This window comes from Dryas octopetala, chromosome 6, assembly GCF_963921425.1.
Source record: "Dryas octopetala chromosome 6, drDryOcto1.1, whole genome shotgun sequence".
NCBI lineage: Eukaryota > Viridiplantae > Streptophyta > Magnoliopsida > Rosales > Rosaceae > Dryas > Dryas octopetala.
In genome coordinates, this window is record NC_141371.1 from 21332145 (window position 1) to 21403619 (window position 71475).

The 71475-nt window shown below is 37.1% G+C and overlaps 5 protein-coding genes across 17 annotated transcripts; 4 read left to right on the plus strand and 1 right to left on the minus strand.

Annotated features, from left to right (window-relative positions):
* The first annotated feature begins 9191 nt into the window (after positions 1-9191).
* On the plus strand, positions 9192-17827 carry LOC147283227 (senescence-associated family protein). 3 transcript variants are annotated; one of them, XM_086247382.1, is made up of 14 exons: positions 9192-9302; positions 9460-9554; positions 10393-10792; positions 12274-12429; positions 12811-12884; positions 14466-14542; positions 14624-14695; positions 15981-16049; positions 16212-16258; positions 16372-16501; positions 16589-16657; positions 16758-16861; positions 17250-17325; positions 17414-17827. In XM_086247382.1, the coding sequence occupies exons 3-14, from the start codon at positions 10455-10457 to the stop codon at positions 17588-17590; spliced, it is 1389 nt and encodes a 462-aa protein (XP_086103508.1). In that variant the 5' UTR covers positions 9192-9302; positions 9460-9554; positions 10393-10454; the 3' UTR covers positions 17591-17827. The 3 variants fall into 3 exon arrangements, with proteins under 3 accessions (XP_086103508.1, XP_086103510.1, XP_086103509.1); XM_086247384.1 differs by having other exon boundaries at positions 9193-9302; positions 12277-12429; XM_086247383.1 differs by lacking the exon at positions 9460-9554 and having other exon boundaries at positions 9209-9302.
* A 755-nt stretch (positions 17828-18582) lies between these two features.
* LOC147283228 (caldesmon-like protein (Protein of unknown function, DUF593)) lies at positions 18583-22783 on the plus strand. Its single transcript, XM_086247716.1, has 4 exons — positions 18583-20124; positions 20240-20440; positions 20555-21982; positions 22317-22783. The coding sequence occupies exons 1-3, from the start codon at positions 18843-18845 to the stop codon at positions 21961-21963; spliced, it is 2892 nt and encodes a 963-aa protein (XP_086103842.1). The 5' UTR covers positions 18583-18842; the 3' UTR covers positions 21964-21982; positions 22317-22783.
* Positions 22784-24462: 1679 nt separating this feature from the next.
* On the plus strand, positions 24463-26177 carry LOC147283229 (HMG-Y-related protein B-like). Its single transcript, XM_086248118.1, is given in 3 exon segments — positions 24463-24619; positions 25299-25602; positions 25605-26177. Coding segments are annotated over 3 exon segments (537 nt in total). The 5' UTR covers positions 24463-24568; the 3' UTR covers positions 25787-26177.
* Positions 26178-40615: 14438 nt separating this feature from the next.
* Positions 40616-44046, plus strand: LOC147283230 (uncharacterized protein C216.01c-like). Of its 11 annotated transcripts, none has more exons than XM_086248811.1 (7): positions 40616-40956; positions 41361-41429; positions 41506-41583; positions 41665-41760; positions 42184-42254; positions 42427-42504; positions 43783-44046. In XM_086248811.1, exons 1-4 carry the CDS (start codon positions 40798-40800, stop codon positions 41743-41745), a joined length of 387 nt encoding a protein of 128 aa, XP_086104937.1. In that variant the 5' UTR covers positions 40616-40797; the 3' UTR covers positions 41746-41760; positions 42184-42254; positions 42427-42504; positions 43783-44046. The 11 variants fall into 11 exon arrangements, 9 of the variants coding, with proteins under 9 accessions (XP_086104937.1, XP_086104935.1, XP_086104942.1 ...); XM_086248809.1 differs by having other exon boundaries at positions 41665-41723; XM_086248816.1 differs by having other exon boundaries at positions 41665-41713.
* Positions 44047-57593: 13547 nt separating this feature from the next.
* On the minus strand, positions 57594-71327 carry RAD4 (DNA repair protein Rad4 family). Its single transcript, XM_086249148.1, has 14 exons — positions 71212-71327; positions 70325-70396; positions 70108-70220; positions 69709-70005; positions 69515-69607; positions 68817-68909; positions 68609-68707; positions 68383-68432; positions 66111-66866; positions 60207-60582; positions 59922-60116; positions 59653-59805; positions 59133-59342; positions 57594-58728 (listed from the first exon to the last, which is right to left on the minus strand). The coding sequence occupies exons 2-14, from the start codon at positions 70380-70382 to the stop codon at positions 58333-58335; spliced, it is 2889 nt and encodes a 962-aa protein (XP_086105274.1). The 5' UTR covers positions 70383-70396; positions 71212-71327; the 3' UTR covers positions 57594-58332.
* Positions 71328-71475: the final 148 nt, after the last annotated feature.

Sequence of the window (71475 nt, forward strand, 5' to 3'; positions counted from 1 at the left end):
TATCCCTAACTGGTTCAAGGGATGGTTCGCAGTATGGGGCCCTGGTTCTGACATTTTGCCTCCTGCCGTTTTCGAGAGCCTTAGACTTTTCGGTTTGGCTAACACAAATGACGTCTCACCATGGGACATTGGAATGTGGTTCTATGCCCTCCACAACCTTTGCTGGATTCTCAAATGGGACTACTGTTTCTCTCCCGAAGATGAAGACAAAGGTATTTACATCCCAAATCTCAGGAGGTCTATCTGCACTAAATGGTGGGACAATTACAATTATAACCATATTCTTCCTCTAATTTTTAAAGTGAAGTTAGTCAGAGAAGTTGTCCCTGGATTCTCTTCTAGGGTTTCTCCACCTGGTTCACCTCCTTCTTGCCTAAAAGGCCAGATTGCCAAGCTCATGGAGGAAAATAAATCTGTTCCAAAAGAAGTCCTCAAGAAGGCCTTAGAAGAGGTTTTTGATTCAGATCCTCATTCAACTGAGCCTAATGATGATGATGTGGAACGCTTCAATATCTTTTCCCCACTCAGCTAAAGATGCTGTCCAGCTTTCCCCTTTCGTCCGTTTGCTAAAAGCAAGATTGCATTATTAAAGGTTCCACGTGAAGAATCTCCTTTTGTCAGCCACTTGTTAGAAAGCTAAAAGAAAGCTTGTCATGTTGCTAAAAGCAATAATGCACTCTAATAATGATCCGCTACGTCCAAGGGAATCTACTTTATTTCTGTCGGCCACTTGTTTAGGCCTTTCTGTTTGTTCACATGGCTACAGTATAGCCTTATGTTCTATTTAAGATGTCTTTCCCCCTTCATTGGGAGGCAGGCTCGGATAGGTGCAAGTTCAGTTTTCAGTTTTCAGTTTTCAGTTTCCTCGTTTGAAGTGTGTTTAAGTATTTGTACCGAAGCAAGTGAGTGAGTGGTTGTTGTATTCACCACTACTAAGTTTATTCTGTAAGTACTATGCTTAATGAAATATTAGCATATGTTTGTATCTTTCAATTTCTGTTGATTTGTTTGTTCATTCTTTATGTTTTAACCTTGCCAGTTTTAAAGTTCAAAAAAGATTAATCCTTTGTTAAAGTTTTGGATTTACAAAAGGTTTTGCTGCTTTGAATTCGACTCTTTGCCTTGGTCTTTTGCAAGTTCGACTTCCACTGGTTTTGTTCTATTTGTTCTATTTGTCCTGGGTTACAATTGGTATCAGAGCCAAGTTTTTCTTAAGGGTGAGTGAATAGCCTACGGGAAGGTAGTTGGTCTTAGGCTGAGTGTGCCGTTTGGGAACCACAGAAACCTTGGGGTAGGATTTACAAGTTCTTAAATAATGGCCAGGCTTTTGAGATCATTGTCACACAGATCTGATAGTTCAAGATCTATGAGGTTGAATAATACAGAAGAAGTGGTCATCGGAGACTATGAAAAGCAGTTACAGAACTGGAGTATCCCAGCATTCCCAACGAAGGAGATCTACCATAAAGGGACGTTCGAATGGAGAAGTGATTACGTCATCAAGACCTGTGAACGCACAGTATCCATCTCCAACCAGGATGATAACATCTAGTTGTTCACTCCAAGCATGCTAAACCAGCATGTCAGTAAAAAATACAACTACCTACATATAGGGGTTGTTCAGGTAGCTGTTAAGCCCTTGGTAAGGATGGGCTTAAACACTTCTGTTTTAGTTTGTGTACGAGATTGTAGGCACAATAGATTCTCAGATTCTTTACTAGAAGTTGTGGAATCTTCATTAAGTGAAGGACCAATATTTTTTTAACTGTTTTCCCAATTTCTCAATGGCTCTCGCAGATAAAGGAGTGTTAAAAGCACTTACATTGAACATCAGGTCGCAGGGATTTGACATGATCCCAGGCTCCCAGAATATGGCGGTAGTATACAGGATATACTACAAAGCAATGACAACTTTGTGTCCAGGGGCTAGAGATCTGCATGAGGAAGGTAAGACCATTATGTTCCAAGCTGACGCGAGAAGAGCAAACAGGAATGAACAAACAAATCAACAGAAATTGAAAGATACAAACATATGCTAATATTTCATTAAGCATAGTACTTACAGAATAAACTTAGTAGTGGTGAATACAGCAACCACTCACTCACTTGCTTCGGTACAAATACTTAAACACACTTCAAACTAGGAAACTTAAAACTGAAAACTGAACAGAAGATGGTTCCATTTTTTGATTGGTTTTATAAAAATATCCAGGGAACCATATTTGAGGATGCAATCAATGCCATAACTAGTCCATTTAAAACCTATTTCCCTAAATCAGGGGATCCCATTAAAGCAAAAAGGTTTTGCTGCTTTGAATTCGACTCTTTGCCTTGGTCTTTTGCAAGTTCGACTATACGTTTTTCATTCGGTGGCTATCTGCCGAACGGTGGTATAAACTTCGGTGACAAACCACCGAATATATTGCCATTTTTCGACGGGCATTGACCGAACAAATGTGTAAAAAATTGACATTACATTTATAAACGGTGGATACCTACCTAAATATGCACATTTATTCGGTGACCATCCACCGAAATATAATGTATATTTCGGTACTGGTGTACCGAATAAAAACGCGAACTCACAGTTTTTCAGCCGCGAAAAAATTCATAAAAACTAAAAAAAAAACTCAAACTTACTTCATTTGATGACTCCAAATTGTCGTTCTGATTGTCCATTTGTCAAAAGTAGGTGATTTGGATACAATGAATTTGTTTACAAAAACAATCTATGTTTAGGGTTTGGTTGAAGATGGTGGTGGTGGTAGAAGATAGTGGAGTGTTGTTTGATGATGGTGGTATACGTGGGTGGAGCCAGCGGGTGGGATTGTTTAAAACAACAATCTATATCTAGGGTGGAAGGTTGATGATGGTGGTGGTGGAAGGTGGAAGATGAAGGTTGAAGATGGTGGTGAAGATGATGGTGCTCCTCAGTTGGTGGTTGAAGATGGTAAGGGGTGTTGAGAGAAAAAATTTATCCCAAATATTAGATGTCCTTTATGGTCAATTTGCTATAGGGTATATATGTCTTTTACTAAATTAAATTTAGGGTGGTCAACTAAGCACAATAGGGTGGTCAGAATAGCCGCTCTCGAAAGAGAAAGGCTGGGGGTTTGGGTCTGTGCGTGAGTGAGTGAGAGAAAACCAGGAAAAAAAAATTTTGATTTAGGCCCTTCTAGAAAAATCCTTAGGGTGCGAAAAGACAAATTTGCCCTTACACTTTAATCATCCGTAAAACTCAAACCTCAACTCCGATTAACAAACTGTTCGTGCCTATGCGTTCATGAATTCGAGACCTTCCAACAAGACCAAAACCCAAGTTAAGATGCCAATAAATATTTGAGTAAAAAAAAATTTGGGTTAAATCTTTAAAATAACACATTTATAAAATAAAACAATAATAGGTAATTTCAAATAAATTCATTGTGGCAAAAACAAAATGAGATACCAAACAAAAATATTTTATTTTATTTTTTTCTCTTTTTTTTTAATTTCTAGAAAAAAAATTTTTCCCGAGGTGTCAGAGTTCAAATTTCTTTAAAACCTTGTAAAACCAAAGTTAAATGACAATTAAAGTTCAAATTTCTAGTGAAATTTGGGTCGGGTTGTTACAGTAAGTGCATCAAATACATAAGAGGTTCATCGGGTAGGAAAAAAAATTTCTATGATTGTGTTGCACAAATAGAGTTATCGAGTAGTAAGAAAGGGTTAAGACAAGATGTGCCAACTAGGTGGAACTCAAATTATACCATGCTGGACAATGCACTTTTTTATCGTCGTGCTTTTATGAATTTAGGGTTAAGTGATTCAAGCTTCCATTTTTGTCCTTCTCCAGAAGAGTGAGATAAAATAGGGAAGATTTCAAAGTTTTTGGGGTATTTTTATGAACTTACTTGCCTATTTTCTGGAACAAAATACCCCAGATCAAATTTATTCTTCCCTAAAGTGTTCATAATCCAACATAACATCAAATTAGCCATGAAAGATAGAGATGATTTCATGAGCAGGATGAGAACTTTTATGAATGTGAAGTTTGAGAAGTATTGGTTGGAATATAGCATAATTTTTGCAACTGCAGTTATTTTGGATCCTCAGTATAAATTGCATTTTGTAGAGTGGGCTTACAACAAGCTTTATGGTCAATACTCTTATGAATTTATGAGTGTTAGTGACATGTTGTCTTCTCTTTTTGATTTGTACACGCATGAGAAATTTGTCTCATCTTTTTAATTCAAGTCATCCAGGGAATTAGGCATATAGTCACACACAAGATGGAGACCATTTTTGAGGTAACTACTTGTGCGTTAATTTTTAGTTAGCTTGTGCATTTTCTGTTAGAGTGTGCATTTTCTGTTAGCTTTTACATTTTCTAGTAGCAGCTGCATCTTCTTGTATATGCTTAAGAGATTGTCCTATATGCTTGTTAATTTGATATTGCTTGTTTTTTTTTATAAACCTTTGTACGATTTTGATATCAGTTACAATGTTGATGTAGGTTCAAGTACCAAAATTGAATTGACTAAGTATTTTGATGAAGAAAGGCTAGATAGAAGCAAGCGTTAGATGTTCTTTCTTGGTGGAAAATAGAGCAACTTCGCTATTCGATTCTTTCCAATTTAGCTCGTGATATGTTAACAATTCATATTTCCACTGTTGCATCTGAATCAGCCTTTAATTAGTATTGGTGATAGAGTACTAGATAACATCATAGTTCGTTATTGCCTGAAACTGTTCATGCTTTGCTATATACTCGAGATTGGATTTTTGGCAAGAGAGGTAAATTCCATATATCTTTGTACTAGTATTTTTCTATTTATTATCATAATGTGAAATGTGAATATTTATACATTTTGTTTTTTTCATACTTAGGTTTAGATGAACATGGTGTTGACATGGAACAACTTATTGGGGATGTCTTCAACTTGACTCTTAAGGATTCTGGAAGTGAAAGCAGATCTGGACAATGCTCTAATAGCATTTCTATTGATTAGACTATTTTGTTTTTTTAATTGGGCTGTAATTGCTTATATTATTTTGAATTTATTTGGGGCTGTAATGTAATTGCTTAAAATATTTGGGGCTGTAAATGTAATGTAAGTAATTGCTTAGACTATCTTGCCAAAAAAAAAAAGACCATTTGAATTTATTTAGGGCTGTAACAAATTGACTATGTATTGCTTAGACGCGTGTTTCTTCTTTTGTTTGATAAAATCTTATTAAAATAATTATATTTTTGCTTAAAAATATGTTAGTTTTTTTTTTTTTTTTGGTTTTTTTTGCAAGTGAAACGGTTGTGTCATTTATACCCATTAATTTTCAGGTCATGTTCAGTTTAGGGTTTTTACCACTTGTATGTTTTCATGTCGTGTCATCTAAACCCATTACCACTAACGGGTCGTGTCGGGTTTGACCCGAATCCGCAAAACACGACCCGATTTCCAGGTGTACCTGGAGTCAAACCCGATTATTAATAAACTAACCTAATTATTATATTTTAATAATCATGGTATTATAGGTTAAAAATAATAACTAGTATGCAAGGAATGAAATTTCACCGAAATTTTCATTTTTTTGGGGTCCCGAAATTTTATCACATATCCCTTATTTTTCGTAAAAATTTCGGCTGCGAAATTTCGATTGTGGAGCATATGTGTTTTGTAAAATTTCTCCAAATTTCATCGAAATTTGACGAAATTTTGACAAAATTTTTCTGTGACTTACACAAAGTCACAAAACCCAATCTTCACTAACAGTCTAACACTCCCAGCAACAGAGACCAGATGGAGAGGGGAGGAAGAGGCGAGTTGGCCTCGTCGCCAGCGGTAGCCAGAGGCGGCAGATCAGAGGGTGATTGGGGAGGGAGGAGAGAGAAGAGATTGGAGAGGGAGAGGAGGAAGAGAAGGAGGAAGGAGGAAGGAGGAAGGAGGAATGAGGGAGAGGAGGAAGAGAGAAGATTGCGCTTAGGGCTGGGAGAGAGAAAGAAATGAGAGGGAAGAGGAAGAAAAGTCACGAGCAAGGAGGAAAATGAAGGAAAGAAAAAAAAAACAGGAAGGAAAGAAAAAAAAAAAAAAGGCTTTAGGGTTGATTGGGGTTTGGGGCTTTTGGGCAATTAGAAAGAAAAAAGAGGGGTTTGGGGTTTGGTTTGGCTCTTTTGGGGTTTCATTTAGTTATTTTTAATCCTAAACTCCTAATACATTTCTATATAAAAAATAATTAAAAAAACCCTAAAGGGCCTAAATCCTAATATCTTATACCATATCCTAAAAAATATATAGAGTATATAGAGTTTAGTGCATAGATAATATAGAATATATTAATTTCATTTATTTATTGTACTAATTTTATTTAACAGTATTTGTCTCCAACGCGCATTATATTCATCTTATATCACATGAAATCTATTATATAATTTGGTTTCTTCAATGTTTTTTATCAATGGGGTAGATAATATGTTAAATAAACATATTGTCAAGTTTCATTCAAAATTTCCGTTGTTTTTGTCTAATTTTGTTGAAATCGAAATTTTAATTGAAATTTATGCGAAAATTTCCATCGAAATTTTCTCAAAACCAAAATTTTACTTTTTGCTAGTATGTAGCCTAGGATAATTATTTCTAAGCTCAAGTACAAATACATCTACCAACTATATGAGGTATTTCAAATTGGTCCACGAACAAAAAAAAACATTTCAAATTTATACATTAACTAATGAAAACTTACAATATAGCACTCCCGTCAAGATTTCCGTCCAAAAAAACGTTAAATGTCACACTGGACATAGCTGATGCTGCATTTTTAATGATACAGTGGGAGGATGGTGGGTGGGTGGGGAATTACAGGGTGATTTCAAATTTTTTTGGTTTTTTAGTTTTTTAGTTTTATTTCTATTTTTTCATTTTTATAAGTTTTGATAATTTTATTGTTTCTTTGCCACATGGCCTAAATTTGGTGTCCATCTCGTTGAAAATGCCACATCAACTATGTCCTGAGTGTCATTTAATAATTTTTTGGAAATAAAAATTAACGGACGTGTTATATTGTAAGTTTTTGTTAATTAATGTATAAATTTGAAATATATTTTTGTTCGTGGACCAAGGGTTTAAATTTCGAAAATTTCGGCAAAATTTCTCCGAAATTTTCGATTTGAGGAGGGGTCGAAATCGAAACCTAGTTTTGTTAAATTTTTTGGATAATTTCGGCGAAATTTCGCCCAAATTCTCGAAATTTCGCCGAAGTTTTCGCCGGCGGCAGCAGGGGGAGATCGGGGGAGAAAGGAGGGATGGCGGCAGGGGGTGGTCGGGGGGTGCGGCAGGAAGGAGAACGAGGGAGATCGAGGGCGTGGCAGGGGGGAACGCAGCAGGGGGCGCGGCAGGGGGGCGACAGTGAAGGCGTGGCGGGGGGGAGAAAGTGGTGAGGGTGAGGTGGGTTGGTGATGGATTGGAGAGAGAGAGAGAGAGAGAGAAAGAGAGAGAGAGAGAGAGAGAGAGAGAGAGAGAGAGAGAGAGAGAGAAGAAAAACAGTGGAAGAAGTTTTGCTGGAGACTCGGGGGGAAAAGAAAGGAAAGGGAAGGAAGGAAAGAAAAAGAAGAAAAAAAAAAAGAAAGGAAAAAAAGAAAAAGAAGGAAAGAAAAAGAAGAAGAAAAAAAGAAAAGAAAAAAAGAAAAGAAAAAAAGAAAAAGAAGAAGAAAAAAAGAAAAAAAAAAGTAAGAAAGAGAAAAAAAATTAAAAGGTTTAGGGTTGATTGGGGTTTGGGGCCTTTGGGCAATTGTAAAGAAAATAAAATAGTTTAGGTTTTTATTTGGCCTTTTTGGAGTTTCATTTAGTTGTTTTTAAACCCTAAATTTGTAAATTCTAATATATTTCTATATAAAAAATAATTTAAAATACTCTAAAAAGCCTAAACCCTAATATCATATACCATATCCTAGTTTGAGGTTTTTGGGCAATTGAAAAAAAAAATGATTTGAGATTTCGTTTGGCCGTTTTGGGGTTTCGTTTAATTGTTTTTAAAACCCTAAACCAATAAACTCTATACTTTTTTATATAAAAAATAATTAAAAATATCCTAAAGGACCTAAACCCTAATATTCTATACGATATCTTAAATAATATAGAGTATAGATTATAAAGTATATAGAATTTAGTGTATATATTATAGAGTATAAATAATATATTAATTTTATTTATTCATTATACTAATTTTATTTCATAGTATTTACCTTCAGCGCGCATTATATTCATCTTATATCACATGAAACTTACTATATAATTTGGTTTCTTCAATGTTTTTTATCAATGTAGTAGATAGTATGTTAAATAAACATATAGTAAAGTTTCATTCAAAATTTCCGTATTTTGATAGTAATTTTCATCGTTTCCGTTTAATTTCTGTCGAAATTTAAAAATCTACGAAATTTCCATCGAAATTTCCATCGAAATTTCCTCGAAACCTGAAATTTTATTCCTTGTCGTAGACAACTTGAAATACCCCCTATAATTAATTAATGTATTTGTACTTAAGCCTTATTTCTAATATTTATGAGTTAATTACACTTACACCCCCTGAGGTTTATCGTCTTTTCACATATACTCCTGGGGTTTCAATAATTACACATACACCCCCTAAGGTTTCAAAACTATTGCATATCCCTACAAGAGAAAAAAATAAATAAACAAAAAAGAAAATAGATGTATTGAGGTTGGACCTTACACATTGAGTAATCTTATTAGGCCACTTCACCCCTTAGCATGCATTTTTGTATAATTTATCATCATTTTCGTCTCACTATAGAGGGTTATATGCAACAGTTTTGAAATCTCAAGGGGTGTATGTGTAATTATTGAAATCTCAAGGGGTGTATGTGAAAAACAGATAAACCTCAAGAGATGTAAGTGTAATTAACTCAATATTTATCCACAAAGCACAATGGATTGGGTTTTCTGTCATTTAGCAAAGTTATTTGGTAAGCCTGATCCATAACATCTGGTCCATAGTAAGCTGACTCACATTATCAACAAAAAAGGGGAAAAAAGAAGTGAATTTGTGAATGTAGACTGCAGATGATGCCAAATAATATGTACAATTATACATGCATATAATTCCTCGTTCTTGTACTTTAGCGTTGGCAATCGCGGGGCCACAGGCTTTGCTTGTGGTTGCAATTTTTTCTCCTTCTTTCTTAATTTCCTTGGCCTTCTGCCTCCTCTGTAGTTACAAATTTGGCAACTTTACTTACTCCTCTCTCTCTCTCTCTCTCTCTCTCTCTCTCTCTCGATCTCGAAAGTCAGTGCTTCTTACCACAGGTTAGTAGTTTCTTTGCATTTGTTGATTTCTTCACTGACTGTCAACTGGTTTCATGACATTTTTGTGCACTTTTATTATAAGGGTTTTCTTTAATTTTCAATTTTAAGCTTTGTTCGTGGGATTTCGTCCCCTTTTATTTTTTGGGTCTATCTCCAGAGGTGGACGTAATAGGCAAATGGAATCCATTCCAAAGAAAAATTTCGCAGTAGTTTAGCTGCTAAACTTTACCCCAATCAGATCCAAAGAGTGAGGTATGGAACCAATTTTCATCACAGTAATAGATCACTTCCTGATTGTTGAACTTTATATGAAATAATTATATGTGTGAAAACAACTGCATTCTGCATTGTAAGTTGAAGAAAAAAATGTACCTGTTGTTGTAGTACTTGATAAAGAAGCTAGAAAGAACCTCAAATGAAGTTTAATAAAAGAAGATATGATTACAAATGTGGGCACCCTTTAATGGTAGCCAGAAGGGGAAATAGGGACTATAACAGGAGTGTCCTTATAAGAAATGGAAGAAAGAACTGAGAAAATTTATTTATGTTTTATGTTCATGACATGATTTTGTTTTGGCATACAACAGAAGCATTCCAACCTTGAAATTACGTACTTTAGAGAATTTGAACACAGAACATGTCAAAATTCACTAATTTTAAAATCCTAATAAGAAGACTGGAGATAGCAAGTTCAATTTTACTGCCGAAAAAAAAAAGAGAGAAAATGGTAGGTAGAGGATGCGTTATTGCCTATATAAGGATTATGTTGGTTAACGATTGATTCTGAGCTGTAGCCAAAAGATATGAAATTCTCAATGTGAAAAAGATGTGCCTATGAATTAAATGGGTTTCCAAGGAAATATGGTGTTCATTTACTTGTTAAACTGCAGATATAGGGGACTTTGGGTCTTGGCTGAAGGTAAAATGAAATATTTGATTCTTGTAAACTTACTTTGTTTTAATAAGCATTGTGTGGTTCAAAAAACTTTTGTGCTTAGTGTAGTGGTAGTTTTTCATTAGTTCTTTTATGGTAAATTTTTATATAGAGTATATGACACCTCCTTGTTTCATTTGTCTGTCTCCACTGAAGCTTTGAGCTTTTGTGAGGGAAGTTCTGGCTAGATTCACTTCATTCTTGTGTTGATCCTTCCCATGGCACTTTCTGCAAGCAAGGTTTCAAGCTGCCCTGCGGTGACTAATACAAAAACTCTTCCTAACTCATATGGAATTGTAAATTCTTTGGGCAAGTCAATGCAACGAAATAACTTTCATTATCCAAGTCAAGGAGTCGAACTGAGGCAGCTAAACTTTGGACGTCACTTGTCAGAAAAAATGAGCTTCTCTAATGATCATTTGTGGCGTATATTTGGTAAACCAGTTAGTTTCACTGTCTCTCAGAGATCCACTGTCTTATCTGTGTCAAGAGGAACTCATAATACCAAAGTAAAAGAAAGCATTATAACTTATGGTGATTGTGCTGAGGAGACTAGGTAAGAATCAATAAGAAACTAATATCAATTTTAATGTAAAGTAGACCTAATCAAGAATGTTTATCTCTCTCTCTCTCTCTCTCCCTCTCTCTCTCTCTTTCTCTTTCTATCTCTTTCTCATTACCATCAAACTTTAAATTGCTTTAAAAAACCTCCATTTATGGTTTCCATGGTGCAGGACCTTAAGTTTCTTGAATGTGCCTTTCTTTAACAATGACTTGCGGAATAGCTGTTATGTTTCAAGACTATATGAGAATTTACCTTGTTGAAATAGATATTATCGTATGTGTATGTGCAACAACCCCTAATGGTAAAAGGACAAAGGGAATGATAATAACTAATCTAGAATCATGATGCAGTTCTTCTGCTTCTTTCTAAACAAACATAGGTAGTTCCTTTAATATTATGAAAATTGTTTGGGATGTGTAGCATTGTTGTCGGTTTCAAAGTGACTTATGATTTTACTATTATTAACTAGTATTGTAAATTGGAACTTGTGAATTTTTTTACATAGATGTAGATGTGTGAAGGATTTTCATGATCCCTTGAAATTTCTTTACATGAACCTTGTGGTTTGTATTTGGAAAGTAAATAATGCCAATTGATAGTGGAAACATAGGAGTTAAGTAAAGTGCCAGTTTAATAATCTCAATTGTATGAACTGTTACTCCAAAGCATTTTACTTGTCTAACACACTTTTAGTCTTTTCAACTTCTAGACTTGTGAGATTTTCCTATATAGATCTAGGTGTTGTGAATTTATATCCAGGACATTTTAGTTTTTCTTCTTATGAAGCTTGTATTTTTTGGTTCTTGAAGGTCAATAGTGCTATTAGTATCAGAAAGCTAGGAAATAGCTGAAGTGGCATTTACATAATTTCAGTGGATGCAGAAAGAATAATCTCATTGTATGTTACCTTGAAGGCAAATATAAATGTTAAAGAGACTGATAGGCACATTTACGAGTTTCCATGTAATCTTTTGCATTTTCTAGTAGACTTTTAGTTTCCCACATTCTAAATTGTATAATATAAATCTTGTGTTATAATCATTTTGGGAATGCAAGAAACTCAAGTTTATATGGCATCAGAGCAAAACAATCCTCTCTTTGCATCAGATTAATCGTATTTGTTGTCTTCTACTCTTTCATTTTATAAAAGTCATAAAAGAAATTTCTGTCCAAATTGCATCTCTTTCTTGTCCGCATTGCATCACATCAAATCACTATGGTTCACTTATCTCTGGTTCATCAGTCACTTGCATTATGCATTAGCCACTGCATCTTCAGTTTTCAAGGTTACAAAACGATGTTCAGTCTCTTGATCAACAAGTATTGGTTTGGGTTTTCACATCTCTCTCTCTCTCTCGCTCTCTCTCTCTCTCCACCATTTTCTCTTTGATGATGACATATATTGAGCAGATGAAGTTTGTAAATACTACCAAATTGTTTGCAATATCTTTTAAAGAACTCCTGTTGTATAGTAGTTCACAGATTGGAGATGAAGAAGATGAGCATCCAGTCTTTCCTGAGAGAACTATTCACTCCAGTCAGGCCTTAGCTGAAGCTTGTAAATTTGTATGCAATGATGCAAAGTTTGTCAATGAACGGGCTCGCAATGACATTATCCTGCTGTCTCGGTAAAATTCACTAATCTGCTTTTTTATTTTTATTTTGTAAGATGAGATTGGAATAATTTATCATCTATCCATCTTTTCTCAGTCTTTATAGTTTACTTTCTTGGAAAAAACAAGCACTCTTAAATTACAATTAATTTTGGGAATCTTAAAAGTAATCAGGACATGTATGCAAAATTTGCAACTCCATGTTTTTGCTGTGTATTATACATTATAACGTCAGGTGGAGCATGGTTCACAAAAGAAAAAAACAAGTAAATATTTTAGTTGCACGTGGTAGTTTATTATTACTTTATTAAGTTATCATCTAATGCATGATTTTTAAATACATTGAAAATGTACATACATAGAGATCATTGCTCATGATTTGTCAATTCTCGTCAGTGGCATAATGAGGTTGGATGCCCGTGTGCGTCAAGATGTTGCTATTCTTGGGTCAGAGTTTCTTAAACTTGATGGTAGAACTCTCACTTTTTTTCCCCACTGTCATGAGCTTTAAAAACGCTACTCATTATTGAACGCACAGTTACATGAATATATTCAATTTTGAATTACAAATAATGTAGATTTATGGTTATGTTTGGTTCCAAGAATGGAATCCAAATCAAAGAAGGAATTTATTTCTATTGTTTGTTTGAAACATGGAATCATGGTCAGGATCAATATTGATTCTATCACATTGTTTTGTTAACTGTTTAACAGGTTCTGGGTTAAAACATTTATACATTTTTATCAAAAATTGCCTAAATTTAGCATTGATTAAGCTTTACATATGTCAACTACAGTTATTAATAAATCCTATATTCATTTTTACATTATAAAATATTTTCAATTTATATAATTATTAATGTTTAATGAAAATCCAAGATCAAAATTTGTGTATTAAAAATTTAATAGACAATCTAACCCTAAAAATATAGGAAACCTAAAAAACAAATGAAGATCAATAAAATTTGGATAAAGTGACAATCAATCTCTATATGTTTGGTACGCTCATGGAAAACAAGATTGTTAGCAATAAAGATAGCCAATTGATAGTCACGATGCATCTGCAAATTGGACTTGGAACAGAAATTGTAAGATCTTAAAAAAGAGAGCAAACCCATAACAATTCAGAAGCAGGGTGAGCCATATACAAAGAAATGCACATTTGGGAATCACTGACAATACATGTGCTTCCAAGAATAGTTTGTGCCAAAGTTTTAGGGTAATAGGGAAATGAAGAAACAAGTGATCTATACTTTCAGCTTCCTGTTTACACATAACGCATCAATGAGGGGATAAAATGGCATTAGGCTTCCTCATTTGAATAAAATTACAAGTATTGGCCATACCATGGGCAATAATTCATCCCTAGCATTAGGCATGTATGGAAGAAACAAAGAAAAAAAAAAACAGAGAGAGAGAGAGAGAGAGAGAGAGAGAGAGAGAGAGAGAGAGAGAGAGAGAGAGAGAGGAGAGATAATAAAAGAGTTCAATGTATCATTAGGAAGCAATAATCCATCCCTAGCATTAGGTACGAATGGAAGAAACAAGGCCAACCACTGATTGGGGCCAAAGGTGAGGAAAGAGAGAGAAAGAGTTGAAAGTATCATTAGGGACAAAGATGTCCAAGAGAGAGCTGAAGATATTATTGGGGAGTGGAAGTAAGCGAAAGAATGAGCATGAATGCGTGTAGCAATAGAGCGTGAGCATTCCCCACCTTTAAGTGGGGAATTCTACTTCCAAGATTTCAGGCATTCCATAGGAATGCTTGTACCAGGGAATCAGGAGTCAACCAAAAAATGGAATGGGAATGTTCATTCCATTCCCGCAGTCATTCTCTACAACCAAACATCACTTGAGTAACTCCATAGAATTTGCTATATTCTTGGATGAATATTTTTCTCTTTTTAAAAACTTCTGGCTACTTATTTTGATTTATGTAGGGGGGATTGGTTATTTTGTTTTGTTTTTTGGGTTGCCTAAACATGCAGTCATCTTTCTCATTTTTGCTGGTGAAATGTATGATTTCCTTATTTTAAACTTCTGCTCTGTAGCTCGGGCAAGAGAGGACACTGAGAAAATTGACCGTAATGTGAAGAAGAAAGCAGAGCGCCTTCAGCATATTGCTAAGGTATGTATACTATTTGTTTATTGTGGAGGTGAAGACACCTGGCGTTCTGATTAATGTTTGATAACCCTCCATCCTCCACAGATCTTAAAAGACAAAGCAGAGTCTAGATTGAAAAGTGTTGTGGATAAGCATTGGAGTGACGGAGCCTTAGAGGTACCTTTTTTTTCTGAAAAAAACAATTCTTTTCTTCCGTCTATTGTTTGACACGATGAGCCTTACAGGTATCTTTTTTTTTCTGAAAAAAGTAATTATTTACTTCTACAATTGACAGGATGAATGTGACATAACATTGATATCATTATAATGGCTGATTACCAGTGTAAAACTTACCAGTGTCCACAATTGTTTGAAATTGTTTAGATTTTTCTTTAGAACCCTGTTTTGTGCTTGGTGTAAAGAAACCTAGGTTCTTCTCTATGGTGCCCTAGAAAATGGTATAATATTGAATGAACCATGATATCTGATAAGTTAAATCTACACTTTATAGCATATATTAATTAATTGCTCAGTTGTGGTGTTCAATAGAATAGCCCAATGATGGTTAAGTAGTGGTTTTGAAGCATCCATGGAATATACAAATTGCAGGTTTCTCTGGAAAAATTGTATTCAATTTTATGCTTAAGGGCAGGATTAGAAATTATGTTTTTTATTTCATTTTATTTATTAGAATTAGAACTTAAGGATTATTCTTTAAATTTATTTTAAGTTATGGTTTTAGAGCATCTCCAATAGACTCTAGCAAATTCACTCTTCAAATTGTGATTTGTTGACCTATGTGGCAATTTGAAGAGTAAAATTTGCTACTTGAATTTTTTTTTCTCCAAAAGACTCTTCTAACTTTAATTATTTGTATTTTTTCTATGCACTAATAATTTTTTGGAATTAAATTATTCAAACAAAATAAAAGAAAGTTTAATTTATTCAACTTAAAGTTTATTATAGGAGAGAGAATGTAAATTTTATAGGAATTATAAAGAAAATTTAATGTCATTAATATTTGAAGAGAGGAGAGAGGGTCCTAGATTTGAAGAGAGAGAAATTGAGTTTTAAGTTGAAGATTCATTTGGAAGAGTCTCTTGGAGCCTAAAATAATGCTCTCTCTCTTCAAAAAATGAAGAATTCTTCATTTGAAGAAGAGTCTATTGGCGATGCTCTTAATTCTAACAGTTTAATTATTATGCTATTTTAAAATTTTTAAGTATCTTACTGTTATGGAGTGCCTAAATAAATATGCCTCATTGTAATAGGATTTAAGACTTTGACATATTGATTTGGTAATAAAAAACTGAGTTTACCATACTTTGCCTATCTTCCTCTCTTGGTGTATTCTGGTCCCAGATCACTCTGTATTTTCATATGCTTCAAATACTCCTGCTTGTAACTTTGTAAGAGAATTCAACATGATACATCTCGATGCTGTCTTTTGACTCATTTTTAGGCTGACTTGCGCCGTGCTGACTTCCGTGCCAAACAACGTGCAATGGAAGATGCCCTAATGGCTTTGGAGGTGAACTTCTTTTGTTTTGCAATACGAATAACTAGGAATATTTGAGGATAAGATCTTTATAGTTTATCATGCCTAGTTATATTTTTCATTTATAATACATGCTGCAAGTTTCTATTAATGCTATAATAAGGAAATCTGTGATCCCTTTCATTTGTTTTGCAGTTTGTTAGAAACATTCATGATAGGATGGTGAGCAAAATGTACAACTTGTAAGCTTCTTTTGTGATTGTTCAACTTCACTTGTCATTTTACCCCTTCCAAGCCCTTTTCCCCATTATATATTTACCTTTGAAACCATAATTTCTGACATGTCCGCATCCAGTCCTCTGCATAGGGAAAATGGTATTTTATCAGAAAATGACATACTGGGGCACATAATGCTTGAAAAGAATGGCAAAACTCTGAATTTCCCTCCAGGGGAAGTATCTACTGATCGCATTACTGCAATTCAGGTCATTTTTTCTTGGATATCTCTAAGTCTCTTTCCTCCTCAGTTGCTTGAGAGTGATATTCATACTCTTATAAATGGTAATATACAGGAAGCTTACTGGAGTATGGCGTCTGCCCTCTCAGAAGCTGATGGAATTGACTATACTGATCCTGAAGAGGTTCATATCTTCATGTATTTATGTTCCTATATGGTCGAGCAATTAATCCTAGTTTGGTCATTGTGTTCCATGTTTAACTAATATTTTGTATCTGGAGCAGCTCGAGCTGTTAATTACAACCCTTATAGATCTTGATGCAATGGATGGCAAAAGTAGTGTATCATTATTGGCAGAGTGTTCAAATTCTCCTGATGTCAATACCAGGTAAGTTATTCAAGCATCACTTATGTATTTTATAGGACCCCTTGGACAACGTGACCCCTCTTGTGACTTCAAAAATGCAATGTTTCCTCTCTTAACCTATTAGTTTAGTCTTTTTGGTTGAGAAACAAAAGATGTAAAGAGTACAAAGCCAATCATGTAATATGCTTTAATCTTCCAATCGATGTGCATGTACAAGGCTGTCTTTGTTCTTCAAGAGGTATCCTAACACCTTTGTAGCATAAAGAACGAATGTAATTGAAGCCTATGCTCTTGGAGCTACTTTTCCCCTCTTTTAGAAACAATGCTGAGGGTATTGTCACTCCTGTTCGTTTTAGACATTTATTTGTATATCATCCATTTTTCCCTGTTTGTTTTTTGCTATATATAGGCAAGCATTAGCCAATGCTCTGGCTGCAGCTCCATCTATGTGGACTCTTGGTAATGCAGGAATGGGAGCATTACAGGTTTAAAGGCATTAAATAATGTTAATCTTCATTCTTTGCCATAAGAATGATGGCAGACACTCATGTCCATCGATCATTCCTCTTGCAGAGACTCGCAGAAGATAGCAATCCAGCAATTGCTGCTGCAGCATCTAAAGCAATATATGAACTTAAGAAACAATGGGAGATAGAGGAAGGGGATAGCTGGCGGTTTACGATGAACCAAAATACCATGGAGGAAGAAGGGGAAAGCCAAGAAGCTGACGATAATGCAGATACAGATTGAAGTATTTAGACAAGCGTAGAGTAGATATTCACTTGGAGGTTTAAATTAGTTGTAGGATAAAAACCCCCACTAATTACAAAAAAAAGTGATTAATATTCTGTAAATAAAATCCTACAATTTTTTTTTTTTTGTTCTATTGAAATATGCATCATATCATTTGCAAAGTCCATGCATTAATAAATCAATAATATGGGGGATTTCAAACTTGAGATCTTTGATTACTTGCACGGTTATAAATCCTATCTTGTTCTTAAAGTTCTTAATTTTGTTAACTTTGTTCTCTGTTTTGTACATTGTAGTGTGCTCAAGTCTTGAAGCCCTTTGTTTTATTGTATTATATACATGCAAGGATAAACTTGCGCTTCATGGGTAAAAGGTGTAGTATTTGGTGTAATATGCTAGTCAATTCTGAACCAATTTCTTTGATAAATCGTCTCAAATGATTGACACTGACTCTGACATTGTGAATTAAATACTCATATGACATTGTAAATCTTTCAAAAGTATAATTGGTTTGGTAAGCTTTAGTTGGATTCCTTGATTTTTATTTCTAGTGTTTCTCAAACCCTTGAATGAACTTTTAAAAAAGCAAAAGAAAGCATATACATGCCCGGGAGCAAAAGCAGGGAGACAGACACACAGAGAGACCATAATTCCACAAACGTTATTAACCAACTTTATTCATACAAAGGCTCTTCGATCACTCTCACTGTCCCCAATTTGATCCACTTCCTTTCCCTTTTTCCACTCACTTTTTCTTTCTTCTTAGCTTTTCCATCATGCCTGCCACTGTGACAACCCTTCTTTCATCATTTCCTACCAACCACTTTAATTTCAATAATAAGAACCCCAAGTATATAATTGATTTTAATGTTAGGAGGAACCCATCTTTTATTATTGTTTTCTTAATGCTGCTATTGCCTATTTTTAGTTGTTAAAACAAGCCTTTACAGATACAGATGCATGCTGACTAGAGAGAGAGGTTTTTCTGGAAGTAACAATTTTCCCAGATAAAGATGCCTTAAGAAAGTATTAATACATTGCAATTACAGTCACAACTCATAGCAACATAAGATTATAATATACTGCTACTGTTTAAGTGTTAACCAAACTAGAACAAACTGGGAAGCATCTCTGCTTCTCTTGCAACAGCTCTGTACAAACTTGAAAACCGTTCCTCTCTCTCTCTCTCTCTCTCTCTCTCTCTCTCTCTCTCTCTATGTGCAGCAGAAGAGCATAGGCACATACATCCATGGCCACCAACAAGTTTGCAACCATGTTGCATAAGAACACACCCAAGTTCATCGTAGTTCTAGTTTATGCTGTCCTTGAGTGGGTTTTGATAACACTCCTCCTCCTCAACTCTTTGTTCAGTTACTTGATCACAAAATTTGCCAACTACTTCGGCCTCAAACCACCTTGCCCATTGTGTTCTACAGTACTTGAAAACATCTTGGAACGAGGCAATAAAAGCTCAAAGTCATGCACAGATCTGGTATGTGAGAGCCATGCCACTGAGATATCAAAAGTGGGTTACTGTTTGAATCATAAAAAACTGGCCCAATCACATAATATGTGCTGGAACTGCTTGGCTTCTCAATCAAATTTTACAGGAAATTCTACTGGAATGATAACAAGGATGGCTTTCATTTCATGGTTGAGTGAGAACAAACTCGAAAAAGATGAGGAACCTCTTATATGTTGTTGCTGCAAGGAGAGCTTCAACAGCAAACTCTGCCCTCCTCTGTTTTTTGAGCATTCTTGGGGTTGTTTGGAGTATTCCCAGAAAGGAGATTCAACTATAGAAGCAGTGGATGATGGCAAAAATGGTGGTGAGTACCAAGGCACAACCAAGCCTGATAGCCCGTCAACCCACAGCGACAATGGCTATGAGATGGAGACAACCAATGAAGAAGAACATGATGATGATAAAGAAGCAGACGAACATCAATTTCCATCTGATGTATGTAGTTCTTGCTTCAGAGACACTGTGGAGGAAGATTGTCCAAGGTCTGCATCAGCATTGCTATGTTATGAAAAGGATGCAAATGAAGGTAACAAAGCAGGTTCTCGTGACATTACAAAGTCAGATTCTAACAGCAAACTCGACCATCAATTCTCAGATGCTACTACCATCTGTGATCTCAATCATCACTTGATTTCTTTTGAGTTGATTGAATTTTCAACTACAGCAGACCAAGGATTCCACAAATTAACAGTGGATGATATTAGAGAGCATGATCATCAAGAAGGAAGTTTTTATTCTGAGTCAAAGATTGGATCGCAACATCAGCTCACAGGAGAAGCAACATTATTCATGGTAAACGAGAGTGCAGCAAAGACGAGAAATGCTGAACTTGAAAGCTTGGAGAAGGCCAGGGGTTTTACTGATAATTCTTCTGCTGTAGATGTGGAAGAGGGAAAACAAGATTTGCTTGGAAAGTCATGTGATCAAGTTGTTACTGCTCCAGGAGCTCAAACTTTATTCGTTGACATTGAGGAACCAGATAAGAAAGAATCAAATGAACCACCAGGTACAGAGAAATTTTAATTATTCATGAAATTTATGCGCAAAAATCTATTTATCTCTTCCCAGACAAGGTTGGTCTATATTTATGTTTTGCATTCTGGTTTCTTAATTGAAAGCAGCATCTGAAGAAGAAAGTATTTCGGCTGATCACAATATATCAAGAAATTTGGCAAACACAGAAGTGTCTAACCATGCAGTTGATCAGACTCAAGCTCAAGAAGAATCTTCACTGTCATGCCTTGAAAGACAATCTTCCATATTAGATAATTGGACTGAAATTTCCAATGTACCTGATGCATTATTGGCTCAGAATGATAATGGTAAATCTCAAATCCGTATCTTACCTCCACCTTTAAACAAAAGTTCATTTTGATGACAGATATTTAGTACCATAAGTACAGAGCTGGCTTCTAAAGTAGATTTAATTTGAACAGGTATAAGACAAACAGAAAAAGCCACATTGCAAGAGAAAACAAGTATTCTTGAAAAGGATCAAGAACGGATGAATCAATTATGCATGTGTTCAGAGCCTAATGAACCAGAGGAAGAGAAGCTTCCTGACACACCAACTTCTGGGAGCAATCTCCACTACTCAAACAAGAAACTGTATGGAAAAAGAGAATTGGTGGCAGAAGAGTCCTTGGATGGAAGTGCGGTGAGTGAAATGGAAGGTGGGGATCCTGCTATAACCATTGAACGGCTCAAAACAGCTCTGAAAGCTGAACGGAAAGCTTTAACTGCTTTATATGCAGAACTAGAGGAAGAGAGGAGTGCATCTGCAATAGCTGCCAACCAGACTATGGCTATGATAACAAGGCTTCAAGAAGAAAAGGCAGCAATGCAAATGGAGGCATTGCAATATCAGAGGATGATGGAAGAACAAACTGAGTATGATCAGGAAGCCTTACAACTTTTGAATGAGTTGATGAACAAAAGGGAGAAGGAAAAGCAAGAACTAGAGAAAGAATTGGAAATATCGCAAAGGAAAGTCTTAGATTATGAGGAGAAAGAGAAGATAAGGATCATGAGCAGAATTAAACATGGAAGTGTAAGAAGTAGAAATTCTTCTGCTTCTTGCTGCCATTCATGGGATAGTGATGAACTATCCATTGATCTTAATTGTGAAGTGAGGGATGAAGATAGTAGCTTATGCGGCCTTCAAGAAAGCAGTAACAACAATACTTCAAATGAAGCAGCTCTAAGTTTGGAAGAAATGGCTATGGATTGTGTTAAGCATATGAGCGTTCTTGATGAATCATTAGCAGGCTTTGAGGAAGAGAGGCTTTCTATTCTGGATCAGCTCAAAGCATTGGAGGAGAAGCTAATCACTTTGGGTGAAAATGAGGAATTCTCTGAGGATGTAAAATTAATCAAGCATTGCTCAGAAAATAGTGTCGAAGAATTTGAAGAGAATCAAGATTTTAGCAGTCCAGAAGAAAATGGATTTTCTAAGGATAAACAGGATCCTGAGAGAGAAACATTGGGTTCCATGGCAAAGAGGCTTCTCCCACTTTTGGATGCAACTGATAATGAAACTGAAGAAGGGTTAATGTTTGAAGAACAAGTTGAATCTGAATCTATTGGAATGCAGAACTCAGTTACTAAGTTTGAATTGCAGGATAACAAAATAGCCATTGAAGAGGAGGTGGATCATGTTTATGAGAGGCTACAAGCTCTTGAAGCAGACAGGGAGTTTCTAAAGCACTGTATGAGCTCCATAAAGCATGGAGACAAGGGAGTGGATCTTCTCCAAGAGATCTTGCAACATCTCCGAGATCTGAGGGTCGTTGAACTCCGCGTAAGGGACATGAGTGACCCTGTGGGTGAAGTTTCTGTTGATTGATACAATGAGAAGCTAAGAGGTAATAGTCATTCTGATCCAAATGTATGGATCCCAACTTTGCATAACAAAAGCAGAATTAATCCAGAACAAACAAATAATTTGGGGAAATATTCACACAATTTTACAAATCAATGCTATTATGTAGAAAGAACTAACTTTTACAATGTATATAGAGATCAAACCTAAACACACATAACAAATAAATAACAAAAACTAATTAGGAAAATCAATTAGGTTTAGTTATTTTCTTAATTCATTCTAATGTGATGTGAGATTAGGATAAGATTCATGCATATTTTTTGTCACATCCAAACATGAAATGTTTAGATAATTAATCAGTTTGATGATTGCAGATTGGTCTCTTGGGTGATCAGAATGCCTACAGAAACAGACATATACGAGTGAACAAGGATCCACTTTTTGTTAAATACTTGTGCACAAAACTTGTGGAAGAAATGACAGGAAAATCTCTTAAGGGAGGGGGAGATTCCTGGTATTGTTTGTTCAACTTGGTGATTGAGAATTGAGATGCATACACCAATTCCTAGTCTTTTGGGCTTATTAGTGCAAGAATGATAAAATGCCCAAAATTTTGCAGGAACTCCTCATTACTGCAATTACCTAGCACAGGTGAATAGTATAGAGGAGCATATGTGTCTACCTTATTTGAGAATGTAGATTAGGCAGTTACTTGGGACTCACTCACGCAACTTCTTCTTCGTCATCTTGTTTCTTTCAGGTGTAACCCATCTTTAATCTGCATGGTAATCTAGTACATGTCATGTGTCTTCTGCATCTCGAAGCAGGACGATTCACTGTAAATATGGTTCAATACTGGTGTTTGCCAATGCTGATTTGCAGTTGCTTTCATTTCTCCCTTTGTTATTTCATTTCTCTCTTTGTTATTTATTTATTTATTTTTGACTTTTTATTAGTTTACTCATTCTGAACTTTGACACGTTTTTCACTTCACTACTTAATAAATTTTTTGACCCAATATGGCACCTAAATTTTAAAAAATTTTCAATGTGAGATCTCCGTTACTTTCCGTCACATTGTTAAAAATAAGGGCATTTTGTTCTTTCTATGTTAATTACTATTCATCATTTTCAATCTCAAGCATCATATTTTTCAGTTTTTATTTCAATTTCACCCATACTTTTGATTCATCAAATCTTCATCAAAATTAATAATCTTATACTCATTTTGAAACTATGAATCCCCTCTTTACAACAAAATTACCTTAATTGGGTCATAATGGTAGTCAGTGGTGATGAGAGGGGAAGGCAGCAATAGAGACAGATTTTCAGTGATAGCCTTTGCACTCTCTGCAGAGTGGTGATGGTGTTGGATTTGGGTAGTTAAGTAATATTGTTGGGTATGATGGATTATTTGTTGGGTTTTAGTAAGGGTAGTTTAGGAAACATATTGTGTGTACTAATAAATTTTAACATTTTTTAAAATTAAGTTGGATGTAAAAAGTATGGTGGGTGTACTAATAAAAAAGTCGGGCATGAATAACGGCACCCTTAATATATGTAATCTCAGAGTTAAAACCTAATATAAAGTTGACAAACCAATACCGAGAACTTGAGAAAGAAGTAAAAATATATTACCGAACACTTGGAAATGGCCGCCGAGCCCTCAGGGCCTAATATGCTTAAAAAATAGATAGTAATGGACTAATATTATGTAGCGTGAAATTATTACAATATTATTAGAGTTTAATTAAAATTCTAAAAATCAAAAGACTTTAGTTTATAAAATGTAAAATTAAAATACCTGGATGAAAGTCTCTCTAAAATGATTTCATTGATTGATATATGATACCCTCATAATATCGAAAAGGGTTAAATACAAACATGGTCTATGAACTTTACAGTGAATCTCAATTTGGTCTATTAACTATAAAAAATATCAATTTGATTCACAAACTTTTAAGTTGTACCAAAGAAGTACAAACGTTAACTTTGATGAAAAATTTCACAAAAACTAGTCATGTGCACATCAAGTGACCACATTTTTAAGGACATTTAAGTTTGTTCATCACATTTTCCTGTGATCAATTCCGTTAATTTTCGAATATAAGTTAACGTTTGTACCTCTTTGGTACAATTTAAAAAATTCGTTGATCAAATTGACACTTTTTATAATTGGTGGACCAAATTTGGAATTAGTATAAAGTTCGTGGATTATTTTTATATTTAACCCTATAAAAAATGAAAAATAAACAAAAAGATTTTAGAAAGTTCCAATCAGTTTTTCCAACACCTACCACAGCCGTCCATGATAGACTCTCTCAACCGTTCTATAGTCCACAGTACCACAGTACCACATCTCCCCCATGATAGACTCTCTCAACCGTTCTATAGTCCACTCAATGACTCCCAGCCGTCCATTTTAATAAGCAAAAATAATTTATAAAAATTTACTTTATCCTTTTGCTTTAAATGTAGCTCTCAAATCATTGCAAAATTACGCTCAAATCAAACAGTTTTACCATCGCAAATTAACAAAGAGTGCCCGTAGCTGAGCTGAGGGTGTACTCTTACACTGACAGCGCTTCAAATTCAAAAAGCTCGTGTTCTCTTTCTCTGCAGATTTAATGGCGACTGAAGAGGCTAATAAATCTCCATCACTCCTTCCTTACCCTGAGGTACATCTCCTCTATTAAATCTCAAACTAAACAAATTTTGTTTTTACAGCCTTTTCTATTCAGCCATTACTTTTTACATTTCCCACAAAAATTGGGTTGTTTGTTTCTGAATTTCTTGATTTTTCATTGCCTTGGATTTTTCCATTCCTGTTGACTTTTGGATATTGTGTTATGAAAAAAGAAAATTAAGATGGGTTCCTGAATAGTGTTAAAAGAAAAAAATTGTAGCTTTTGTTTTCATTTATTTTTCATGTCCCTCTTCAAAATTGAGCTTTCATTGCTAAGGATTGTCCTAGCTCTTCTAAGCTTGGTTATTTAAGATAAGAAGTTATCCACTTACCTCATCTACATTGATACTAAAAATTTTGGGATTTTCCAAAATTTCACAATGTTTCACTGCTTTTGTTTTTGCTCCTCTATTCAATAATTTGATATACCAGGGGAAAAAAAAAAAAAAAAACAATAGGGGGGATCCAAGATAAACGCCATTTTTAGCTAACTATCATTTTCTAACCCTCATCCTTGTCTATATGAATATTACAGGGGCATCTTCTCCCCTTGGACTGCATTCTGCTAGCAAAAGCCTTCTTTTTTTGGGTTATAAGTTCATCCAGTGAGCAATTTCTCAGTGGAAAAAAAAAGGATTCTTGTTGTTAATGTTTCAGTTGTGGTATTTCAGATGATTCTGAAGGCCATTGAAGCGTTGGATGACAAGAATGGCTTAAACAAATCCTCAATATCAAAATACATTGAATCAACATATGGGGACTTGCCAGCCGGTCACTCTGCACTCCTCTCTCACCACCTCAACAGAATGAAAGATAGCGGTGAGCTGGTGTTCTGGAAAAACAACTACATGAAGCCGGACCCCAATGCACCCCCAAGACGGGGGCGTGGAAGGCCGCCAAAACCCAAGGATCCGCTGCCACCGGACACGGTCTTGGCCCCAGCGAGGCCTAGGGGCCGCCCACCCAAGGACCCCAATGCCCTGCCAAGGTTAAGGTGTCTTCGGGGAGTGGGAAACCAAGAGGACGCCCGAGGAAGATGGCTCGGCCTACAGAAGGTTTAAGTGGATCAGCCACGGTAACAGCTACCTCGCCCGGGTGGCCAAGGGGTAGACCTCCAAAGGTGAAGGACTCATTGACTGAAGTTAGTGTTGAGCAATAGAGTTTTTAGTGTAGTATTAGTCTCTCTACCTCTCTCCTCGTAGAATTGGATGTTGTGTTGTTAGGTTAGCTGTGTCTTCTCTTAACTACTTGTACAATGTGTTATGCAGTTATTTGAGGTTCTGTTGGTTTCTAGTTATCATAGTTAGAGGACATGACTGCTACTAATGATAATTAGGATTTCATTTCTTTGTTGTGATCGATCTCATGATTGTTGTGCCAAGTTGTGGATGTCATAAATTGTTGATTGGCATCCATGTTGCTTGGCGCTGCTTCCAAAAAGCTAATTTGAGAGTGATTTTGGTTATTCAAGCTTTATTTGAAAGTAGGTATTTAGTTGGATGTTGGATTTTATGTTGGGAAGATGGCTTTGAAGAGAAGGAATATTGATTAGACAAATCGAGATACATGTTTGATGACTTTGTTGACACTGATGAGTTGGCCTAGGTAATACCTCTTTGTGTATAATTGATTGATTTCATAACCTGTTGTTTGCCTCACTTTCTCTCCGGCTACGTGTCAACCAGGCTGTAGATCAAGGAAACCATGTTCTTCTATTTTGCATTTGGGCGTGCTAGTACACGGCCGAGAGGCCTAGCGTATGATTGATGATGTCATGCGAATCTGACTTCCGGTCAGACGACCGTGAACCGAGGAAGGAACACCTCTCGGTTGCAAGGACTTAGGGTAAGTGTACGTTATCAGGTGTGATGGTGATGCGATGTGTAAACGTGAAAGTGCGAGTAACTGGTGTAAAATTAGGATCAAGCAAGTAACAAGTGACAGTAAAAACAAAATCAAAACAAAGAAGTTCTTCGATATTGATGGTGGTAATACAAGTATGAACTGTAAAACGCATAATCTAAATTATTTTAATCTAAGAAAGCAATAATAAAAGCACTAAAAAAATGATAAAAAGCAATAAAAATACTTATGCAAGAAATAAATAGCAAGTAACTAAGTTTACTCTAACAATATGCGAATCAAAGTGACATACTCATATTAAAACTAATAAAAACCAAAAAACATGAGAGTTTTGATTCTAAGTTCTTGAGAGAAAGGGTTTTCCTATACATTCATCAGTAAATATTTCAAGATCCCAATACACCCAATGTCAGATAGCTGCCAAAAAACACAAGCCAGAAAACACAATATGCATCCCGGCCACACCTTCGTAACTCCAAATACCTGGATTCGTTACAGTCCTCCCTGTGATACTCCAACCGCCCCATGAATTAGTTATTCCTAACCGGGTCATGAAGGGTATGACGAACATACCTTGTCTCCACATCGGATTAAGAATAGGAACAAGCCTAGAACAATAAAAACATAATAACTACCTATGAATTGAAAATACAGGGCTTGCTTGTGGTTTATGAGAATTTTTCTTGGGGGATTCGGGTGCCATTTTGGAAGCATCAAACCTCTATTTATAGTGGTAAAACCCTAATAACTGCCTTGGAATCCAAGAGTCCTGATCTTTTGAAAGGTTGTAACAGGTAAGGATTTTTAAGAGTTATGACTCTTGATCTTCTAAATCTCGGTTGCTTGTCTTCCTTGAGTCTGATCTGTTTAGCTATGCTTCGGCCTGTGGGCTTCTTGATCACGACCTACTTCTAACTTGCTTCTTTTCTTAGGCCGAGCGTCATAACGTCCCAAAGCCCCTTTTTCTGGCCCATCCGTGTATGGTGCAAAAATTAGGCCCAAACACCTGCATTAATTGATTTCACCTCTTTTGTTCCGCATCTCTACACCACAATCCAATTTGGCATACTAAAGGAGTCCAAAGTTTGTGCTTTCTTTTAATGGACCAAACTTTGTACAAAGTGATTGCCTTTGACTCACTCGCATAGTCTTATTTGCTAAAAGTCCTTATCTCAGGGTGAGTTCATGTGGGGGCAAAACCTGGTACGTTGGGACTTGAGAAGGAAGCCTCCACAAATACAATTGGGCAACGTTTGGCATTGATTGTGGTATAATTGTTAAGGAAATTCTATTCATTCCCAGTGTTCTTACTACACCCAACATTCATTTTATTTTTTTCTTTATTTTTTCATTATACCCAACCTACTTTCCTATTATAGCCTTATGTGAGTAAAACCTACACACACATTAGAATTTCTCTCCTTACCCAACATCACTCTCACCCCAGTACCTAACATCACTCTCACACTAATACCCACATCACCAAATACCCAACTTCTAAAGCCAACCCCGCTGCCACCGCCACCATCGTCGCCGCTGTCGTAGCCGTCGCGAGGGTTAGTCCTCCCTACCGGTACAACCACCCATCGCCACCGCCAGTCATTCAACCTTATATCTTCTTCAAACAAACAATGGCAGCCCCACATATTCCCCTTTTTCCATCAATTAAATAAATAAAACACATTTTCTAAGTTTTTTGGATTGATTTTCCATATTTGTTGATAAATATGATGTTTTTGTATGAATTTTAAAAAAATAATTTGAGTTTTTTGCGGGAAAATGAGGTTTATGGGTATTCATGTCGGAGGGGTTCGTTCGGTATTAGTATGCCAAATACGATGACAGTATTCGGTAGCCAGCCACTGAATTAGTTTAGTATCTTTAGAAAACTCTCACCTAATATATCCAAAAATGTTTGTTTCATATGTCTATTTGGTGGGAGGGTTACGAATACTTGTGTGTTGTTCAATAGATACCAACCGAATGAGAGTACGTTGTTCAGTGATTTCCACCAAACAGAACACAAACTAGAAATTTTTTAGAGCTGTCATATGCATGAAAAACTGCAAAAAAAAAAAAAAAAAAAAAAACACACATCCCTCATTTGAAGGCTCCCAAGGAACAATTTCACTCTTCATTTGTCTAAAAACCCTTGTTTGGATGACATGGGTGCAAAAATTGTTTAGGCTTTAGAGTTGGTTTTGAGAATGAGGTTGGAAGTGATTTTAAGAGTGAGGTTGATGAAGGGTAAAGGTATAGAAAGAAAATTGGATTTTTTTATTTTAAACATAATTTGTCCTCAATGGTCATTTCATCATGGGACATAATAGTCCATTCATGATTAAAAAATTTGTTGGGTAAGAAAAGAAGATTGTTAAGTATATATAGAATTTCTCTAATTGTTATTGATGAAGGATGTTTGTGCGTTGCTTCGTGGGCCTCAAATTCAATGCAATTAAATTTGTTGAAAAGGTTACAAAAATTGTGGAAAATAACTTTCTTGTCCTTATGATAGGGACATGCTGGTGTCATGGCAGAGAGAGAGAGAAGAAGGAGAGGAGAGAGAGATAAAGGGAGAGAGATAGAGAGAAAAAGAGAGAGGGGAGGATGAGGATACCATCTATTAGTATCCCCGAGATATGCAAGTTCTTCTCAAAATCATGTCCTACTTTGATGGTCATATATCATAAGGACCATTGGCTGTGTGCATCGTGATTGCTCTAGTATTGCTGGTATCCCAAAAATCATGTTTTACTTGGATTCAGTTGTGGCTTCAACCTCGACCCATCCACAACTCTCTTTTCTTTTCCTTTTTTTGGAAGGTGGAAAGTTGGAGATAACTTAGAATTATAATATGCCATGAATTCGATTCATTGAATGTACAAGAAACAAAATACATTATAAAAAAGGATTAGTTACAATTTGTTCCCCCAAACTATTAGGGGTTCGCACTTTGCTCCCTAAACTAATATTTTTGATAGTTAACCCCCCATACTATGTCTTGTCAAACATAATACCCCCAACCCTTAAAAGAAATACAGGGTTCATTTCAAGTTGGTCTACGAACTATAAAATATTCAATTCTCCCATTAATTAACAAAAACATAGGGAATGATCCATCCGTTAGGGATTCCGTCAAAGGAACAGTTAAGTGCCACGTTGGATGTAGTTCACTTGGCATTTTTAATGAAGTAGCATTGACTGGTATGGAACAAAAATGGGTTTCCCCAAAATAATTTCCCGCCCATTCCATAACAACATGTGGCACCTAACTCTAACATGGGCCTGCCACTTCCCCCCCTCTTTTGTAAATGAAATCGTAAGCCCCCATAAATTAAAACAAATCGAGTTTTTGTTCTAAAGGCTAAAAACAACACATTTAACCATTGAAATTAGGGTTTTATGCTCACCTAATGGTTTTGTCCACAATTTCCACTGCAAATTGAATCCTAAATGGTGCAAAGGTTGATTTTTTGTTAGATATAATGGGAATTATGTTTAAGGAGGTCTAGTGGACTGCATCCAGCATGACACTTAACAGTCCATTTGACAAAATTCCTTACAGATGGACCATTCTATGTGTTTTTTGTTAGTTAATGGGGGAATTTGAAATGTTTTATAGTTTGTGAACCAACTTGAAATGGACCCTATATTTAGTGGATGTAAATGTAATTGAGTAAAAAAACAAGTATTTTCTGTTAGTTTTGCACACGTGGCGCTCAGAGAGAATGCCACATGTGCAAATTTCAAATTAGTATAAGTTATATTTCATCATTTCTTAGTCATAGAAACTAATTTGGAGTACCAAATTTCAATTTTCTTTTATTCTAGTACTCCAAATTAGTTTCTATGACTAAGAAATGATGAAATATAACTTATACTTCAATTATAATTGAAGAAAACACAACAAAAATGATTTAAAATCATAATTTTAAAAAAATCGTGAACCAAAATTGAAATAGATATAAAATAAGTGGACCAAAATTGAACTAGATATAAAATAAGTGAACCAAATTTGTAATTTCCTCTTTGAAGTATTATTAGAATTTGAAGAATGAGTGTTATACATGCCTTGCTTTACTATGTTATTGTTGGGTATATTCATGAACTCATTTGTTGGGAAATTTAGTTTGTTTTGAGTTTTTTTTATGTTTTCTTTGCTCAAGGACTAGCAAAGTCTAAGTTTGGGAGTGTGTTGAGTGCTCGATTTCGGTAATTTTATAATACAACTCCCCAACCTAGAGTGCAAGAACTCGATACTTTTGTGTGTTTTTGTTTATTTTTAGTGTTTTGTAGGTTAATTGAAGTGAAGAATGAAAATGAAGCATAATGAAGCAATTTCGAGTTAAATTGGAAAAAGGAATCTTGAGGGAATACAAGGAATTCTCCATGTGCAAGGAAGATCTTAAAAGATTTAGTCAAAGATCTAAGAGAATTAAGGAAAGGAAACCCCGAAAAATAGAGCATCAATTTCGACAGCAATTCTGTTTCTCTCCAAATTGAAATAGATGTCATGCCATATATGGTTGGAAAGGTACGGATTTTAGCTTCGCAGAGAATTTTACGGATCTCGATTCTGAGTTGTCTAGCTCAAGATATGGTCGTTTTAGTGGAGGTAGCGCAGCAGTTTTACGGCAAGAAAAACAAGTGACGCCCAAATCAGCCCAAGGCCCATTCTTGGCCGAAAATTCTAAGCCTTAAGGTGCAAGGAATGCACTTGTCCCACATTAAAAATCAGCAAAATCTCTCCACCTCTTCACTACTATATAAGACTCTCATTCTCTCAAAATTCATCATCTTATTACACCATATACTTAGATCTTTCGGAAAAGTTTAAAAGGAGAGAAGAAGGAGGAGTTCGAAACCCTCAGCCTTGTCGCAGCCACCTTTTGGGTTTTTCTTGCTTTTTTAGTTTTAGTTTGTCATTAACAATATGAATTGGATGTTTATTCATTTAATGGTAATTCTTATTTTCATAATTATGATTTAGCTTTACCATGTTAGGGCAAGGTTGAAGCCCTAATTATGTCATCTTTACTTTCATGGATCTTTTAAATTATTAATTTGATGAACATGTTGATGAATTCTTAATCTTTGTTCTAATTAATTCTATGTTATTTGTATGCTTTCTATGTTTGATCACCCTAGAATGTATGCACCTATCTATAGTTGAGAAATTGTGTAGGATACTCAAGAACATAATTTATGTTTGCAACAAGTGAATCAATCTTTTCTAAGTGAGTCTTGGGAATAAGTTTTATAAAATTGTAAGGTAAACACTATACTTTTATGTTTTATATGTTTGTCAATTCTCACAAAGCTTAATGAATCTTTTCTTGTTAACTTAAAGGATAACCAAGATTAAATTTTATGTTTTAAAATAACTAGCTAGTAGTCCTACCCCGGTATTAGTTTCATGGCTTAGGAGAATTAAACCTCAAGTGTCATAATCCGTACTTGTGTGTGACAAACTTCATCAACAGTTTTTGTGAATTATATGCTTGGATCCATGTTTATTTAGGTGATTCGTTAGTGGTGGATTCTAAGTCCTAGCTGGTGTGTGTGCGTGCGTGTGTGTGTTTAACCCCTAAACAAACCCCCATATCTGTGTGTGTGTGTTTAGTGATTCTATTTGATAAGTTGAATTGGTTTGATGGCGCGCATTTAATCATTCCTTGTGAGATCGACCTCGAACTTATACGCTATGCTTACATAAGCGATTCGTATACTTACTAGCTACAACATGGTATTCGTTTCTAAATTCCAAGTAAAACAAGTTGTACAAAAAGAAGCAACAGGGATAAATTGTAATTAACCCTATAAAAAAATAGTACAATAGAAAAATAGTAAATTATATCCTTGTACCACACTACTAATAAACTTAATGTAAAGAACTATAACCTAATAAGTTGTGTAAAGTACAATTTCTAAATTTTTTTACAGATGCACTTATTGTAATTTTACAGATACACTGGCTGTTTTACAGATGCACTGACTTTTTTACACAGATGCACTAATTTTTTTTTTTTTCCATATGCACTGGATTGGCCCTTGTTTGAATTTTGGCCTTCAGTTCAACTTATTGGGTTGGTTGTTCTTTAGACCAACTATTTTATTTGTCAAACCCTACAATCTAGTGGACCCAACGAAAAAAGGTTTATTTTTTTGGCCATAAAGAAAAAAGGTTTAAAGATAAAGAAAGCACATATCTTTGATAATTTGAATAATATTACTGTTACCTCTAAAAATCACGGCAAGCCTGACCAGATTCCTAACTAGAAACACTGCAGTCCTAGTTTAATGTTTGGGCGTCCCACTATTCTCAGAAAAACAGCCGTAATAGAAAAAATGTAAGTTATTATTCGCGCCGATCTTATTAACTTCTGAACCAAAGTGATTGTAAACGAGCAAGGAACAAAAGCTCACCGAGGTTCCTCTTACCTTGATCCTCAAGGACTTTAATCACTTGTTTCAATGACTTGATGCTCGAACTCGTAAGTGCGTAAAATTGTTGCTTGGGTAACGAGATGGATTGCAAAATAATGAATCTTAATGAAAAATGTATGAATGACTTGATTATCACGAAATTGAGTAACGATGCAAGTTCTAATAAAAAAATTCATGAAGAAAATAATATGGAGATAAAACAATAACCAAAAGAAATCAATATTAAGAAAACAAGGTCTTAGAAGAGCTAAAAACAAAGGAACCAGGTCTGAGATCCAAAGAGAAAACGATGAACACGTTATGATTCTTGAGAAGATTGTTGAATTGCTAAAGAGTTTGTGCTTGATTTTTTGTAGGATATGATGAGAGATCTTTTGTGCCTTCAATGTCCTGCTTATATAGTGATCAACCTCCTTGGGTGATAGGAAACTGTGGGACCATGAATAAATTCTATATGGGACCTATGTCACACATTTGGAGTGGGTCCGAAGAAAATTAGAGAAAGGCATAGGACCCATAGATATTACATAAAGGGGGGATGCCATGACTTAGATGATGGGACCTATGCTCTTATAAATATGATGGGACCAATAGATAAGGTTCTATTACCTATAACAAAGGAGGTGCCTTGACTCAAACAATAGGACCCATACTTGTGGAAGTCTAAAAGGGTCCTATGGACAAGGCGCCATCACCAACAATGCCGGGGGACCAACAACGCCGGGGGTATAAACACCATAAAATGGGAGGACCCATTGAGCACAGAGCAAGGGGAACAATCTCCACATACATCTAGGAGGGCCGAATGCTTCTAAACGTATGGATACACCCAAATCCATGGAACCATCCGAACCCATGGATCCCTTCAAGCTCGCGGATGGGTCCATGTTCCTACCCAAACTCGCGGATGCTTCCAATTGTAAGCTCACGGAGGTATTACTATACAAGTCACGATTAAAGGGACCTAAGAACTTCATGTTCTACTAGGAAACCAACTCTCATACGAATTAAATGGCTTGAATCCTCTCCAAACAAGGATTCAAGTATAGGAGTTCAAGCCAATATGGATTATACTTCTCGGTGACTACAAGTTTAAATCAACTTACAATCCTAAGGGATTAAATCATCCCCTATAAATAGACTCTCAAAAGATCATTCAAAGGTACGTAATTCTAGAGCTCTAAGCCCACTGCTTTGAGTTGATATTGATCTTGCTTACTGACTTGACCGTCGGAGAGCCTTTGGCGGACACCACACCGGTGTCACCATACCTCTGAAGGTTTTTCTTGTGTTTACAGGACCCATCGTTTTCTGAGTTTAGCTACTTGGAGAATTCGTGTTACAACAATTGGTGCTTTCATTGAGAGTAGAATCTAGAACTTCTCGTTTTCAGATTTTGCTCTTTGATTTTTTCAAACTCATTTTTTCTGAAACCTATGGCAGAAGAGATGACTTTGGGTGCTACTACGAATGGGCATCCCCTGACATCGATTACTGTAGAGCCGGCGGCTCAACAAGTTGGTAGAGAACTTGACTGTGTGAAAGTCCACACCACTGATGATGACAGCCAGCCGGACCCTCCTCGACAAGAGCCCAACGAGTACCAAGTCGCTTTGCGGCGCATGGCTAGCAACGAGTACCCATGTGGCCCTTGAGGCTATAAGGAAGGATATTCAACTGATGAGTGAGGCTCTAATGGCTAGCAATCAAGAACCCCGCAGAAGAACTTCTCGCCAGTCTCATAGCGGGCGAGGAAGGAGCTGCGTACGGGGTACAAGTGGAAGAACTCGACTAACTCGCCAAGAGAAGTAAAAAGAAAAGATGGGGGAACCCCCACAAGAATCCCCCCGCGATTTGTCTAGGGGTCCTAATCGCCAGGCAAGGATCCCCCAAAGAGGCAATGAGCAACCAACGGGTCGCGGACTCATGGATGGAACAATTTCGCGTCGACTGGAGGGATCCACATGAAGCTTGGTTGGAGAACGAAATTCTTTGCGTAAATGAGTCCCCCCTTAAGGATCACATCCTTCGAGTTAGAGCCCTGGAGCGTTTTTCTATGCCAAGGTTCAAATACTTTAAGGGAGACTCGGACCCAATGAGTCACATTAGGATGTATCGTATCTCGATGGCACCCTATGATGACAATGATGCCTGGATGTGCAAGCTATTCCCCTCAAGTCTGGAATGGTCCGCATTAACTTGGTATCACTCTCTACCACCTCGGTCCATTACTAATTTTACCGGCTTATGCTCTTCATTCGTGAAACATTACTCCGTTTACCGGGTTATCAAAAAAGATACGGACCATCTCTTTACCCTCAAGTAGGGGGATGACGAATCCCTCCGAGACTTTGTAAAACGATTCAAGTCCGAGGTGGCAAAAATTGAAAAATGTGATGACAACATGGTGGTTGTGGCCTTTAGGCGGGCACTACCTGTGGAGTCCGTATTATATGGATCTTTGGTTAAAAAAGGAACCCTCACGTTTACTCAAACGCTAATGAAGGCAGAGAAGTACATTAGATGGGATGATGAGAAACGAGGGGCATATGTGAGGAAGAAAGATAAAAGTACACGGAGGAATCGTCAAGAGTATGGAGCCCCTAAACGGAATGATAGGTCCCCCAGAAGAAGCGATAGGCCCGAGAAATATGGGTCCGCGGATAAGAGGAAGAGGGAGGATCATGCTAATTCGGACCGTGACAAATATACACCTTTGAAACTTCCAATCAATCAAGTCTTTTACATGATCAAGGACCAACCATGGGTGAAACGTCCACCCCCTATAAAGTCGGATGCAAGAAAAAAATTTCCTGATAGGTACTGCGCCTTCCACAAGTCTAAAGGGCATCTAACCATGGATTGCATAGCGCTTCATGAGCATATTGAAGAACTTTTAGAGCAAGGATATTGTTTGGAATTTGTAAAGGATGAAGCATTAAAGCGGAGGCCTGAAAAACAAGATAGACAAAGGTCCCCAGATTCGGACCCACCACTAAAGAAGCCAACCATGAACTTGCAATGCATCCTCTCCGAACTAGACTACTTAGGCTCCACAAGAAAAGAAAGGGAGCATAGTTGCAAGAAAACGAGGGAGGTCTTGATGGCGCCTTCCCAGGACCTATCCGAGATTGATCTCATGAACTTCTCCTAGCAAGACGCTGCGACATTACACTCTCCCCATGAGGACTCTTTGGTTATCACCATCCAAGTTGCTCATGCCACCGTGGGCCGTGTCTTGATAGATAATGGAGCATCGGTTAATGTGCTTTTCAAAACGGCGGTTGAGCGCATGGGTTTAATCGAGGATATCACCCCGTTTCTAAACCAAGGTTGGTTCACACCATCGACACTATCTCACTACCAGTGGTGGCGGGGTTAAGAAGCCCGCTTACGCCATTCATAGTAGTCGACTGCCCCACACCTTACAACGCTATCCTTGGGCAACCATGGCTCTATCGCATGAAGGCAGTCCCTTCCACCTACCATCAGGTCTTGAAGTTCCCAACAAAGGAAGGGATCCAAGAAATTCGGGGGGATCAAGCAACCGCTTGAAGCTGCGAGGTAATGGGTCTGAAAGAAATAAAAAAATCAATTGGTCCCTTGATACCTTCAAAAGCACAGGACATATCCAGAGTACAGACCAAAACGCTCGAAGAGGATGCATCCGCCTTGGGGACTCAGAACCTTGGGGACCCCAAAGAAAAATCCGATTAGCAATTAGCCCTGGGGGCCCAAGATGAGCAAGAAGATATTGAAATCGATTTGGACCCTCAGGATAGTGACCCCCAAGGGGGCAAGGCAAAGGAAGAAGCCGAGTTAATTGAATTGGACCCAAAGCTACCAGAGAGAAAGGCAAGGATTGGGTTCAGACTTTCCAAGATAGAAAGGGATTAGTTAATAGCATTCGTACGGGAAAATAAGGATGTATTTGCATGGTCCGCTGGGGACATGCCCATAATCGATCTGAAGGTCATATGCCATAAACTTATGGTGGACCCAAACTTCAAGGCGGTAATCCAAAAGAAGAGAAACTTTGCTCCATAATGGTCAGCTATAATTGAGGCCGAGGTAGATAAACTCAAAGCCGCCGGATTTGTGGAGGATGTGTACCATCCGGATTGGTTATCCAATGTGGTTTTGGTTCGAAAGAAAAATGGCAAGTGGAGGGTATGTGTTGACTTCACTGATTTAAACAAAACTTGCCCAAACGATAGCTACCCCCTTCCACGGATTGATCAACTAGTGGATTCAACGGCAGGGCATCAACTTCTTAGTTTCATGGATGCTTATAGCGGCTATAATCAAATCAAGATGTATGGGCCAGATAAAGAGAAAACCTCATTTGTCATAGAGAAGGGAACCTATTGCTATAATGTGATGCCTTTCAGGCTTAAAAATGCGGGGGCAACGTATCAACGACTTGTGAACAAAGTCTTTAAGGACCTTATTGGAAGGACAATGGAGGTATACGTGGATGACATGTTAGTAAAGAGCCTACAAAGACATGACCATGTAAAGCACCTTGGGGAGGCATTTGAACTTTTGCGGAGGTATAACATGAAGTTGAACCCGGAAAAATGCACATTCGGAGTAGCCTCCGGAAAATTCTTGGGATATTTAGTAACTCAATGGGGTATTGAGGCTAATCCAGACCAAATAAGAGCAATCATGGACATGGGGTCCTCTCGCAATGTCAAAGAAATACAAAGTCTAACGGGCCGTGCCGCCGCCCTAAGCAGGTTCCTTTCAAAGTCGACGGATAAATGCCGCCCTTTTTTTCAAGCATTGAAAAGAAGCGGGGGCAGAATATGGAATGAAGAATGTGAAATGGCTTTTCAGGACCTAAAGACATATTTAAGCTCTACGCCTTTGTTATCCAAACCCTCCGCAGGGGAGGACCTATACTTATACTTGAGGGTATCTAGTCCGGTGGTTAGTTCGGCTCTGGTTCGAGAAGAGCAGGGGGCACAACACCCGGTATATTACACGTCAAAGGCTCTCCTCGACCCAGAAACTAGGTACCCAAAGATGGAAAAATTGATTTTGGCTTTGGTAAGCTCCGCTAGAAAGTTAAGGCCATACTTCCAAGCTTTCAAAATCATTGTACGGACCAATTACCCGTTAAGGACCATTTTGCACGGACCGGATGCATCCTCGTGGATAACAAAGTGGGCAATTGAGCTAGGGCAATATGACATAGTGTACCAACCACGAACGACTATCAAGGCACAGGTCCTAGCCAACTTCATTGCCGAATTTACTCCCCCTGAAACTGAATTGTCGGACCCAATCAACCCAAATTCAGGACCGGACCCAACGAATCCTTATGTGTGGCATCTTCATGTGGATGGGTCCTCCAATAGGAAGGGGGCAGGCGCCGGCCTAGTTTTGCACACTCCGAATGGATCCATAATGGAACAAGCCTTGATATTAGGATTCCGGGCAAGCAACAACAAAACCGAGTACGAGGCTCTCTTAGCGGGCTTAAGACTAGCATCTGAACTACAAGTTCGTAAATTAAATATATTTTGTGATTCTCAATTAATCGTGAACCAAGTGTTAGGTGAGTATGCGGCACTTAATCCAACCATGACTCTCTACCTCACTAAGGCCAAAGATCTTCTCCAAAAGTTTCAAGAGTTCACACTCACACAGGTCTCTCGTAATCAAAATGCTCATGCCGATACTCTGGCAAATTTGGGATCTTCCTTAAACTATCAACTTCGTCAGACCATTCCTGTGAAGTACTTGAAGGAGCCGAGTGTTCACAAGGCGGGGGCTCCATGCCTACCTATAGCTCCAACACCTTGTTGGATGGATCCAATCCTTGATTACATAAATAATGGGACACTACCCCAAGACCGTGTTGAGGCTAGAAAATTACATTTAAAAGCGGCGCAGTACGTGGACTATAATGGCAAGCTCTATCGTCGGTCATATTCACGACCTCACCTCCTTTGTCTCCACCCGGATCAGGTACGGTACGTTCTCGCATAAATTCATGGGGGTAGTTGTGGAAATCATGCCGGAGGCAGGTCCTTAGCGCAAAAATCCCTAAGTGAGGGGTACTATTGGCCAACAATACACCAGGATGCAAAAGAGTTCGTACAGAAGTGTGACAAATGCCAAAGATTTGCCATTATCCCAAAACAACCGGCAGAGAACCTAACCCCGCTTCGATCCCCTTGGCCGTTCATGCAATGGGGCCTGAACATCGTCGGACCCTTGCTGGATGCTACCGCCCAAAAAAGGTTTCTGTTGGTTGCTACCAATTATTTCACAAAGTGGATTGAAGCCGAGCCCCTTGCAAAAATTCGAGATAAGGAGGTAAAGAGATTTATATGGAGAAGCATCATTTGTAGGTTCGAAATGCCTCAAACTTTGGTGTCCGATAACGGCCTTCAGTTCATAAGTGCGGAGATCACTGACTTTTGTAGATCTTTGAACATTAAGAACTTAATGTTGACACCCCGGTACCCTTAAGGAAACGGCCAAGCTAAAGCCTCCAACAAAACTATTCTTGACACGTTGAAGAAGAGGTTGGAAAATGCCAAAGCAAATGGCCCGACGAGCTACCTGGGGTCCTATGGGCGTATAAGACCAGTAAGCAGAGACCCATAGGAGAGACTCTTTTTTCTTTAGAATTTGGAGTAGAGGCTATCATACCGGTCCAAGTTGGGATGCCAACCCTCCGCACAAAGGATAAGATGCTTCAGCAGAATGTAGTAGAACTTCAAACGAACCTGGATCTATTAGATGAGTGAAGAGAGCAAGCACTAGTAAGGATTGCCGCCTATCAACAGCAAGTACGGTCCTATTACAATAAAGGCGTCAAACCAAGGACCTTTCAAGAGGGAGACCTTGTACTCAGAAAGGTGTTTCAAAACACGAAAGTCCCGGGCGCTGGCAAGCTAGGTCTTAATTGGGAAGGGCCATATCAAGTGATTGAAGTAGGAAGCAAAAGGACCTACTTACTCTCAAACATGGATGACAGCTCGATTAGAAAAAGGTGGAACGCCATTAACTTGCGTAAATACTACGGATGAGGGACCCATAGTCCCCAAATAAATGCAAAAGAATGGGTGTTCACCCGAATGAAGGAAGGGATGTATTCATACTACACTCCACAAATGGAGCCGCATTCAACCTCAACGGACGGACCTATCCTCAAGATGTACGGTCCTAACGAATCATACACTACAACAAAATTGTTAATAGATATCACCAATTTTATATCAGATTTGAAGTTGACTGATATTGTAAAAATTATAATATCAGATAATTTTTTAGCTGATTTCTAAACTCTATTAGAAATCACATGGTTTTTATCAACTGATATATAATATTTTTTTTTTCTAAGAATTTATAAAGACGTCAGTTTAAACTGTTAACTGATATGTTAAGTTTACATTTTTTAATTTTTTTTCCCATCCACCCAAACATCTGATATAAATTTTTTTTACTTTTTCTTATATATTTTTATCATATCACTGTAACATGTCAACTGATATCTTAAGATCAATTGACCTAATTTTTGTATTTCCGCATCTAGGGTTAATTTAAACAACCCAAATCTTTTTTTATATTCTCTCTCCTCTCACCCGCATATCTCTCTTTCTCTCTATTCTCTCGCCTCTCTCTCTCTCTCTTGCGCCGATCGTCTTCCTCAGAAAATTCGTCATCGTCGTCGTCCGAAGGCCAACGACGACGGGAGTACCACCAAAAGGCTCGATCGTCTTCTTCTACTCTCCCTCCTCGTGTCTCTCTTCGTCCCAAACAACCGCTGATCATGGCGAATCGAAGCCACAGGGCCGATGGCCACTCCTGCGGCAATCCATCGATCCCGGCGAAGTTGAGATGCCAGGCCTTGTGGGTTTTGAAGCTGTCGTCGTTCTGAACATGTTGGTGGCCTCCGATTGTTCATCGGACCACTGTACGAGGCCAATCGACGCCAAGAAGCCAGCGGCGGCTTCGATGAGATTTCAACGGTTCCGGTGGCCAATTCCATTGAGTCAGGTATCGATTTCAATCTTCTCTTCATCCTCTAGAGGGTGTGGGAAAAAATAATGCCAAACACTAGAGCAAGTGGGAAATATAATATCTCACTCAACTAAAAGTTGGTATGAACTCATCAAATATAATTAATGTCTTACAAAGCACTCGACTACATTTACAAGAAGACAGAACCCCTAGCAGGCTTTTATTAACTCACTTGTAACCCTGACATCTTACAGACTAACCAATTTAAGGGAATTGGCCTTCTCTTGCAGAGTATCAAGCAGGCTGTCAAAACTCTTCTTGAAAGAGTCCACTCCTTTGAGAGAGAGAGATATATATATATATATTTGCTTATTTATTTATATATGAGAGTTGTTTGTTTCTTGCCTATGTATCTTGATTTATAAATTAACTTTTCGTAGGCCATACTGATTAAAGATGCTATGGTTTTGTCAAAGATACATCAGACGTATAAAGTTGGCTATTTAAAGGTTTGGTTGCTTTTATATTTAAATTTTTTGTTTATCCCATTTATTTGGTGGTAATTCTCACTCTGCATTATTTTAGAATGTTGTTTTGGCTAGAGTATTGGACAAGGCCACAGTTGCAAATCTCAATTCCATTATTCATGTAAACAATGCTATCGTAAGAAGTTACAGCTCAATCTTTAGACATATTGCGCTCTATGTTATGTTAATTATGCCTAATTTTCCTATTATGTTGTAGGTTGTTTCTTTGCTAAAGGACGACGGTACCTTTATTCAGGAATTGTTTGGTAGGTTAAGGTCACCATCCACCTCTGCATAATCTAAAAAGAATTTGGTAATTGTTGATTTCCATAACTGCTCTTTAATTGTCTTTCTGAGCCATGGTATTGGTGCAATGGAGAGTACATGAATATGTAATTGATCTTTTAGATTGTGTAACCCCTCTTCTGTTTCTCTTGCTTTTCTTTTTCTTCCCACAAATTAATTAGAAATGAAATAAAAGGATTAATATATGTTAATAACAATTGGTAAAAGAACTGTCTTGTTCAATTGTTTACATTGTTACTTTTTTAATTCCATTTCCTGTACTTTTTTCCGAATAAAAGTAGTAATAAGGATTTTGATATTTGATAGACAATATGATAGTTATCTTTACAGTGTTAGTAGCATTACAATTTTTGGTTGCAGTTCTTTGATTAATTTCCTTGATCTACCTTAACATTGGTCATGCTTATCCTTATTTCCCTCTACAATGTAGGTGTATTTCTTGCATGAGTTTTGTAGTTTAAGCAAGAAAATGCAGATGGCTCAGCAGCTCCGGCTATTTAGGTATGCAATTCTTGAAGTTATATTTCTTATGTACCACTATGTTTTGTAGCTCTCTGTTTTTTTTTTTTTAAGAACTTTTGGGCTGGCTGCTTATTTTTCTGATGGGTACTTCTAGTTTTTTGTCTTATATAATGTCTTTGTTTCTAAGAGGGATCACACTAAATTTCTGTAGGGATCTCATGAATGAAGGAGTCTTTGACATTGTAACTGATACTTTGCAGAGTCAAGACAAAAAACTTGTATTAACTAGGTAATCAACACCTTTAAGTATCTGTCTTCTGTACTGAGTCTATTTGTACAATCAGCAATGGTGATGGGTAATCAAGACCTTTTAGCATCTAGTTAGATATTATGCTTTAGGAAAAAGTCCAAGTATTTTGAGGTTTAGCCATTTATCTGGTCTCAAATTGTTGTCACCCCCACTCACTTTTTTTTTTTTAATGGGTATGGCCATTTATATTTATATGTGCTTCTTTCTTCTTTTTATAGTTAGTTTTTGTATTTCCTTCTCCCCTAGTTTCTTTTATGATTGAAATCCCTTCAACTGCATATTATGTTCTCTCATGTTCTCTCAATTTGTACTGCTTTTTGTCACATGGACTAAAAACCAGTCATGATGTGGTGTTGGTGTTGCCCAATTAACTAATCGATTAATTACTATAAGTATATTCGTTATCTCTAGTTGCTTGTATCTTTTCATGTGATTAATGAAAATTAAAGGCATGTTGCAAAGCCTACGGGTTTGAAAAAGTGTAAGTGGCATAGGCATGTTGTTATTGTTATTTGTGGGATATGAGTGACTGGTTTTTCCAAGTTGCTTTTGGAATTTGTTTCGATCATCATCTTGAAGTTTTCAAATACACGTACATACAATTGTGTAAATGATTTTAGGACTACATGTTAGATTATACATAGCCCCTTTAGGGTCAGATAAGAGAATTGAATGCTCATATTGCAACACCTTTTCATATCAATATATAATGCATGATGTTATAACCAATTGAAACCTGACAGCAACTTAATTCTCTTTTTGCATGTCTATGTTTTTAACCTATCCTTGTGTTTCTTGTGATATTGTCATCAACTGAAATTGTGGGAATAATATTAGACTACTAAAGATAAGTTTTATCATTTAAAATCATGTGGTTTGAGGCTGTAGAATCCTTCACTCAAACTTTAGATTTGGAGGATGAGCAATGCTCCCAAATCTTAAGCTTGAGTGAATGATGAAACTGTATCAAACTACAACTCTAAAACACTTGATATTTTTTTTGCTTGAACCTCTGTATGTCTAGTATTGTTCCACCAATTTTCAGAGCAATTGGAGTTGTAGTTATGTTTCTAAAAATTTGAGAGTGTGCGCTGCTCCAGTAAACCTATTTCCTGGCAGTCAACAATGTAACAGTCTTCTTCTTTTTCAACAATATACCTTCCCGTATACTTTAACCTATCAGTATATTTTCCAAGTTTTATCAATGAATTTGTGATTAAATTTAAGAATTAATATATGTTCCTTTGATGTTTTCAGTGGTCCAATATGAAGACCAAGCGAAGCTAATACAACACAACTTTAAGATGTGAATGATTCTACTCCACTAGCTAGATGAAGTTGTCAGCTTTTGTATCTTCAAATTAGTACCATCAGTAATACCTTAGTAATTCTTTATGTATTTCCTTAACTATAGAACTACTTGTTGGATATTATATTGTAATCCCTTTTTGGGTACTTTGAATGTTATTGGTGCTTAAAATATGAAATATATAGGAATGAAAGATTTTATACTTGCACAAATTTTAGGCCATTTCAAAATACAGGCACAATTGTATTTAATTCATTGATATCCTTTTTAGGTGAAAAAAAAACTAATATATATCATACATTCCAAATCATTTTTAGTCTAAAAACTGAAATGTTATGTCATTTTGATATCAGATTCTCTCTCAGACTTGATATATAAACAATATTTAGATATCAGAGTATGTTTCATACCTGATATTGATGTCGAGATTACATATCAGATTTTATCATATACCTGATATTGATACCAAGATTTTAGATTTTAAATCATATTCTACCTCAAACCTGATATTGATATCATGGTTTTATATCATATTCTACCTCAAATACGATATGTATTGATTAGAACTATTGATATTCGGATTTTATAGATATCAGTAATAATATCAAAAATGATATATAAACAATGTTTACATATCAGTTTAAAACTGATATCTAAAATGTGATCATTAGATATCACGACGCGCTATATCAGGCGGCTACCCAAATAGATATCAGTCCACGACTGATATCTATCGACATTTTTGTTGTAGTGATAGAAACGAACGGTCCTCACCAAAAGTAATGAAGTAAGGTCTGGAATAAATAGTCTAGGCTAGTACCTTCAATTTGTAATATGATTCCCATAGGAAACCTATAGGTACAAAGGGAGATCACCCTACATGGATGTAACATGGGTCTCGATCAACCCATACTTCAAAATTGTAACATAAGCTTCGGCCATTTAAATTAATGTATCATAGTTCATTCAAACTATATTGCATTTGGTTTTAGCTTATAGCAAATTTTAAATTGTGTCGTTTGTCTAAGTAATTCTATTGCTAACCCGCTGGGGCCAATGGAGATTAAGATGAATTCTACAAATTTCATGGTACCATGGCACCTAAGTCCATACTACAATGAAAAGGTCCGAGGTACCGCGGGCCACAGGCCTCACTGACCCAGGTACCATCAACTAAATGAGTGTTCTAAAGATGATCAGTCTACTTGGAACATCTGCACTCTTTTAGAACCCCACTCGGGGGCAACATTTGTTACTATCGGCCCGAACTCATTAAGGGCAAGGCCCTCTGATGGAAGGTCTCTAGTTCAATAACAAAACATTGTCAAAATTTATTTTTTCGAGCTATGTACCTCGTAAAATAAATGGGGGCATAGGGGAAGGAACTTTGAAAATATTTTTGGGTCATATTTGTGCCTACAAGAAAGCCCCGGATGCATCTCTTTAGCAAATTATAAACGACAATTAATATTATCAAATTTAATTTGTGAGATTAATTCTTGCAAGTTAATAAACTAGATTGAGCTAACGAGCCGATTGAGTTTTGAGGTTCGACCCTCCGTGCAAGTAAGATTTTTTGCTTAAAGGGACCTCGAGATAGCTCCGAAAATCTTCTTTGCTACGGCCCGACTTCGGGGGCTCTATTAATTCAATGGTTATCTTCCGTGTTGCAACGCAAAATGTATGTAAAGCAACGGACCCATGAGATCGTTATTTCTTGCAAATAAATGGGCGGACCCATAAGGTTGGGATAGTCACCATGCCATGCTTACATCACATAAATTAAGTATGTGAAAATGTGAAGAATCCAAAAGAAAATAACTTGGAATTGTAAGTGCATTGGTACCTTGAAATAAAGGGTCCAACAAATAATTCTCAAATACAAACAAATAATACGGCTCTATCGGGCATTAACAAAATAAAAGTCTAGCATATAAGATATCAAGGTGCTATAAAGGACTTCGGGTCCGAGCCATTGGAGGTGCCGGCGATATCCCTTGCCTTGGATGGGGTCCCATCATCATCAGAGGGTTTCTCCTCGGAAATATAGGTGGTGGCATTAGAGTTCAACTCGGAGCCCTCTGGGTCCTCGGATGTATTCACTTCGACGGCCCATTCTTGAATTTTGTCTTCATCCCAACCATGTTTGTGGGGCTTGCCAACCATCCGGTAATAGTAACCCATATTAAACTCATCCACCAAGGCCTCATCAAGTTGTTTTTGATAAAAAGCTTGCATGGAAGTTTTGGCCCTTTCTACGGCATCCTTAATGGCGGCCCTTTCATGCGCCGAGCATTCTTGAATTCTTTGAGCCATCTCCTCCTCCTTCGCATGCAAGGACCCTTGAGCTTTGGCTAACTCTTCTTTCAAGGATCGAATGGTATCATTAAGCTCTAGGACTTTGGCAGTCTAATTGTCAAGTTCCGATCGGACCGTTACAAGCTCTCCTTCAATCTTAGTATGAGCATTCGCTATGGCTATTTTCTTCTCCTCCAACAAAAGTTCATCCTCCAATGTTGGCTTGTGTTTGAATCCATTAAATCTTTTTTCCAACTAGATGCTAGTTCTATCCGGCAAGGAGATAATTTGACCAAGCTCTCTTCCTCAATCAAAATACTTCTCAATAGCCGCTTCTTTGAGACTTCAAGTGTTGATCTTATTAACAATAAACTTTCCAACAAAGGCTGATCTCTTTGTCGCGCAATGTGTTGCTCAAGAGTTCACGATGGGAAAGGAAGCTATGAAACAGTTTGAAGCCGTAGAAGCTAGGCTTGGGCCCATTAATCAAAAGTACAAGGAGGTGCAAGCTGCTCAATCTACTATTGACCAAAGAATTGCTGACACTAAAGCCAAACTTGTTTCACTTAAAAAGGAGAAGGGAAAGGAAAAAAACATTCTTCATCAATTGTTTCTGCAGGTGAAAGATGATGTTGCTTTGTATAGAGTTCTAAGCCCAATATTACAAGATTTCAAACAAAAACAAAAGGAAAGGGAAACGGTGGAACTGGCCGACACTGGGAGTTGGGAGGCTCTGAAAATAGTCCTTTGACAATATATCTAGCTTGTAATTTTCCTCTTTGACCTCGGCCTGTTTGGCCGTGATTTTGTCATATTTATGACTTTTAATTAATGAAAGAAGAAAATTTCTAGAAAGAATGTTTGCAATCTTTTAAATTGTGCCTTCCCATGTAAATGGATAATATTTCTTCAGAAACTAGTCATTGATTGGCGCTGCGTGCATAATTTCATTGATATTTATTAACTGGTAGGTTCATTTCCCTAGCACTTTTTCGACCAAAAATGGCCCTTCCCAAGTCTCAGTCCACTTTCCTATACTTCGCCTTTTCTTGCCAATTGGTAGTAGTGCTTTCAAAACCAGGTCACCCTGAGCAAACGCCTTGTGTCTTGTTTTCTTGTCGTAAGCCTTGGTCACTTTAACTTTTTGGACTTGCATTTTGTTGAGCGTGATCATTATTTTCTCATCTAATTCTTCTAACTCTTGTAACATTGCTTGGTCGTAATTTTCCGCCAAGAGATTTTGTTGCTGAGCCACTCTCAATCACTTGACCGCCAATTCTGGTAGTAATACCGCGTCGTGGCTGTATGTCATAGCATAAGGTGTTGTACCCGTCGTCATGCGCTTGAAAGTTCTAAAAGCCCAAAGTGCTGTTGACAATTTTTCGTGTCAGGTCCTTGGTTTATCTTTTATTGTTTTTTGGATTAGAGCTTTAAGGATCTTATTATTAGACTCGGCTTGGCCGTTCGTTTGACCATAATACGGTGAGGAGTGCTGAATTGTGAATCCTTGCTCAGCGGAAAATCCTCTCACCTGTCGTGCTATAAACATTGGGCCACAGTCGGCTACTATAGTTTTTGGTAATCCAAATCAATGGATAATTCTCTCTAATGAATTGAATAACGTACCTCAACGTGAGTAACCTTCTTCATTGGCTCAGGCTTCACCCATTTAGTAAAATAATCTGTAGCCACTAAGATAAATTTATGCCCTTAGCTCGATCCCGGCGTGATTTTGCCAATCATGTCCATTGCCCAACCAATGAACGACCAAGGCTTGATAACTGGGTGAAGGGATGCGGCCAGGATATGTTGGATAGGGCTGCACATTTGACATGGGATGCAAGTTTTTGCATATTCAATGCAATCTTTCAAAATGGCTTGCCAATAATAGCTGTGTCTGTGGATCAACCATCTCATCTTGTGACCAGCTTAGTACGCGTCGCAAAGTTTGGCATGGACCTCGGCCATGACGATTTTGGACTCTTGTTCTCCCAAACATTTTTATTAGTAGCTCCTCATTCCTTCTCCTATAGAGATCATCATCTACCATTACATAGTTTCTCGCCTGATATCTCACCTTCTTTAGGTGAGGTTGGTGTAGATTTCTTAGGTATTGGATGAGAGGCCATCTCCAATCATTTGTGTTAACTTGCACACAACATACAGCATCGGGCTTCATACGCTGCCGAGCGTGGGGAAGTTCTCTTCTTTCTATCTTCACCGTTCGTAACTCGGCTCCCTCCGAAAAGGTGATCCCTGAAGCTATCTTTGCCATCTCGTCGACCTCATAGTTTTCTTCCCTTATAACATGATTGAAAGTGATTTCTGTGAATTCCACGGCTAATTGTGTTATCACGGCCCAATAGAGACTTAGAATCGGATCAAGACATCTATATTGTCTTGTAACTTATTTGATTACTAACAGAGAATCGCCATACACGGCGACAAATTGTGCGTCGAGTTCTCCTAAATTCTCAAACCTAATCAAAAGGGCTTCATATTCTGCTTGATTATTAGTACAAGGGAAACCTAATTGAAAAGAAAACTGGTACCTCATCCCTTGTGGTGATCTTATGATAATTTTAGCTCTCGTCGAACCATCTGAGCTGGACCCATCAAACCAAAAACTCCACGGCTCAATCCCAACATAGTGATTGAAAATGGCATCGATTTCGACTTCGCCATTATCTTCAATTCCATTAAAAGGGTGGTGTGCCAAAAAAATCAGCTAAAGCTTGGCCTTTGACTGCCCTTTAAGGGATGGACCTAAATCAAACTCTAAAAGGGCCATGGTCCACTTTCCAATCCGGCCATGAATGATTGGCCGTGTAAGCATGTATTTGACCACATCCGTTTTTGAAATGATTAAAACTGTAATTGGCAGCATGTAGTGCCACAACTTCATCGCCGAGAAATACAAAGCCAAGCACAACTTCTCAATGGGCGAGTACCTAGTTTCGACCTCGGTCAAGATCCGGCTGGTCTAATGAATTGCTTACTTCTTCTCAACCTCATTGTCTTGGGCAAGTAAAGCACCAATAGAATTCTCCGCCGCAGCGATGTATAGTTTCAAAAGTCTATCTCAGCAAGGGGAAATGAGAACAGGAGGTTGGATTAAGTATTCCTTAATCGCATTAAAAGCTTCTTGATGCTCTTCTTTCCATATAAATTCGTCACTCACCTTGAGTCGTAATAAAGCTGAGAACGACTGTATTTTGCCGGCCAAGTTGGAGATAAACCGCCGTAGGAAATTCACCTTGCCGAGAAAAGATTGAAGCTCTTTCTTATTCTTCGGCGAGGGCACTTCTATGATGGCTCTTATTTTGTTTTTATCTATCTTGATACCTTTTTGGTGAACTAAAAATCCTAGGAAATTCCCGGCAGAAACCCCAAACGCACATTTCTGAGGGTTCATTTTCAACTTATTTTGTCTCATTCTCTCAAAAACCTGTTTTAGGTTCATTTAATGGTTATCCATGGTCTTGGACTTCACGACCACATCGTCTATATAGACTTCAACTGTGTCGCTGATCATTCCTTGAAAGATAGTGTTCATGGCTCTCTGATATGTTGCTCCGGCATTCTTTAAACCAAACAGCATCACAATCCACTCATATATTCCTATTGGCGGTTGGCACCTGGAAGCGGTCTTGTGGACTTTCTCCTCGGCAATAAAGATTTGATTGTATCAGGCATAACCATCCATAAAAGAGAGAATTTTGTGTTTCGTCGTGCTGTCTACCAACAAGTTTGCCATAGGCATTGAATATTTATCCTTAGGTGTTGCTAAATTGAGATTTCTAAAATCTACACACACCCTTAGCTTGCCATTCTTTTTTAGCACATGAACCACATTGGACACCCAACTTATATACTTCGCCGTCCTGATGAATCCAGCCTCATGGAGCTGGCGGATCTCATCCTCTATTCGTCTTTGTACCTCCACGGTGAAATGTTTTGACGGTTGAGCATACGTCTTGAATGTTTCTTTCAGGGATAATCGATGTTCGACCAAGTCCCGATCTAAACCTGGCATCTCCCTGTAATGCCAGGCGAAGCAATCCCTATATTCTTTGATCAACGCAACTAATTTAGCTCTCAATTCTTCCGAAATTAATTAACCAATGAAAATTGGCCATAGGTCTTCATCAGTACCCAAGTTGATTTCTTCCAAAGGATCTTGAACCTCGGCCTTCGAATCTTCAAGTTCGGAGAAGGCTGGGTTTAGTTCATTCATTCCTTATTCCTTCCTAGCTTGTTCATGTTCCGTGATGAACTCGGCGTTTAAGTCAACCATGGTCTTTGATTTCTTATACACTTGGAGTCTCTCGACGAGATCCTCCATCAAGGCCACTTCTACCTCATTTTGGTCTCTTAACATTAATCGTATTTGTTGAACAACTGAGACACCGCCGTGAGGACTCCTGTCTCCTCGTAGTCTGACTTATCCTCTTTTTGGATGAAACACTAGTTAGGCGACCGTTGGCATCTTCTCTTTCAAACACCAAATAAACCATGTCTTCCTCATAATACTGAGCTTCCACCACGCCTGTCATTGCCTCAAAAGGCTTTTGCTCTGCCTGGACCACCTCCACTTGATCTCCAATCCAGAAAATTAAAACTTGATGGAGGGAAAAAGGTACACACCTATTGGCATGAATCCAGTCTCAGCCGAGAAGTAGGTTGTAGTTGGCCATAGAGTCCACGTCGTAAAACGCCGTGAGCCTTGATTTGCTCCTGACTGTAAGCTCCATAAGTAATACTCCCTTTGCTCTTAATTTCTCGCTGGCAAACCAATAAGCATGAGGTCTGTGGTTAACAGGTCGGCTTCTGTTTTGTGAAATCTCCTCATTAAAGTAGATGGAATGACATTAATCGTTGCCCCATCATCGATCATAACTTTAGTACTAGGGACTCCCTCAAGGTGGGCTATAATATATAATGGTTTTAGATGGCAAGTCATCTCTTCTGTGGGCTTCCTAAAATATGCTTGGCCAGACTTGGTTACAGCCACGTTTCCAACCTCCTGAATATCTTCCTCTTCAACGGAGATCTCAACGTCATTTATTTCAATTTTTGGAATATCATCGTCTAGATAATCCTCTTCTAAGGAACTATTCTGGCCGGATGGGGCCTGAAATTCAGCCGGGAGAGTACAAACCATTTTACATATTGCTTCTTTGAGCTCATGCTCATCTTCAACTTCAAATTTCATTGATCCGAAATTCCAAATCTTTGTCCTTTTGGGCAGTTCTGGTTGTTTTTCAACTTCAAACTTCTCGGCCATGATTATTTCCTCATTTTTCTTTGGAAAAGAAAAACTCTCCCTTGTCGGGGTCCTTTCTGGTTTAAACTTTTCTACGAGTAAAGTCCCTCGCTTGGTCAGGTATCATAGCTCACATGATTTCACCCAAACGATCTATGCTCGCCATCAAAGTCGCATTATTCCCTCGGATATACTCCGCCAAATGATTCATGGTTGTAGTGAGGGTGGTTATATCCCCTTCGAGACCGGTGTGCATGCCACAGATCTCTTCCACCACCCCACGCTGCATTTCAATCATTGATCGCTCTATGACCCTTATTCTGCCTTGAACACTCTTTATCTCGTCAAATATGTTAGCAGCTGCTTGCATCTCAACCACATGTTATTCAGCCGTGGTTGTGTTTTCACCTAAAAGAAAGTCCCTCTCAGCGATGATAGTCTTCAATTCTTTGGCGGTCACTCCTCGCCTTACTACCTTGTCAAGAAAATCTTCGATCGTCTTATGAAACGATCTTGTCACAGTCATACACCAAATTATGTTACCTCTAAAAATCACGGCAAGTCTGGCCGAATTCCTAGCTAGAATGTTTGGGTGTTCCCCTATTCTCGGCAAAACAGCCGTAATAGAAAAAATGTAAGTTATTATTCACGCTGAGCTTATTAACTTCTGAAACAAAGCGATTGTTAACTAGTAAGGAACAAAAGCTCGCCGAGGTTCTTCTTGCCCTGATCTTCAAGGACTTTAATCACTTGTTTCAGCGACTTGATGCTCTAACTCGTAAGTGCGTAAAATCGTTGCTTGAGTAACGGGTTGAATTGCAAAATAATGAATCTTAAGAAAAGGTATGAATGACTTGATTATCACAAAATTGAGTAACAATAGGAGTTCTAATAACACAATTCATAAAGAAAATAACATGGAGATAAAACAATAACCAAAAGAAATCAATAGTAAGAAAACAAGGTCTTAGCAGAGCTAAAAAAAAGGAACCAAGTCTGAGATCCAAAAAGAAAATGATGAACACGTTATGATTCTTGAGAAGATTGTTGAATTGCTGAAGAGTTTGTGCTTGATTTTTTTAGGATGTGATGAGAGATCTTTTGTGCCTTCAATGCCCTGCTTATATAGTGATCAATCTCCTTGGGTGATAAGAAACCCTTTCCTTATTGATTTTGGACTTCTCCCCCTTTCTTCACACTAAAGCAAACTATTTTTGCCTTAATTGGTCTAAAATCCTAGTCTACCAAGGATTTTCGGCAGCAGCTAGACTTTCCTCTATTTAAATTCTGATTTGGGCTTTAATTGACTGGGTTCACACATATCTGTACCTGGGCTGGGCTTTATCAACAAAAACATGGGTTTGGCTGTGGACTCGGCCTAAAACCATTTTAGGGTGTAAACAATCATGAAAATGAGCATTCTAAAGCTAATTGGTTAGCAAGTTAATATGAAGCTAACCACTCTTTTGAGCCTATCAAATGAGTAATTTCAAAATCTGAATTGTCCATATTTTAGGTCTAACTTCAAAGATTATCATTATAAAAAATCAACTAAATTAGAATTCATTTGGTCATTTAACTATGATCAAATAAATAGACAAACACTATGTTTCGATACAAGCATATAAATGGTTGTTATTATAATCAAATGGCTAAAAGACTTCCAATTTAGTAGATTTTTTACAAAGATGATCTTTAAAGTGAGGCCTAAAAATTGAACGGTTTAGATTATAAGATTACATGATGTGGTGGGCTAAAAAAGGTGCGTATTAACTTGATAAATAGTTAATTTTAGAGCATTTATGATAACATGAATTTGAGGACGTTTTCTAAAAATAGAAAAAAATATATATACCTAATTGCATTGTTGGCCCAAGGGTTATGGTGAAATTTACTCTCTTATTTTAGGCTAGTTAAAATTAAATATATAATTTAAATAATAACATAATAGGCTTATTTACGTCAATGTCACTTAAAAGATAGATTGTTTTCTCACTTTGTTTCTTGAAATTTCAAATGTCCACTTTACCACCTGAACTTCAAATGTTGTTGAAAATAGGGGTGGGCACGGTCCAGTCCAATTCAGTTCTCCCCCCAAACCGTGCACTGGACCGTGGAGGTTATCCAGTCCGGTCCGGTGCTGAGAACTGTACATTTTGCACCAGAACTGGACCAAACTGAACTGTAACAGTTTCAATTTGGTCTGGTGCACTGTTTGGGACTGGACCAAAAATTGTACTGCACCAAACCACCTAACAGATTCACAATCACAATTCACAACCCAAAATCAACCTAGAAATGAAGAAACAAACCATTGTAAAATTCAACAATGAACACCATTTGATTGAATACATACATCCCAAAGAAAAATTTCTAATGAAAAACAAAACCCAAATTGAATTTGACAACAACAATCGTTTGACTTTACTGTAAAATCAGTAAATCCCTAACCCCTAACCCAAAATCAGTAAATCCCTAACCTCAAATCAAACCCTAAATCCCTAAATCAAACCCCTAACAAAAAATCAATAATACTGTATTAGAGTGAGATATGAGAGACGAGAGATGAGAGTCTGCGACTATGTGAAAATGGCAGTTCTCATAGACCCATAGCTCATGGATCGAACCTCTCTTCGTTTTCCTCCAAAATCGAGATCGAGAGGCGCTGAGAGAGTGAGAGATCGAGAGAGGAAGATCGCCACGGCGACGGGAAGAGAGGAAGATGGTGAGGCCGAGTCGGTGACGGACACAGGGTTAGGGGGTTTGAGCCTGCTGTCTGCGTGAGGAAGATCGCGACGGCGTGAGTGAGGTGAGTCTGCTGTCTGCGTGACTGCGTCGTGAGGGTTTGAGAGTTGAGACTTTGAAGTCTTTGAGTCAAAGTGTCAAACTGAAACACAGTTTGACTGTTTGTTTAAGTCACTTAGATTTTGAGGAAATTACAGATTTGGTCCACTTATTTTATACTTAGTTCAATTTTGGTCCACGATCTTTTTTAAGTTCTGTTTTGGTCCACTAATTGTTTCATTTGTTCAATAAAGGTCCAGATTTGTGACTTTAAATCCTTTGGGTTGTGTTTTCTTCAATTATAATTAAAGTATAAGTTATATTTCATCATTTCTTAGTTATAAAAACAAATTTGGAATATTAGAATCTAAGATAATTGAGATTGGGTGAAATTTGAAAAATTGGCAGTTTCGAGTACTCTACTTTGGGGTCAATTATCTTGAGTTTTAGAACTCCAATTTGAATGATCTTTATATGGTTGTAAAGAAGAAATGCATAGCTTTAAAACAAGTACATGTTTGCTAAATTTGGGTGAAATTTGATAGGGGAAAAGGCATGCCAAATTTAAGAATACAAATCTGAACCTTTATTGAACAAATGGAACAATTAGTGGACCAAAATAAAACTTAAAAAAGATTGTGGACCAAAATTGAACTAGGTATAAAATAACTGGACTAAATCTGTAATTTTCCCCTTAGATTTTTTATGGTTTTGTGTAATTAAATTGGGGTTTTAACTTTCATTGGGGTTTCAATTGTGGTTATATAGTTATACTTATATAGTTAATTAGTTATATATGTTATATATTTATTACTTATATATGTATAGAGTAATTAATATAATTTAGGGTATATGGTTATAGTTGACTATGAGTCTAATTGGGGTTTCAATTGGGTTTATACTTTATATACTTATATAGTTATACATGTTATATACTTATATACTTATTACTTATATATAATATATGTATAGGGTAATTAACTAATTAATATAGTTTAGGGTATATAGTTATAATTTTATTAGGGTATAGGGTTATAGTTGACTATGAGTCTAATTAAGGTTTCATTGGGGTTTCAATTGGGTTTATATACTTATATAATTATATATACTTATTATTTATATATAATATATGTGTAGAGTAATTAACTAATTAATATAGTTTAGGGTATATGGTTATAATGTATTAGGATATAGGGTTATAGTTGACTATGAGTCTAATTGGGGTTGCATTGGGGTTTCAATTGGGTATATAGTTATATATGTTATATACTTATATACCAGGCTCCTTCTGTTGAGGTATACCTCAACTTATTTATGTTGAGGTATAACCTTGTTGGGGCCTACATGAGTCGTTTTGTGTCGATCCGAACCGTTCGCAAGGATCATCTTCATTGATAGATCATCCTTGCAAAAAATTAGCCAAATCGGAAATCATTTGCCTATCTAACTTTGATAAAACAAATGGACGGTTTTATCGAAAATATTTGGTTCGTCCATTTATTTGATCAAAGTTAGATAGGCAAATGATTTCCGATTTGGCTAATTTTTTGCAAGGATGATCTATCTATGGAGATGTAAAAATTGAACGGTTCGGATCGACACAAAACGACTCGTGTGGGCCCCAACAGGGTATACCTCAACATAAATAAGTTGAGGTATACCTCAACAGAAGGAGCCTGACTTATATACTTATTACTTATATATAATATATGTATAGAGTAATTAATTAATTAATATAGTTTAGGGTATATGGTTATAATTGTATTAGGGTATAGGGTTATAGACTTATAGTTGATCGACTATGAGTCTAATTGGGGTTTCATTGGGATTTTAATTGGGTTTATATACTTATATAGTTATTAGTTAGAGGAAATTACAGATTTAGTCTTGTTATTTTATACCTAGTTCAATTTTGGTCCACAATCTTTTTTAAGTTCTGTTTTGGTTCACTAATTATTTCACTTGTTCAATAAAGATCCAGATTTATTTTCTCAAATTTGGCATGTCTTTTACCCTATCAAATCTTACCAAAATTCAGCAAACATATATTTGTTTTAAAGCTATGCATTTCTTCTTTACAACCATATAAAGATCATTCAAATTGGAGTTTTAAAACTCAAGATAATTGACCCCAAAGTAGAGTACCTGAAACTGCCAAATTTTCAAACTTCACCCAATCTCAATTCCCTTTGATTCTAATACTTCAAATTTGTTTTTATGACTAAGAAATGATGAAATATAATTTATACTTCAATTATAATTGAAGAAAACGCAACCCAAATGATTGAAAGTCACAAATCTAGACCTTTATTGAACAAATGAAACAATTAGTGGACCAAAACAGAACTTAAAAAAGATCGTGGACCAAAATTGAACTAGGTATAAAATAAGTGGACCAAATCTGTAATTTTCTCTTATTAGTTATATATGTTATATACTTATTACTTTTAGGGTTTATGGTATAGATTATTAGATTATAGGGTTTCCTTTAAACTTTAAACCCTAAACCCTAGTACATAATTTCCTCTATTAGAAGTTTATAACTAATTAACTATATACTATATCCTAGAACTATAATAATTTTAGTATATAGGGTTTAGTATATAAATTATGGAGTATAAAGAATATACTAATTTTATTATAAAAGATATAACTAAAATTATATACTAAAACATTATTATATATAGAATATAGGCCATATGGTTATATAAAATATATTTTAGGGTCTAAAATATAGCTAGGTTAATATTAATTTTATTATCTAAAATGTGTAAAATGTGTGTAAAAATGTATGTACAAATGTGTGTAAAAATGTTTATAAAGTGTATAAAAATAAAAAATACATATTAAATAAACGGTCCAATCCAGTCCAGTCTAGTTCTGTGAACTGCAAAATCGGAACCGGAATTGGATTGGACCGGTTCGGTCCAGTTTTGACCCAGTGTTGACCAGTTTTGGTCAAAGCGGTTTTTTACAGTTTTTTTCCCCCCGGTTTCCGGTTTGAACACCCACCTCTAGTTGAAAATGCCCTATTTCGTTAACGCAGCCGTTAAAAATGCTAACAAGGCACCTATGTGGATACCTCAAGTTATATATGCCTTGTAAGTTTGAATACAGTAGAATTTTATTTTAAATTTGGACAAAACATCCTTCCACCCATTGATCGGTCAATTTGAGTTATATTCACAACTTACTCCAATAACAAATCTGTCCAAATTTGGATTTCTCAACAACCTTGTGTAAGGTGTACATTCATGTACCAACAAGGAGAAAAGACCGACATTTTGGAGAAAAGATCTATTTTTGGATGCAAAAATACAATTATCGAGTAGTGCTAGAACCCCCTTAAGTAGTGCTTGAACCCCGTTTGAGCACACTACGCAATGATCATATTTTTACAACTCTGAAAAATGAGTTAAACATATTTAAAGGTCTTGAGTTTGAACTAGTTTTCAAAATTTTCCCAAATCTCTTATGAGCAATATCTTTAACAACCGAAAAGTGCAGCTTCATCTCAATGACAACCAAGCAGTTGCTCCTTGTAGTAAAAAGAGAAGCTTACTTTTTTTGTTGACAAATCTATCTGACCACAAATGGAAAAACCAGCATGTAAACGTTGGTTAAAAGTGTGATGTGTTCTGAAGACTGAGAACTTTGTTGACCGTGTAGGCATCTTCCTCCAAGGTCAACTGAGCTGAGTAGAGGAAGCCACCATAACCTCCACCGCAGAGGCCAAATTGAATGGGATATCATTGCTGGAACAAGAACCAGCAATCCTGCTACGAAGACATGAACTTTCAGCCTTCATGCCATTGACCATTTTTTTGTTTGGTGAGGGAGGTTGGTAGATTCCATGGCCGGAGAAAAGTTAGACATAGGAAAGGGAATAAAGGAGGGAGTTGAATTGACAATCACAATTCTCGAGAGGTCCTAGAGATATTTTACATCACTCTCTAGTGGTACCTTTCTATACATCGCTATATTTTACATCTAACTCATCCTTACTAATGTAAGGATACACTCAAAACGTCAAAACCACAAGTTCGTTCTTCATTTTGAGCTGCCACCAATAGGAGTACAAAATTACAGCAAGGGATCCAATTCATAATTCTTAAACAAGTCAGTGAAAAATATTATTTCAGTGGCAATGCTACAGTTCTTCCACTTGCACTGAAAACCCACAGTGACACCTCTTTGTCAGCACCAAGTTGTCCTCATCAAAACTCAGGTTATCTGTCAAGAATACATGCTCATGGTTTTCTGGCATGGCAGCTGATGGACCATCCAACCTATCTTTGCGTACATCACCTTTCTGGCATCCAAGAGATTGCTCATTATTCTGATTACCACCAACCTGTACATCTAATTTACTATTCACATTTTCGGTCTTAACCGATGCTATTGATGAGGAGGAATCCCCATAACGGTTTTTTAACCTTTGCCGAGTTACGATGGAAGATAGAAGCTGATACCACCGAGAAATAGACTGCATCTCATTTCTTTTCTTTTCTGCAGCCTGTCTTCTTTCCTCTTCCTCTCCATATGCCTAAAGAACAAGTGGCCAACAAATTCGGTCAACATCTCCAGGTGAAATGAGCTGGACATTGAATGAAGAAAAAATTTCGGAAAATTCACAAACTTTGACAGACAAAAAACCATTTATCTTCGGATGTGACAAAATGTAACACGTTGTACCATTGTAAATTATTTTCCATAGACAAAATATAAAAAGGGTAAACAGGCTACCTAGATAAGATTTTACCCAAGGAAGATTCATAATATAAACTTAGAAGAGCATATTATAAAATATGAAAAATATTTGTTTGATAAACCTTATGGGAAGATTGAATTTAGGTATGATTCTGGAACTTTGAAAAATGAAAATAAATAATAAAAAATTCAAAATTTATCAAGGACCACACTCCATTCAGAAGTTGCAATGCAGTTTACCTCCACTATTGCATCCTTGAACTCAGCACACACTACTATACCATCAAAGACAGGATATGATTGACCATTTTTGAATTCGAAACCAACCATGGCGGGAGCATAATCAATTTCCAGCCTCTTGGCAACAGAAAAAACCCTCGGCAACCTCAAGTGCACAGTCCCTGGCGGAAGGCATTTCTCAGACCATACTTCCACATTACCATGATCATTCTGTAAATCAAATATAGTATTTGTCAGTACTAATAAAGCTCTATTAAGAACTGAAGAACAACCAAACTGATCATTAATGAAGTAGCTAGTCTTATGCATTCTCAAGCTGCTGTAAAAATAAGGCACTGTGTAAAAAGTAAAAAAGGAGGGAGGGAGTGAGAGAGAGTGAGAGAGAGAGAGAAGCAAAGTACTGACAACCACTTCTAGGGCAGAAAAAGACAAAAAAACATAACAAGAAAATGATACTTTAGTTATAACCCATCTGCACCAAATATTAATGAACATCCATGGAAAACTAAAAGCGATTTACCTTGGGCACTATTCCATCAACAGCATGAGGCAGTTTCAATGGTTCGAGTTGCCACTTGCCATAAAGTTCGATAGTTCCTTTTGAACTACCCTCAACATAATCATCAGCTTCAGTAGCCTGTACTTTCTGAAGCTTTACAGAACGTTTCAACTCCTGAAGAAACATAATGGGAGGATTGGGAAAAAAATTGTATGTAAACAACAATGAATAACAATAAACCTAATAGAGTTAGTGCATCAAGTAACCACATACTATAAACCAAATCTGACCTTCACAGGATGCACATTGGTTTTAACTTGCAGCCCCTCCCGCAGCCATCTTTCTCTTGTCTTTAGTGTTTGCACACATGTCCTAGAGTAAACTGGATGACCGGAACAATAACCCAGAATGGGCCCCTTCGGATGAAGTACCTGATACTTGGTAAGCCATTTCTCAACAGCATATAGTTGATGGTTTTTATAGGCCTGCAAATGGAAGTTCAAATGTTCCACAATGAAAAGTTGCAGCTACGAAACTGAAGTGTGGTGCAATACAACAATATCAAGCAACCATACCTGCTGATTAGTTGGAAGAGGTTCAGTCAATGCCCTAGTTTCCAACTCCATATCCTCAAGAGAGTTCCTACTAGCAATCACAGAACTCCTCGAAGGAGATTCTACATTAAGCCTTTTTCCAGTTTCTTCTGAGCTTTCTAGGCTAGACTTCCCAGTGAAGTTGACATTATTTGGAAGATAATCCATGTCTGCACTGTCTGAGATGTTAAAGGATTTTACTTTTTCATGTTTAAATGAGGAATTAAACTGTTCTTTCTGCAAATGGACCATGCCTCCGGTTGCTTTCACCTCTAAATCTCTCAATGGTGCCAATACCGCATCCCACCAAATTGAATTAACTCGCTGAGATGCTATCTGATACCACTTCAGATTGTACCTGTGATATGACCATGTTGATACCAACTGAGGGTGATCAAAAAGTAGTAGTAATAGTACAACATACTCTAAAACACAATTTGAACTTATCAGGCCTTATGGACACTGGGAAACAGAACAACTGTTGTAAACTATTCTTTTCAGAACTTCACAAATTAAGTGTTGAAACACCACCAACATTGCATCCAACACTAGAAATACAAGTACACTAGTATGAAACGATACAGAAACTTCAGTCACAACTTCGGATAAATAAAAAAGACGAAAAACCAAACACTAGTATGAAATGATAAAGAACTTCAGCAAAACACAACTGGTGGGTATTTGCAATGATATACACCATTCAATAAATAAACAGCCTCCTATACTTTAGATAAAAAAAGGGGGAGGGGGGTTGTCTATACAATTGTAAGAGATGGATGAAATGATTCTTAAATGTACAGAACCATTCTTATTTGCAGTGCCATCCAAATGTAACTCGCAATATCAACTCCCTTAACTGACAAATCTAAACAATTAAGAAGATGGCAGTCTTTACTGATTTTATTTATTTTTTTATGTGTCAGCGCTACCCAAAGAGTGGGTGGGAATAAGTTTTTCTTTCTCACCCTAAAAGTGTGAACGACAATCGATTGGGATTCAAGTCTAGAATCGACTGAGTATCAAACTTGCACATTCCAAACAGTCCAGATTATGTGCATGACAACAGGAACACAAAAGGCACAGGTTAAATCACAGTTCATGCAAGTAAAGCATGCATAATTACAGAATAATAAGCACTGCCAAACAAGCTTTAGAACTAGTTAGTAACACAAATTAATTATACAAATAAACAAAGCAACACAGCCATATTAGGTGGTTCAGCCTGTTGCTTACATCCACCACCAGCTTCCTAGGACTGCGTAAATCCACTAATTTGAATAGGGATAATGGTTAACCAAGAAACCTTACCAACCAAAAATACACAGAAGTTTCTGTAGTGAATTAACACCCTTCCCCGTGACCTTTTTCTTTGATGTATTCTAGGATTAGACAATTGGCAAACACACACAATAACAGTAGCAATAAAGCAATAAGAACACCAAGATTTGTTCTCAAGGTTCGGCGAACTTTGCCTACGTCCCCGTGTAATCCTTACAAAATCACAGTTGCACTATGTATAGAATAAGATTACAAGAAATTATTGAAACCCTAGACTGCCCAACTCGCAGGTGCTCTCTTCTCTCTGGCACAATTAGCCCTCTTGTGTTTCTCCCTCTTGAAAAACACCTCTCCCTTGTAGTCACTCACCCTTGAGTCTCTAACCCGACGCCCGAGTCTCCCTTTGAGTTTCTTCCCTTGAAGTCTCTAGCTATTCTTTTTCTATAAGACTTGTAGTAGCCTATTTATAGAGCATAGGCTTACCACTTACAATATGGATTCCTAAACCTAATAGAATTAGGTAATTCACCTATTAGCTAATTCTATTCCCTTGTACATAAGAAAAACCCTTTAGAACTCCTCCCCACACTAGGAAGGTCTTGTGCAAGTCCTCTTTGTCTTCCAAAACCATACCCTTCTAGGAAACCCAAAATCTGCCCCAAAAAACTCGACTCCCTTCCTCACTGGTCTCGGGCGATCGGTCAGCCAAATCTCCGACCAGTCGGCCAAACTGCCTGGAAAGGCCAATTACTCTCTGGAGCTGGGCGACCGGTCAGCCAAAGCTCCAACCGGTCTGCCAAAGCTTCTAGTTTCTGAACTTTCCACAAAGCCAAAGCTCCGACTGGTCTGCCAAAGCTTCTACCAAGCATGCAGAGTAAAATTACTTGAAGATACCGCCAAAAGCTCACCATCGTCATCAACCACGACATTGCTTGAACTTGAGTTTTCAGCCCCTTTCTTCCAAAACCATACCCTTCTCGGAAACCCAAAATCTGCCCCAGAAAACTCGACTCCTTTCCTCACTGGTCTCGAGCGATCGGTCAGTCAAATCTCCGACCAGTCGGCCAAACTGCCTGGAAAGGCCAATTACTCTCTGGAGCTGGGCGACCGGTCAGCCAAATCTCCAACCGGTCTGCCAAAGCTTCTAGTTTCTGAACTTTCCACAAAGCCAAAGCTCCGACCGGTCTGCCAAAGCTTCTACCAAGCATGCGGAGTAGAATTACTTGAAGATACCGCCAAAAGCTCACCATCGTCGTCAACCACGACATTGCTTGAACTTGAGTTTTCAGCCCTTTTCTTCTTCTTCTCCAGCCATATATGGCAATCCCTTTTCCAGTGGTCTAGTGAACCACACTCGAAGCAACCACCTTCTTCATCGGAATCATTGGACTTGCCCTTTTGCTAGACCTGCCACTCCTTTCCTTCCCTTGACTCTTCTCCTTGCCCTTAGCATAAAGGCCTTGTGATGACTGAGTGTTTTCGGTCAAATCATCTAACTTTGCATATGACTGAAGTGCTTGCACCACGTCATCAAGCTTTAGAGTCTCCTTTCCAAACATCAAAGTTGTTCGGAAGTGCTTGAAAGAAGATGACATGGATCTCAGCAAGATGATAGCCTTATCATCATCCTTGTAAACTTCTTCGACCTTGTCGAGATTAGCTATGTAATTCTGAAATTTGCATACATGATCCACTACATCTCCACATTCTAGTCGAAGTCCAAAGAGCTCATCCTTCAAGAAGAGTTTATTGGACAACGTCTTGCCCATACAAACACTCTCCAACTTGTCCCATGCTTCTTTTGCTATCATCGCCTCTGTGATGTGAGACCTCACGGATCTTGTGAGGTGGATCTTTATTGAGCTCTTGGCCTTCTTGAGAGCTTTGTTCCACGCGGCTTCTTGCATGGTTGTCGGCCACTCTCCAAGAATTAACACCCTTCCCCGTGACCTTTTTCATTGATGTATTCTAGGATTAGACAATTAGCAAATACACACAATAACAGCAGCAATAAAAAACACCAAGATTTGTTCTCGAGATTCGACGAACTTTGCATGTGTCCCTGTGTGATCCTTACAGAATCACAGCTGCACTATGTATAGAATAAGATTACAAGACCTTATTGAAACCCTAGATTACCCAACTCGCAGCTACTCTCTTCTCCCTTGCACAATTTGCCCTCTTGTGTTTCTCCCTCTTGAAAAACACCTATCCGTTGAAGTCACTCACCCTTGAGTCTCTAACTCGAGTCTCCCTTTGAGTTTCTTCCCTTGAAGTCTCTAGTTATTCTTTTTCTATGAGACTTGTAGTAGCCTATTTATAGAGCATAGACTTACCACTTACAATATGGATTCCTAAACCTAATAGAATTAGATAATTCACCTATTAGCTAATTCTATTCCCTTGTACACAAGGAAAACCCTTTAAAACTCATTCCCACACTAGGAAAGTCTTGCGCAAGTCCTCTTTATCTTCCAAAACCGTACCCTTCTGGGAAACCCAAAATCTACCCCAAAAAACTCGACTCCCTTCCTCACTGGCCTCAGCGACCGGTCAGCCAAATCTCCGACCAGTCGGCCAAACTGCCTGGAAAAGCCAATTACTCTCTGGAGCTGGGCGACCGGTAGGCAAGCCAATTACTCTCTGGAGCTGGGCGACCGGTCAGCCAAAGCTCTGACCGGTCTGCCAAAGCTTCTAGTTTCTGAACTTTCCAGTAACTCCCGACAAGCCACTTTCACAACAGTTTCATCTGAAAGTCCTAGGACTTCACACAAAGAATTCATAGCACAATCCACAACACTAGGCACAATCCTAAACACTTCTTTAAGTGGATCGTGTTTGATTGTCACTGAAGATTCAAAGATTTATAAATAAACTCACAGTGGTGATGTTGTGGATTTAGATGAGTAAGTTGCGCGCCTAGGAGGGCAGCACGCTTTGGGATGCGGAGGAGCTATTATCGCCGAGCTCCCTAACCTAATGCGGCACCGGGTTCGGACCGCAGGGAACCGTAGCATGGGGGGGACGTCTAATCCTTTTGCCGCCTCATTGTTCTAGCTTTTGCTCTGTGGAGTGAACTCAACCAAGAGAAGGGAAGAGTTGCAATCTCTCTCAAATCTCACAGGAATGAAGTGAAGTAATGAGAAGATCAATTGAATCGTTTAATAAGAGCGCAAGGTCCAACAAAGGAAGACAAGTGTGCTGTTTAGGGGTGGCAATTTGTATTAGTGGGTCATGTTTGTGTTGTATTATTTTGTATTCGTGCCAAATATTAATCAACCCGAAACACTAACCCAAACCGTTTAGAATGACTCAACACTAACCCAAACAGTTTAGAATGGTGTCGTGTTCGAATTGACCCCATATAATGTGAAGTAAGAACTTAAAACTAATTTCCTCTAATTTTCAAGCCAAAACTACCACTAATGCATCATTTATAAATAAAATCCACCTAATCATGATACTAACTAATTTCCGTTTAATCGTGTCAAATGACTCAACACTAACCCTAACCGTTTAGAATGATGTCGTGTTTGGTTGACCCCCATATAATGTGAAGTAAAAACTTAAAACTAATTCCCTTTGTTTTCAAGCCAAAACTACTAGTAATGCATCATTTATAAATAAAATCCACCTAATCATGATACTAACAAAACCATTAAAAAAAAAAAACAAATAACCCTATAACAGGAAATATAATACTAGTTAAACGTGTTTATCGTGTCATAATTGTGTTACACATGTTTGACACCAACCCGACGTGTTTATTATTCGTGTTAGCATATGTGTGTTCGTTTCAAGCAATGATCAAACCAAACCACCTAACTTTGCATTGGGTTCGAGTCATGTTATCATGTCATGTCAAAATTGCCACCCCTAGTACTGCTGCTTGATATTCATTTTAACAAAGGCACAGTCCACCCACAAAGATGCTCTCAACTCCACAAAGCAAGATTCGACTGGGGTTAAGAGTCAAACATGTTTGGAGTCCACACCACATACAATGATCAACGGCTGCCCTACAAACAAGGGTTCGGTCAAATGATGGACTAAGGTAGTCGACTGGGACTACTGACGTGGCAGTGTTGAAAAGTTAACTCTCAACTTTTCATCCTGACTCTATTCAAGGCCAAAGAAGTCACTCCCAGTTATAAATCGGGTGTCCTAACATAAGATTCACGCATAAGTCAACACTACCTACACGAGCATACTAAAGTCTTTAAATCTTCAAACCTTGGGGAAATCCAATCCATCTTGAAGCTTCTTGATGTAACCTTGAGGAATTTGCCGATCTAAAATTCACGATAAGAACAATCTTTACTAATTGTAGATTCAATTAAAATGGTTTGAATTAATAATACGATGACCAATCAACGAGGTAAGGATCAGATAACCCATAAATTGATAAATGTAGCCTCCTTATAAGACTCATGTATATGAATGTTATATTTGTGTGTGTTAACATGTATGGAGAGAGGGACAAAAAGAGAGAGAGAGATACAGAGCATGATAGAACATGAAAACCTTTGAAGTGGACTTTCTGAAAGTAACTGTGTGCCATAATTCTAAAAATGCTGGAAATAGGTAAATCAAAGACATGGAAATAACCTGCGAGTCACATCTTTAGCCCCATTCCCAGCAAAAGCAACTACATATCTCAATGGTGTTTTGCATGCAGCAGCTACAGCTTCAACCTTCTGCTCTCCATCAATAATTGAGTTGATAGCATCAATATGCACCCACTTACCTGTCAAGTTTTCCCCGTTGCAGTATACTTCTGCCCAATACAAAGGAGATCCAACTTTTCTCGACCCAACTGCAGTAGAGATACTCTGGGAGGAGATTGATGATTCTTCGCAAACAATTCTTTTCATTCGTTTTGGAGAAGAGAAATTTGAAAAATTACTATTCAGGTCTTTCACGTCTGAACCTATTTTTCTATCCACAGTCGGAACTTCTGTGGCAGAAAGAGCCATTTCCAACTGAATTTCAAACTCAAGATCTCCTCTTCTCTTTGATCCCTGTGATTTCTTGGTAATGCATGCTTCAGAGATATCATTCTGTGCCTTACAAGATAACGTATTTGACATTCTATCATTCAGCTCATAAGTAATGCAAGAACCTTTGGGCTGAGTGTTGTTAAAATTACTTTTGCATGAACCCATCTGAGAAGTTTCACACGCATTGTCTATCTCATTACATGAAACTGATTTAACAGGAGACACTGAGACCTCCTTTTGTCTAGCCACCATTGGAGTTGAAGTACTGAATATTCCCTTACTCGATCTGCTTGGATCTTCAATAGAATATTCAGTCTTGTCAACATCTGGTTTTATGGAGGCAACATTCAAAATGGACACAAACCTGAAAGCAAATGTATGCCAAGAAACCAACAGAATTCACCAAGAGTGAATTTATTATATCTATATTAATATGGCAGAAGAAAGTTAATCAAGAAACACCATGGAAAAACCAATCAATTGATTAGATCAAGTAAAAAATCAAGTAATTCACAAATAAAGAGATCTGCTAAAAATGGAATAATTAGACATTGAACATCCAGCATGAACAACACATTAATTAAAATCTAAAGATCGTCACAACAAGGATAACCAAAACCTCAGCAATGAGAATAAACATTAATCCAAGAGCTTATGTCAAAAGTTATAAAGAGTCAATATATTGGGTTCTACAAAAACTCAATCTTCTGAAGCTTTCTACGAGTTAACAAGTGTTTTAGGCTTTTAGCATTTCTTTGAGTATTTGAAGGTTCAATTTGAAGCTTACAACTAAGGATCATCACATTGCTCCAATCACTTAAGAGTTTTCTTCTTAAAGAATACAACACATTAATTAAAATCCAAAGGTCTTCACAACAAGGACAACCAAAACCTCAGAAATGAGTATCAACATTAATCCAAGAGTTTATGTCAAAAGTTATAAAGTCAATATATTGGGTCCTAGCAAGACTCAATCTTTTTAAACTTTGTAAGAATTAACAAGTCTTTAGCATTTCATTGAGCATTTGAAGCTTACAAATGAGACTATCTCTTGTAAGGCAAATCAGATTTTGAGGAAAGAAAATTAAGTGCTGTTGAAAGGCTTGGGGTGCCATGAAATCTCCTTCTAAACTCTCTCTCTCTCTCTCTCTCTCTCTCTCTCTCTCTCTAAAGTCAGAAGTATTCTGAATAAGAAAATCTACTTACTCATATCAGGCACTTTTAAAAATTTATTAAGCCCTAAATGAAATCACCTTTTTTTTTTTGGGTCAAAAATCATCATAAATAACTACCACCCAACTGTTTATTAAAATCAAAATGAACACTGGAAACAAAAGAACTCTGTCTTCATTTCACTAAAATTTGAAATGATACTTCAAATCAAAACAGGATTGGAGTGTTATTAAACATTCTTAATAAGAAACAATGTTTTTCTCTGTCATCTTCTATGCAACAAATTACATTTGAAAAATCAAATTTGCCATAACATTTAGCAAATGTTATGACCAAATGATAGGTACAAGGATATTGTGCATCACTAAAGTTATGAGCTTCTTGAAATGTAAGTGATGCTGACTTGTCATTCTTAAAGAAAGACCATTCTCATTTCAGCAAACAACAGAACAGTCAGCGATATTCTTAGAAATCTTAGGGGATTTTTTGTAGTCCAATTTTAAATGAGGAAAAACTGGAGAAGCATGCATCATGCGTAATGTCTTCAACAGGAATGAATTTTTCTTTTTTTTCCTCCAAAAAAAAACAACAGGCAAAAACCTACTATGTACACTTCAAATTCAGACAGAATATAATTATATTCAAAAGCACAGATTATCCGCAAGGATCATACATTATTATCAGTTTTTCTACAATAAATATCATACCGGGTTGTCAGATTTAAAGCTCTAAAGAGTGCCACAGACAATGCAGCAATCTGCAACCAAAATGACATGGTCAGAGTTTTAATTAATTTATGGAAACAATGTAACTGTTAAATTAATAAAAAATAAGCAATAAATATAGAGCAAGTTTTTTATCATAGACTCCAGTAGTTCATAAGTACCAGTTTACATCAAACTCTTTAGTGAAATGATATTAGAAATAACTGACCTCTTCTTGAGTCCCTTCACGAGTTTCAAGGGCAAAGGCCAGAGCCGAATGAAAAGATCTCCTCACACTTGTACTTCTAACACGGAAGTTCTTTTGAAACTGAATATTTTATAGAAAACATCAAACAAGATAGAGCAAGTAATGCCATTAATCTACAAGCAAAGCTAGCATGTAAATGTAAGAATAAAAAGTATAAATAAAACCATACCCAAAAGACTATGGGATGCAAATCCTTTGCAGTAAGTTTTGAAACCTTTGATATATTCAGCAAGGGCATTGGAAGAAGAGAAAGTAAAGCAGCCTGCCACAGTAATCGAATTTTCTCAGGAAGAAGTAGCATAGTTTCTTTTTTTGTAACACAAAAATTATTTAAAAGAAATACTCCCTTCACTTTTCTCAAGCAGAAAGAGAAAAAGAAGAATAAAATATAATAAGTACCTCATTTTCCCCAAACGCCAAAAGTGGAAGAAAACAAGTATTTTCAAGCTCTAGAAAGCAAGACTTTGATGAGGTAAGCGATAACTACTATATTATTGCCCTTCAGTAACACTAACACACTCAAAAAATCTCACAAGAAAATGAGCTGACAGCACAAAAATTTAGAAAGCTTTAAAGAACGGAAAACCACAAAAAGGTCCCGACGTTATATTTAATGTTATGGTAAAATGACAAATAAGAATGCATGTAACAATGGGCGTTTGAGATGCTTGGTTCATCATGTTGACAATGACAACAATTATCATAATTTACAAGAAACAACCTGCAGAAAAGCATCATCACAAGCTATTTAATTTTAGTGGTGCATATATCTTTTTTTTTTTTTCATAAAATTGGCATGTAAATATCATCATGCAAATTTATCATGACCATTTCAAATTTCAATCATAACAATTTACCAGAAACAACCTGAATAAGAGCATCATCACAAGATCTATCAATCAATCTTCCCCGTGAAAGAAAACAGAGTAAATGAACCTTATGAACAAGCTCAGCCAGTTCCTGCAAGAAAACCAGAGAACTTCAAAACCTTTGAGCATGACTAAAAGTGTTATCATGAGAAAAATTCCATGTCAGATGCTAACTGAATATCCTTAATTCACCTTATCTTCAGCAGAAGCCCGACGAATAGGTTTCCTTCTTCTAGAATCCGGTGTCTCATTTAATTCAATAGTCACTTCATGACTGACTGCAGAATTTAAAATAGGAACTGGGCCATCTTCCCAATCTGAGTCATCCAGTTCTTCCCTATTGTCCAAAGAAGTGAACTGAAAGCTTTCCCCGCCAACTTTCTCTTCCCTAGAGACCTTTCCCGTTGCATCTCCACTACAACCCTCAGTCTCCAAAGTATTCCATCCAACTCTTGAATCTTGTTTGACACTTTTTGGCCCACTCTCTGGCTGAAAATGATATAAACAATATAGAGACAAACCTTCCAAATTACAACGTATTTAGTTGATTTTCACAAATATATATGGGACACAAAAATAAATGGGACAAACCATTCTAATTGAGTCACATGGATACAGACTATTCCCAAATTTCTTTGTACCAGTTTTATTGGCACATCTCAGAAGTTTGCCCACAGCCTCCTGTGATATGTCAGCAAGAGTTCCTGAAAGCACAATTAAGGGTTCACTACAAACCAATGACATAATTTTTTATTCCTAGCAAGCAGACCACAGTTTAACCAACGATAGCTTTGATGACAGAACTGACCATTGCCGGTTAATGACTCTAAGTGGCTTCCGCTATTTGAATCGGGTAGAGCTTTCATTGTGTCGTCTTTACCTGCGCAAAGGATACACAAGCGTCACACACATACATGCCGAAAAAAAACACACAAAAAATCAAGCACATTAGGATGAATGAAGTGCATAAGTCTAAATGTATATCAATGCATACGCAGGTCTGCTTCCTCAAAACCAGTTTCATTCTTATCTACGTCTAAGCACTGTTTAATTTTGACAAAACGGAGGAAAAAGAATAAACTCATGACTTTCAACTCATTTTTGTTTTTGGTGTTTTTCTACCGAAAACATGAAGGAAAATAAGTTTAAACAAAGGAATAAATTGGTCCAATTCCAATATCACTAATATTTAATTACATATCACTAAAATTGATCATTTTTTTACATTTCATTTTCTCTTCGTTTCCCACAACTTCTCAGCGACCAAACAAACAGGGCATTTATTTAAAAACAGAAATACCTCCTCGCACTACAAAGCGGAATCAAGCAACTCAGAAGTTTTAATTGCTAAACTGTCTTATGCGAAATCAATTACACTCAAACTAAGTATCCTAATACAAGTATTCAAACCACTGCTCGTTGGTTAACTAAAATAAATCTTTTAATAAAAAAAAAAAAAAAGCAAAAAGGTTTACTAGTTCAAGTTTCCATAACACAAATAAAACCCACTTAACCCCCATTCAAGTAACTACTAAACTTGGGCCTCTTCACCTTTTTAACCAGGTCCAGCGTTACGAACTTACGATTGAAGTTCTTTCTTATTTTTCGTTATGTTCTAGGAAACCAAACAGAGCCATGAAAGAAAAGAAGAGAAGAGAAATGACTTTGTAGGAGCGTAGAGAGCAATGAACCTACCTGATGATGATTGTTTATGACGCTTTGGTCTCTTTTTTGCTTCGCATTTTTTTCAGGACCAATTGACAGAGAGGGAGAGAGATGATCGCGCCTAAAATTGTTAGGGTCTAAATGTCTAATTGCGTTTTAAGGTGAAGAGTGCTTCTAGTTTTTTTTCAGTTAACTAGGGCCGAGGAGTAATTATGCTTTTTTGGACGAATACCATTCATATTCTTGAGGGTATGCACAAATACCCCCCAACAACAATTTTTTAATAAATGCCAC

Bases quoted from the DNA above. Each gene is read 5' to 3' on its own strand.
- LOC147283228 (XM_086247716.1), top strand. From the start codon at position 18,843: ATGGCCACCAACAAGTTTGCAACCATGTTGCATAAGAACACACCCAAG. The intron at 20,125-20,239 runs GTACAGAGAAAT...AATTGAAAGCAG, and splicing joins AGAATCAAATGAACCACCAG to CATCTGAAGAAGAAAGTATT. The intron at 20,441-20,554 runs GTAAATCTCAAA...TAATTTGAACAG, and splicing joins ATTGGCTCAGAATGATAATG to GTATAAGACAAACAGAAAAA.
- LOC147283230 (XM_086248809.1), top strand. From the start codon at position 40,798: ATGCCAGGCCTTGTGGGTTTTGAAGCTGTCGTCGTTCTGAACATGTTG. The intron at 41,430-41,505 runs GTTTGGTTGCTT...GCATTATTTTAG, and splicing joins ATAAAGTTGGCTATTTAAAG to AATGTTGTTTTGGCTAGAGT. The intron at 41,584-41,664 runs GTAAGAAGTTAC...ATTATGTTGTAG, and splicing joins TTCATGTAAACAATGCTATC to GTTGTTTCTTTGCTAAAGGA.
- LOC147283227 (XM_086247382.1), top strand. From the start codon at position 10,455: ATGGCACTTTCTGCAAGCAAGGTTTCAAGCTGCCCTGCGGTGACTAAT. The intron at 16,050-16,211 runs GTGAACTTCTTT...TTTGTTTTGCAG, and splicing joins ATGCCCTAATGGCTTTGGAG to TTTGTTAGAAACATTCATGA. The intron at 17,326-17,413 runs GTTTAAAGGCAT...TTCCTCTTGCAG, and splicing joins CAGGAATGGGAGCATTACAG to AGACTCGCAGAAGATAGCAA.
- RAD4 (XM_086249148.1), bottom strand. From the start codon at position 70,382: ATGAAAGCTCTACCCGATTCAAATAGCGGAAGCCACTTAGAGTCATTA. The intron at 70,221-70,324 runs GTCAGTTCTGTC...TTGTGCTTTCAG, and splicing joins AGAGTCATTAACCGGCAATG to GAACTCTTGCTGACATATCA. The intron at 58,729-59,132 runs GTAAACTGCATT...CTTGTTCTTTAG, and splicing joins TCAAGGATGCAATAGTGGAG to GCATATGGAGAGGAAGAGGA.